This window comes from Osmerus eperlanus, chromosome 5 (assembly GCF_963692335.1).
Source record: "Osmerus eperlanus chromosome 5, fOsmEpe2.1, whole genome shotgun sequence".
NCBI classification, from domain to species: domain Eukaryota; kingdom Metazoa; phylum Chordata; class Actinopteri; order Osmeriformes; family Osmeridae; genus Osmerus; species Osmerus eperlanus.
Window position 1 is genome coordinate 2,693,610 of NC_085022.1, and position 71,142 is coordinate 2,764,751.

General features: G+C 47.1%; 3 protein-coding genes and 2 long non-coding RNA genes across 5 annotated transcripts in view; 4 read left to right on the plus strand and 1 right to left on the minus strand.

The window, feature by feature from the left end:
• Positions 1-57, minus strand: part of LOC134020804 (uncharacterized) — a 5,733-nt gene extending 5,676 nt beyond the window's left edge. Inside the window, exon 1 of the long non-coding RNA XR_009930447.1 lies at positions 1-57. This exon is cut by the window's left edge and continues 1,327 nt beyond it. This is a non-coding gene — a long non-coding RNA (uncharacterized LOC134020804).
• Positions 58-165: 108 nt separating this feature from the next.
• LOC134020803 (uncharacterized) lies at positions 166-16,330 on the plus strand. Its single transcript, XR_009930446.1, has 3 exons — positions 166-969; positions 10,398-10,488; positions 15,304-16,330. It is a non-coding gene; the product is annotated as an uncharacterized LOC134020803 (long non-coding RNA).
• A 4,502-nt stretch (positions 16,331-20,832) lies between these two features.
• pparab (peroxisome proliferator-activated receptor alpha b) lies at positions 20,833-45,341 on the plus strand. The gene is given in 8 exon segments (XM_062461050.1): positions 20,833-21,023; positions 31,739-31,981; positions 33,511-33,668; positions 35,376-35,514; positions 37,898-38,094; positions 44,174-44,350; positions 44,352-44,631; positions 44,879-45,341. Coding segments are annotated over 7 exon segments (1,398 nt in total). The 5' UTR covers positions 20,833-21,023; positions 31,739-31,779; the 3' UTR covers positions 45,124-45,341.
• Positions 45,342-50,128: 4,787 nt separating this feature from the next.
• yars2 (tyrosyl-tRNA synthetase 2, mitochondrial) lies at positions 50,129-53,630 on the plus strand. Its single transcript, XM_062461049.1, has 5 exons — positions 50,129-51,016; positions 51,279-51,446; positions 51,743-51,898; positions 52,454-52,624; positions 53,230-53,630. The coding sequence occupies exons 1-5, from the start codon at positions 50,229-50,231 to the stop codon at positions 53,387-53,389; spliced, it is 1,443 nt and encodes a 480-aa protein (XP_062317033.1). The 5' UTR covers positions 50,129-50,228; the 3' UTR covers positions 53,390-53,630.
• A 1,109-nt stretch (positions 53,631-54,739) lies between these two features.
• On the plus strand, positions 54,740-58,411 carry cdkn1bb (cyclin dependent kinase inhibitor 1Bb). Its single transcript, XM_062461055.1, has 3 exons — positions 54,740-55,491; positions 55,801-55,930; positions 56,781-58,411. Exons 1-2 carry the CDS (start codon positions 55,044-55,046, stop codon positions 55,917-55,919), a joined length of 567 nt encoding a protein of 188 aa, XP_062317039.1. The 5' UTR covers positions 54,740-55,043; the 3' UTR covers positions 55,920-55,930; positions 56,781-58,411.
• The last annotated feature ends 12,731 nt before the right edge of the window (positions 58,412-71,142 follow it).

The window sequence follows — 71,142 nt, forward strand, 5'->3', positions numbered from 1 at the left end:
AGGACTGGATTTCAGTCATTCCTCCTCCCCCCCTCGCTGCCTTCTGCCCTCCCACTCCCCCCCTCTCTCCCCCCCTCTCTCCCCCCCTCTCTCCCTCTCTCTCTCCCTCCCTCTCTCTCTCCCTCCCTCTCTCCCTCTCTCTCCCTCCCTCTCTCCCTCTCCCTCCCTCTCTCCCTCCCTCTCTCTCTCTCTCTCAAGTGCGAGTACACTTCCTTGCCGTGTTGGACGTGTGATGAAAAAGTGGCTCGTTCGCGCGTTCCGCCACACCTCCTATTTCATCATCAGCGAGCGGTTTATCCTCTCCAGTCTGCGCCTGCTCTCTCCTCCCGTCCTCCTCTCTTTTCTCTCTCTCCGTTTTGCTCACTCCATACTTTCAACTCCGGCTGCACGCAAGGGGGAGACTCGGGCTCTGCGGGGGGAAAAAAAAAAGAAAAAGAAAAAAAGGTCTGCTGCTATTTCTACATTCAGGCCCTCCCCATAGGCCGCCCTCCCCATAGGCCGCCCTTCCATAGACAGACGCTTTTTTTTCACTACTAGCTGGATTTTAACCCTCTGTCTGCAACTAGCTGCACAACAGCTCTGCAAAACCTGGCAACAAGTTGCTTTTTGAGGGCCTTTTTCTTCTTTCCCGCATGATGATTTCAGTATGCTATGGATTTTTGCCGATTAGTTTAATTCGGGTTTAAATATTGGACAAGAATTTCCACCTCAGGTTTGTTATGTTTTTTTCCGTCGGTGATTTCTCAGCTGTGTTTATTTGATTTCTTCGTATTTCGGAGCAAAATGTTCTCCGCGCTCGGCTCCCTCCTCGAGACGGGCCCTCTTCCTCCTGGAGCTTTGGGCGCCATTCCTGTCGGGCAACTGTTTGTACGGCCTCGTGCCCATCGTCCTGGCGACGTGGGTGACAAGCAGGAGAAGGGGTCCTGTCTTCGAGCGTGTTGCACATCTGCGTGTTAAAGACGACCCTCGGTGGGTGCCAGCAACTCGCCTGGAAGTACCTCACCTCCTCCTTCCTCCCTCTCTGTCTCTGCCTCTCTTTCCCTCCCTTTTCTCTCTCTCGCTCTCTCTCTCTCACACACACACTCCCTCTCTCCCTCTCTCCTCGTCTCTCTCCTGCCGGGAGTGAGTGCTGTGCTGGAGCTGTTTCTGGGACAGGTGCCAATTCCAAACAAAAGACATAAAAAGGCAATGAGAGGGGAAAAAATGCAGCATTTCTTTTATATATATCTGTATATAAATGTTGTAGCGAGACGACAGGAGTGACCATGCGATTCTTGTCTCTCGACAGCCGTTTTGAAACGTTGTTGCATATTCGTGTTTCAGTGTTAGAACTGTGTTAGTCTAGTGAAGGCATTCATACTTTACCTCACTTGGTCTAGTGAAGGCATTCGAGTTGGAAAGACGAGGGAGGGATGGTGTGTATGAGTGTGTGTGTGTGTGGAGGGGGGAGGGGTCTGTTTTCAGACTGCTGAATAATTCATGTCCTTAGCCAAGGCTGTGACTGGGCTGCTTGTGTTATTTGCATGCATCAGACATGCTGTTTGTCTGTTTGCTAACATTCCTCATTCAAAGACTTGTAAACTAGCAGACAGGCTTAGCCGGAGACTTCCAGACAGCCTCATGGCCTCCTATTGTTGCAGGCCCCACCAGACCTGGGCCCAGCCAGTGGGAAGAGAGCATGCAGCGTGAAGCTGGGTTTGAGGCTGTGGCCGGGGCTTGGGCTGAGGCTAGGGCTGGGGCCGGGGCTGAGGCTGGGGCCGTGGCTGGGGCTGGGGCCGTGGCTGGGGCTGGGGCTGAGGCGAGGCTGAGGCCGGGGCTGGGTGTCCAGGGGTCTGCCTGGCCCAGTCGTGGGCCCTGCCAGCACCAGCACAACTAGGAGAGAGGACTTCATTGCTTTCTTTTCTCTTCAGCAGACGTTTGGATCCTGCCGGGGGGGGGGGGGGGGGGGGGGATGGAAGGAGATACAGTGGATGATCTGAATTTAACCTCCAGATTCAGACACTTTCTGCCTCGGCTGTGAAATGTGTAAGTAATATAGTTTTCGTGTGTAGTGTGTTTTGTGTGTGTGTGTTTCGCTCGTTATGTGAGTATGTTTAATGTTTGTGAAACTCACTGCACAATTCATTTCTATTCCATGTGCTGTGTTTACTTCTACCCAGTGTTGTTTCTGATCTGAATGTTCATGGATGTGCATGAATCTGAAAACAGGAAAAACCCTGACATGCTGTCGTGTGATTTCTGAGGGCACTATTTGATGGCGGAATTGATCAAACTGTACTGAAAAAAAATCTTTGTACTTCTTAGCCATAGGAGTATTTCAATATAACTTGTCACAGCCCTTGTGGTAATTTAGTGTCACAAAAACAATTTTTTCTAAAAAGCGTCAATAACGGTGATCTCTGCCATGATAATGTGATTTTGTGGTAATCATTATATAAGTGGAAGGCCACAGTTGTGGAGGTGTTTCATGTGAGTGATGCGGTTTTGAGTGAAGTGGCAGTATGTGAGGAGTAATACGCAGTGTTGCGATCAATTTGGCTCATGTAATCTTTCTCTTTAGACTTAAAAATGAATTAGGATTTGATAAGGATCCAATAATAATTTGTTTTTATTTCAAGTATTTTAAGAAGCATCTCTCTATCCAAAAATAATTGTTGTGGGCATGTGTTAGTTTGAGCAACATTTAGATCTAGTCTGATTCCTATGCTAATGTACTTGCTTTACATTTACATTCTCAAGAAAAATAATGATTGCGATTACAGTGCACTTTGTAATTGCGTTGTAATCATTTATATTTGAGCATAGCACAGCACTATCATTATCATAAGATAATGATAATGAACAAACACCATACTGCACATAACACAATATCTACTTTGTACCAAGGTCAAAACTAAGAATGTTCCAAGTTAGGATAATATCTTTACTTTCAAATGTAGTTATTATCGAATATTTCTGCTTCCAAAGGTCAGAACAAATTGTTTCATGCACAATGTAAAATCTGATTTTTCTACAGGTCCATTTCTTTTTAATCATAAAATAATGTTAAACCTAAAAATATTTAAATATGTTTGCCATCAGAACAAACTAGCTGAGATTCTTTCCTACTTCATTTTGCTTTTCTCTGGGAAATGACCAGTCGTTTCTGTTGTGTGCATCTAGCATTGTGCGGTTTTGGGTTCATTGGCAGTATCAACAAACAAGTTAATTGTAAAACATCGAACAGAATATGTGTAGAAATTATACGAGATGTTAATTACAGTACAACCAGACTTTGAGCCTCAACAGTGAGAGGAAATGTCTTTCCTGAGAGGAAATATTGTGATAATTTACCAATCACTCCATTACTCCACATGGAACTTTAGTGTACTGTACCCACTTGTAGTTTTACCGAGCATATTCTTGCTTCCGTTTGTCTGTTTGTTCATCTCCAAGAAGACTTATGCCTGGGCCGGTGGTGATCCGAGCGCCCCGAGCGATCCGAGCGCCCCACCCTGCAGTGTGGTGGGGATGGCTGTGGTCCAGGGCAGCGTTTCATGTGGAAGGGCAGATGGCTGGGTCCTGAGCATTTTCAGTATTTTCTCTCTCTGTAACTCTATCCTCGCCCAATCATAGGGCCAGGACGGCTCTCAAATATTGAGCATGGAAGCAACGTTTTGAATACTGTGCAGTAGGTGCACAGACAAATCACACACACACACACACACATACCTTCAGCAGGCCAGAGCAGGCTGTGGTTCACACACTTGCAGTCAGACCAGCAACCCAGGTTTGCCACCTGCAAGCTCTGGAAATGAGTATACTGGCAATGTGAAGGATTGGCAAAATAAATATCTGTAAGGTCTACAGAACACAGATATACCCAGGAAATATGTGTTTTAATCACAGATTGACAGTGTATTCAGTGTTCAAGACAGCATTTTTTTTATATAGTGCAGAACTTACAAAAAGAAAAATAAGAATTGGAAAAGAATGGTTATACCTGAGATCCTGAACTTGAGCATCGACTTAAACTTGAACTTGAACTTGAATAGCCAGTGGATTTGTATGGTGGTTTATGTTGCCTTTTATGAATGTAATAAGTGTTAGCTGGAAAGATGTCTCCAGGTTTTGAGAATGTATAATGAATGTACAGGAGAAAAAAATATATTGTAGAATTCACAGCATTTGAATGTAAAAATTTTACATAATTACAGGTCATCTATTAGATTTGAGATTTTCATGATACACGTAACAGATTACTAGTCCTTACATATTGTTACACAATTCTGTAAAATAATAACATATTTTCCTAGTAGGTGATGGCCGTAGTTGATTAACACGGACAAAAAGCGTGATGATGTGTGGACTTCGAAAATGTAGAAACCTCCTGGCATGTGGTTAGTCTTGTTTAACCCTGGGCTGCTCACACTGTTAAAGGCTGCAGTTTGTGGTTTCTGTTTTCTGAGTCTGAGCAGAGAGCCATTGAAACAGAACGATGTCCAGCAACGATCAGAGACACAACACAGCAGACGTGAACTCACAAAATAAATACGACAACCAACAAAGATTAGCAACACATTGTATTACAAAAATGAATGAGTCAGTTAATTCATTCCCGTGATTGTTCGGTTTTAAGGAGGAACATTGTACATTCAATGTATTCTATACTCAAAACGAAACACACTTTGTACTCTAATACATTGCGTGCAAACAGGCATTGTAATGTGAATAGATAAATTAATATTTGAATTGCTCAATGAAAAGAAAGCAGGCCAGAGTCAGTACAGAAATGTTCTCTATAGTATTCCTCTATTTGTGTGTGTGTGTGTGTGTGTTTTTGAGAGATAGAGGGAGAGAATGAAAAATTCTCGTAATTATAGCTCGAACCATTGTGAGTGTGATAGATGGCATTGCATTTTTTCCTTTCATTGTAAATAAAATACAAACGACTTGATAAATTCCATAAAAAACACAACTTTGTTACATAATCCTACAGCATATTGGAACGAAAAGGAGAACTTGTGCAAACACTAAAATCTCCATAGTTTCATTTATTTATTTAAATAAATATCTGACTATGAAATAGGGCTTCATGTTATTAAAGGTGCCACATCTCTGGTTTATTGAAGCTGTGTCGTTGTAAAAGCTTCCTTAGTCATCAGAGAGTTGAAAATACATTTCATTTATTATCGTTCTCTTACAATGTATTACTTACAAAAAGATCAGATAGATCTAATTTATTTCGACACAAAAATATCAAGTCAGAGGACATTTTTGCTCTGTACTTTTTGTAATTCAAAAAACATTTACCTTAACATCCTTAACTCACTGCAGATCATTACGTTATCATTGAAAGGTGTATTCTAGCAAGTCTATTTAGCCACACAGACATTGTTAATTGTAAATTATATACAAAGTATATAAGTAAAATATTTGATTTAACCTTTTATAATAATTTTATAACGTCTTCATACATTTACCATGTTGCACTTAATCTGTAAAAACACCCCAAGCTGTAAAAACACAATCCCAAATTTGTCGAATGGATAAATCCTTTTTATTTTTTTAAATTTTAATTTAAGGCTTCAGTGATATTGCAAATTCCAGCCAAGTTTTTTGTCCCCTTCACTAATGTAACATACAGATGTGAATCATGGTTAGTGGCCAGAATGTTCACCACAGGCTCATTTCATGTCACCATGACGCCTCTTGGTTCTACCAGCCCAGACCTGACTCTGTGTTCCCATGTAAAGCGCTGACTGTTTGCTACAAACCGGGTTGCAATGCTAGTTTTTTCATCATGTCGATAAGTTCCTTTTGATTTCGGCAATCATCTTTTTGCTTCTCGTTAACTTGTTTATGATCATGGCAGTTCCTAAAGTCATGGATCAGATACGTCTTTACAATAACTATTCCTGTTTTTTTGTGTGTTTTTTGTTGTTCTGGAAATCCTACGTGGAATTTCTTTTCAGGTTTAGCCAGAGATTCTGCCTGTCTTTGGTTTCTTCTGTCTGCTTTACCAGTTTGTTGTCCCATGTCTCTATTGTATTTCTTAAGACAGAGATGAGGTGCATTAACTAGAGTTTTAAACTACAGTTTAAAATATAGTTTCATTGCAGTGTTTTTGATCAGACGTTTTTGCCTCTGTATTGAAAAGACGTGTATTCAGATTGAGAGTGGAGCTTCTAAAATATGATGAGTTAGCAGTTACCCGTCAATCCAGGTCAGGGAGATTAAGTCAACCCTGTATGAATTCAAACAAGTCACCACTTGTTTCAATCAAAACACAAGGACACTTCCATTCCAGCAGTCTACATTATAGATTGAGATATTTAGCTAATCGTTGAAAAACCTTCCCACCCGACATGAAAGTGTTACTGCTGCCAGTTTTTTGGGGGTCGAAAGGATGGCTTTGAAATGTTATTACTAATTCACGAGTAGCAGTAGCGCATTAGTGTTCCTGTGGTTTAGCAAAATACAAATTATAAGAATGGACGTTGTGTTTAGGCTGGTGTTCCCTGGCTGGAGCAGGGTTTGGTCTGGGCGCTTAGCCTCAGACATGCTGAGACTGAGCTAAACAAGCTAGAGAGTGGCTAACAGTGGCCACTACAGGCTGCACTGAGCAGGGGGAAGAATACGTCTACTTGAGAAGTAGGCCAGTTTAAAGTAGAGCGCTAAGGAGACTGTGTAGGTTTCCAACCTCCAGTCTAGTCCTGCCTCTCCTCTCTCTTTCTCTCTCTCTCTCTCTCTCTCTCTCTCTCTCTCTCTCTCTCTCTCTCTCTCTCTCTCTCTCTCTCTCTCTCTCTCTCTCTCTCTCTCTCTCTCTCTCTCTCTCTCCTCTCTCTCTCTCTCTCTCCCTCTCTCCCTCTCTCTCTCTCTCTCTCTCTCTCTCTTTCTTTCTCTCTCCTCTCTTCCTCACCTCTCTTTTCTTTCCTCTCTCCTCTCCTCTCTTCTATAATCTCCTAACACATGGAAGCTATTAGTCCATTACTCGGCTGACCACTGAAGATTGGGGGCTGTTTTATTCTCCCTGCGTGTATCGGGATGCCAGCTGAGACGTCCCATGTGATTCATCCATGTAACCACCCCAACTCGGCAGAGACGTGAAGCCGCTGGGCTTCAGTGGGCTTTTTCTGCCTCCTGAAGTCCCCACGCAAAACATTTACATTACATTTAGCAGACGCTCTTATCCAGAGCGACTTACAGTAAGTACAGGGACATTCCCCCCGAGGCAAGTAGGGTGAAGTGCTTTGCCCAAGGACAAAACGTGGTTTGGAACGGCAAGGAATCAAACCGGCAACTTTCTGATTAATATCCCGATTCCCTAACCACTCAGCCATCTGACCCCCGCTGGGAGAAACCTGTCTGTTTCCATGGTGACCCTTACAGAGCAGGTTCACCTTGGTGCTGAGGTGAAGTGACCATTTAAAACCATTCCAAGTAAATGAAAAGGCACTCTAGTGAAGCCGCAACCTGCTGGTCAGTCTTGGTTTCGAGATCTTTTGGTCAGCACCGTGTACCGTCTGAAGATGCCTCCATGCTTATCGTTTGGATTGATGGTTGTTTCTATGTACCTGCCAGACAAGCAGTATTCCAGATAACGTTGATCTGAAGCTCGCCTGCTCCTCTTCCAGGCTCGTACTGAGTGAGCTCCTGGCCTCCTCTGTCGCTATGGAGATTCTGTCATTGAGAAACTGCAGACTCTGCAAAAAAATGCAGGAGCAGAAAGTGTTCAAAGGATTCTTCCAGAAACTCTCCCTCTTCTGTTTTCTCCATTCGGGTTTCCAGTTTTAAATACCTCCTGTTTCTATCCAACTAAATATATTTAAAAAAAGATTCAAGGTCTGGTTATAACTTACTTTTACTTTATGGAAAATTGAACGCACAGCAAAGAAACCATTGCAAAGTAGCTGGACAGTGTGAAGCGATGTGAATAAAATAGATCAAGTCAGATATAGGCATGCATAGGAATGGTTTAAACTCCATCTAAAATCACTGATCGGGGAAATGCTATTTATTTTTTGTCTGATGTTGGGGCCTGCTAAGCTGTATCGGAATGTTGACTGGATCTTAATGCAGAAGTTTTTTGCACCAAGTGAGAAATTTGAAGCTTATGTTTTATGATAGCTTAATGCACTGTCACTGGCTCAAATGACACTTTTTTCCAACTGTCACCAGCTTGCACGCGGCGTGGCCATACTCACAACATTTAAATTTCTACATTCGGGGCACGGAAATTAGAGCTTAACTTTTTAAATGCCTAGTATTAAACTGCTTCTTGGTAACGTTCGTCCGTTCCCCCAGTCATGTCTCCTGCCCTCCACGCCCTCTCACCCCGCACCGTCCAATCAGACGCTGGGCTCAGCTACCGCTCTGCCTGCATGGCAATCTGCCTTGTGATTGGTGGTTGGAGGAGTCGGGTTACTCACAGCCAGTAACCACGCTCTGGCCCTGTTCCAAGGTGCTGTGCTGTAATTACAAACGTTAGAAACCAAATATATAAAGGACCCTGCCTTAGCAAGGCCGTGTTCTCGGCTGCAATTAGCGTGCTCGTGGGGAACGATCACCCTTCAGCAGCGCGGCTAAGTGGAGGCCAATCAAATCAAATCAAATTTATTTGTATAGCCCTTTTTACACGCAAGCATGTCACAGAGGGCTTCACATATGCCCATAGAACTGCCCCTCAACCAACCTAAACCCTCAAGGAAGACAAGGAAAAACTCCCAAAAAACTCTCAACAGGAGAAAAAAAAATGGAAGAAACCTTGGGAGGAGCAATTCAGAGAGGGATCCCCTCCTCCAGAGACGGTTGGTGGGAGAGAGGAGCAGAACACAGGCTAAACATAGTCATACAGTGTCGATGGGTTTTTAAAACACCAAAATCCATTATTCAACTTTATAGATGTAGGACAGGACCGGGAGACTCGCGACCAGGTCCAGCGTTGGCTGACCGACGGCCAATAATTGTAGCTGTCCTCCGGCCCAGAAGGACAGCCCTTCACATCTCAGAGAACAGCAACCGGCTCATCCAGCCCTGCAATCTGAGAGCTGACTAATGATGACTAACTGCCCTGGTCGTGTTTCCCTGGTTCACCTCCACACACTCACCCACCCTCGCAGGGAGGGTACACACACACGCTGCCCGCCTGATCTTACGGCACACACACTGCACACCCTCACGCACACACTGCACACCTTCACACACACACTGCACACCCTCACACCCACACTGCACACCCTCACACCCACACTGCACACCCTCACACACACACTGCACACCCTCACACACACAGTGCACACCCTCACACACACAGTGCACACCCTCACACACACACACACTGCACACCCTCACTGCACACCCTCACACCCACACTGCACACCCTCACACCCACACTGCACACCCTCACACACACACTGCACACCCTCACACACACACTGCACACCCTCACACCCACACTGCACACCCTCACACACACAAAGGCCCGTGATATGAAGTAGTAGTATCGGTCCTCATCTCCGTGTAGGTATTGAATGTGCATAAAGAGTCCTGAAGCTGCACACAGGCTGGTGTGACAGGTGTTCCTCTTACTCTCCCCCGCACACGGGGATTCAAACCCTGGTCCCCTGACATGCAAACAACCGAAACACCGGGTAAACCAGCTACGCCACCGACAAGCTAACTCCTCGACGGTGGCGCGGGTGGGTGGCGTTTACACTTCTGTGGAGAGAGCTTAACCAGTTCACTCACCAGTTTACCCACGCACGTTCAGCGCTGTACATAACAAGTTTGCGCTCAAATGCAGCGAGTGGGTGAAGGCACGCCAGGCCGAGGGCGTGCAACACTGGGCAGGACGCCGGTCGCCGAGCAGGTCGCCCAGGAGAGAGGGAGGTGAGTTTCCTAGCCAGGCGAGTCTGTGGGATGAGGTTCAGGCACGAGGACTCAGTAGTAGAGATTACTTGATACGTTAGTACAACACAATACGATACATGTTTTGGCGTAATGGTTCTGCTCGTAGCGGCTCCCTGCCGCACCCAACGGAGACGCCGTCTCGACAGCCGAGCAGAGAGCAGGGAACGCATTCCTCCTAAGAAAGGAACACAGAACCAAGGGTGGAGGCCGGGGAGGCGGAGAACATCCTCTGTGTTGCACTAGCATGAAGAGCAGTAATATCCTGGTCTAAACAGCCCGCCCTGCTAAAGATGTGTGCCCTGACTGCGGGATATGACGAGATGCTAGTGACGCGCTAAGGTCTCGGAGTCACCTGCACGAACCAGCTCCGCCCGATTGTTAGTGAACAGGCCATAGTGGAGCCCCTGGCCCAAACTCATATTCTCTCTCCCTCTCTCTCTCTCTCTCTCTCTCTCTCTCTCTCTCCATCTCTATTTCTCTCTTTCCGTCTCTCTCTCTGTCTGTAGGCAGTGATACAGACTCAAACCTCCTTCAAAGGACGCAGAACATTTGGCCAATCAGACCCTAGTCAAGCAGAACAGACCCAGACAGTATCCTGTAAGTACATGATATCACGTATATTTTTTCAAGTATACATTGTTGTGTAGCAATAGTTAGATAAAATAATCTGTTACTGTATGTTTGTTTGTTTTTCTCAGTATATTATAGAATAGAATATGTAACTTTTGACATTATTAAATTGTATTCTGTTGGAGGCTTGATTGTGTTCATTACCTGAGTAGGAAATGACAGTAAGTTCATGTTTTTCAGCCAAAACCTAGACAATCCATGACCACATGTGTGCACACACAAACACACATGCACACACAACACACACACACGCTGAAACACAAACATATGCTGTGTAAACGTTCACTGGCACAGCATCTCTCAGTCTTGACCGGGAGCTGTTACAAAATGGCCTCCTCTCTGTCTTCCAGCTCCCTGCAGCCATTTTGTGTGTCTCTGCCAAAGTAGTCAGGTAGCAGGAAGAGGCAGAGAGTGGGGATATAGTGATCTAAGAGGGGCAGAGAGAAGGGGAGGGAAACCAGAGTTATACACGCTGGAAAGAATACAGAACCCAGCCTTCCTTGGGAAGAGGTTTAAATACATAGATGCTGACTGAGTGCAGACAAACAAGCATCGCCCTCGCCTCTGTCCTCGCCCCTGCCCCAGCCCCAGCCCTGGCCCCCCGCCCTCGCCCCTGCCCAGCTCCTCACCTCTTAAGAGCTGACCTTGGGTGAACGCCACAAACTGTTCTTTTCCATTTGTGCTAAATGTGCTGGCAGGACCTGCAATTACATGCCCACCCCCTTCCCACTCCCTGCCCCAGCCCCTGCCCCAGCCCCTGCCCCAGCCCCTGCCCCTGCCCCAGCCCCCCCTCTAGCCCTGCAGCCCAGCCCTAGACGACCCCCGGCCTGCATGCAATCTGGACGACACCAGGGGAAGATGAGCCCGGGGCATCCCTCCTCCTATCTCCTTCTCTCTCCTCCTTGGCCTGCTCCTGCAGCAACCCCAGGCCCAGCCTTGACCCCCAGCTGACTCTCCCGCGGAGCCTGGAGTCCGACATATGCCCGGCATGGGTCTACTCAGGTGTCTGCCGCACGGACCCCCCTCCGCCTGCTAGCCTGACCGCTGAGGGCGGGCACCTAGCACGGCCCCGCTCACCATGGCACGGCGGGGGAGACGTCTCTGATGACGCGGCCGTTAGCGACGGAGTGCAGCGCTTATCTCCGTTCTCTGAAGGAGCTGCTCTCTGGAGCCACGCTAGGCTGTACAAATGCCGTTTCCTCAGAAATATGGTCGACTGCTTAGAACTGTGCTCTAAAGACAACAGTGTCTTCACTGAACAGATTGGGGTGACTCGATCGATGCCCCTTGATCTCAACCCTGCAATCCGTCCCCTTAGGCACGACCACAATCCACCCATGTACTCCGGTACAGCACAGGATGGCATCCATACTGCGTTTGTTGAATGAATTAAGAATGTTATTGCATAACCGTGCCATTCCAGACAAATATCTGTAGCGTCTACCCAGAGAACAGAGCACGGATACGTTTCTTCAGCCGTTTGGAAGCGACAGGGTTCGTTTGGTGTCTCACATGGGTCTGCGTTTGTTTATGGTTATACGGAGCAGATGGCTGCTCAACATGGACACATGTCTCACTGCCACACACACACACACATGCACACACACACACACTTATTCAGCCATGCACACACAAACACACACACACACACAAGCCTTACAGGAACATTCAAAGAGGACTGTAGTCTGTGTTTGTGTAGTAGAAAAACATGCCACTTTCATCATTTTATCAATGCACAGAATGTTCACCACCATCCTGGCAAGCGCTGATCAGCAGCTATATGCCCAGTACTGATGAGCTAAGGCTAACTGTAGTTAGTGGCTAGCTTCATCAATCTGAATAGAAAGTTACTGAGCTCACTGTAGCTAGAGGCTAGCTTCATCCATTCTAACAGGAAGCTACTGAGTTAACCGTGGCTTGAGGCTAACTTCATCCATTCTAACAGGAAGCTACTGAGCTAACCGTGGCTTTAGGCTAACTTCATCAATTCTAACAGGAAGCTAATAAGCTAACCGTAGCTATAGGCTAGTTTCATCAATTCTAACAGGAAGCTAATAAGCTAACCGTAGCTAGAGGCTAGTTTCATCAATTCTAACAGGAAGCTAATGAGCTAACCGTGGCTTGAGACTAGCTTCACCAACGCTAACATCAAGCCACAGATATGCAGCTCCTGTAACTGTTGCAACAGCAGCCAGTTTCTTACTTAGCCCACTCCTCAAGGTCATGAACCGATCAACCCCGTTTGCAAGTTTAGCAAAGTGTAGGGTTCAGCGCCGCAGCTAAGTAGCTAGCTACTGTGTGTTCCAGCCTCTATAAATAGCCAGCAGCAGATGCAGTCTGATATGCCCTAACCCATGGATTGGTATGAGGCCGTTATTCGTGTCAGAGCTTCTTTGACTGGCCGAGCACACCCCTGGCCTCCTCGCCCTACACAAGATCGCCCTCATCCCGAGGACAGGGATCTAAGTTGGAAGTAACATATATTCTCAGGTTTAGGATAACCACTGGTCTCACCAGGGTCATGGCTAGCTTTCCCAGTGGTGTGGTAGCTACAGTTAGACAAAATGCCAATGCAGCAGTGAGAGAGAGAGAGAAGGAGAGGGAGGGGGGAGGAGGAGAGGGAGGGGGGAGGAGGAGAGGGAGAGAGACAGAAGAGGGAGGGAGGTGGGACAGCCAGGACCCAGAGCAGTGGAGAATGTAAAGCCATCATGATTATATATAGTGTCTGAGCAGCCATGACTAGATAAGCAGAAAGGCCAGCCTGCCAGATGTCCTTGTGGTTCTCCTTCCTATCCGTGTTGAAACAGCTTAATGATCCACACTCGATAGTATTACCCACTGTACTGCAGAGCACAGAGCCCTGTCCAAACACCATGACACACACATATCTTCAGGTCCGTGTGGCTGTTCGCTGGTGTTAGTAAATGTAAGTAAGTGTATGTGTGTGATGAGAAGCAGCTGGGAGTCTGACCCCTGACCCCCTGCTGTCAGTACAGTGGCCCAGGTCATTTTTCTCCTGTAACGATGACCCGGGCGCTGAATCGCCCAACTCTGGCTGATCCAGTCTTTACACGCACACAGCCGGGTCACTGGCGGTGGGGTGGTAGCTGGTAGGCACTGACTACACTGTGTGGACACACGCGCACACACACACGCAGACACACTTTGCAAGCTCCATGTCAGCTCCAGAGGTTACGAGGAAGTCAGCTTGTCTGGCTTTGACCAGATTCCCCTGCTCCCCCACTGCATCCCAGCCACCCCCTAGTATGTGTAACAGGACCTGGCCAGCCCCCCCCCCCCCTAACCCCCCCCCCCTCCCCCAGCCTGGTATAAATAGATGTCCGAGCCTGTTCTGTTAACCCGGTGCTGAGGGGCGCAAGCCAGGCTGCCCTTTTTTTAAACGCTCTGGCTTGTCTGTCTGGATTCCTTCTGTCTGTACTCACGCACCCCTGCACACACACACCCCTTCACTAGACTGTACATGGGGATGGGGGAGGTTATAGGATCCCCCCCAGGAGGTTAGGATGGAGAGTTCAATGGGTGTGTGTGTGTTTGTGTAGAGTGTGCCTCCTCGCTTCCTTCCTCGCCCCCTCCATCACCTCCTCCCTCACCTCCTTCCTCCCCTCCTTCCTCACCCCCTCCCTCACCTCCTCCTTCACCCCCTCCCTCACCTCCTTCCTCCCCTCCTTCCTCACCCCCTCCATCACCTCCTCCCTCACCTCCCCTCCTTCCTCACCCCCTCCCTCCCCTCCTTCCTCACCCCCTCCCTCACCTCCTCCTTCACCCCCTCCCTCACCTCCTTCCTCCCCTCCTTCCTCACCCCCTCCATCACCTCCTCCCTCACCTCCTTCCTCCCCTCCTTCCTCACCCCCTCCCTCCCCTCCTTCCTCACCCCCTCCTCCTTCACCCCCTCCCTCACCTCCTCCTTCCCCACCTCCCTCCCCTCCTTCCTCACCCCCTCCCTCCCCTCCTTCCTCACCCCCTCCATCACCTCCTCCCTCACTTCCTTCCTCCCCTCCTTCCTCACCCCCTCCCTCCCCTCCTTCCTCACCCCCTCCTCCTTCACCCCCTCCCTCACCTCCTCCTTCCCCATCTCCCTCACCTCCTTCCTCCCTTCCTTCCTCACCCCCTCCTTCCTCACCACCTCCTTCTTCACCCCCTCCCCTCCTTCCTCACCCCCTCCTCCTTCACCCCCTCCCTCACCTCCTCCTTCCCCTCCTCCCTCACCTCCTTCCTCCCTTCATTCCTCACCCCCTCCTTCCTCACCCCCTCCTTCTTCAACCCCTCCCCCTCCTTCCTCACCCCCGTCTTCCTCACCCACTCCTTCCTCACCCCCTCCTTCTTCACCCCCTCCCTCCCCTCCTTCCTCACCCACTCCTTCCTCACCCCCTCCTTCTTCACCCCCTCCCTCCCCTCCTTCCTCACCCCCTCCTTCTTCACCCCCTCCCTCCCCTCCTTCCTCACCCCGTCCTTCTTCACCCCCTCCCTCCCCTCCTTCCTCACCCCCTCCTTCTTCACCCCCTCCCTCCCCTCCTTCCTCACCCCCTCCTTCTTCACCCCCTCCCTCATCCACTTGCGGACTTGCATGCCTTCACAGATCAGGCTGATAGTACTCAACAGCAGAAACCATGACAGAACAAGCGTTTGTGTGAGTGTATGTGCGTGTGTGTGTCTGAGGATGTGTGTAGGTGTGTGTGTGCCACAACAGACCAACATGCTGTGGCTCCAGGTAAACCCTCTTGGAACTGTTTTCAACGCTTGTTTTGTCATTTTCATTTAAAGGTTATTACGTCCCTCGACAAGACGACAAGCCACGGTGAGACCTGCTGTCTGCTCTGCTGCGGATCTACACCTACTCTTCCAACCTCCTCCAGACCTGACACACTACAGAGTGTGGTGTGTGTGTGTGTGTGTGTGTGTGTGTGTGTGTGTGTGTGCGTGCGTGTGAGAGTACTGGTGGTCTGTGTGTGCGTGTAGGTGTGTGTATGTGTGTGTTTACCCGAATCGTGGCCAGGGGCACTAGGACCCAGCGCAGCGCAGGGGGCTGAGGAAGCGACGGCCCTTTGGGGTGAGGTAGTAGGTTGTATAGTTTTAGGGTCACACCCTTCCTGTCAGATAACTATACAACTTACTGTCTTTCCTGAAGTGGCTGTAATGTCACCGTTCATGGGGAGCAGCTGGGGTCTGAACCCTGGCAGGAAATGTCACCGTCCTGTGACAGTGTCCACTTGTGTCGTGTGATGGGATGAACACTGCTTTGACTGACCCGATGGTGTTGTACGTTCGTTGCTGTCTTTCCCCTGTGTGTGTTGCGTACGTACAGTAACGTGTGGTTTACAAGTGTACAGGTGTTTTTAAGTCGTTCGCATTGGATGATTTCACCCTCGCAATCGAAATAAAAATGTATTTGGATGTGGAACGAGGACATGGCAACATCTCGACTCCAGGGGCCTTCCCTCCCCCTACGATGTTCGCACAGGGTGAGGTAGTAGGTTGTGTGGTTTCAGGGTAGTGATTTTGCCCCTTCAGAAGATAACTATACAACCTACTGCCTTCCCTGGAGGGCAACAACACTTCTCCAGACCAATCACAGGGGGCGACATCCACAAACATTTGAATGGTCCTCCGGCTCCCAGGATCGAAATGAGGTCAACTGTCTGCCGTGTTTGAACCCGGTAAATGTCTGTTCTGCAGCACGTGGTGTCTGCAGTGTGCAGAGACTCAGGTAATGACAGTGTGTTTTCAGCTACAGCAGCAGCAATGTGACGTCAAACAATCAATAAAACACATAAGGCCGTTTGCAAATGGACCGCTGTCTTTGTTTTCATTGCTTTTCTGGTATCACATCGAATGTGTTTGTGTGCGCGGACCAAAAAAAAAAACATGCAAACTGAAAGAATATACACATATATACATTTTATATATATTTATTTTATTTTTAATATCTTTTTTAACAATAATTGTATTCCTGAAAACATCCTATCAGTCTGTCCCTCCTGCGAGTTCCACCAGCCTCGTGGCAGGCCTCTTCATCAGGTTGCACGAGGCCCACACTCACCCTGAACCTGGAGCTGCACCAGCTCCCGCCCTCCCTGGCGTTCATGTGGCAGCTAGTGATGGGCATTCCGGCTCTTTTTCGTGAGCCGGCTCGTATGGCTCAGCTCACTAAAAAGAGCCGGCTATTTTGGCTCCCGAACGGCTCTTTAAAAAATACATGTTTTAACTATGAATTTGACTATGACAGGTGTGAAAACAATTTGAATTAAATTATGAAATGAAATCATACTCGACCGTAACCACATATCTTAAAAAATGCATTGATTTGTCATGGCTCTCCGAGTTTTGACTACTCTCTGACTGTGTGAGTTGGCTCGGCCCTCCCTCATGCAGGATTGACAGGAACAGAATGTGAGGATGATCGTGTGCGCCTTTAAGCCTACAAGTATTTTGTTGTTGTTCTTTGAATTAGTAAATTATTTTAAATACAATTAAAATTCATTATTTCATAATCATTTAGTTTTTATAGGCTGTATTAATCTATTAAAAATAGAGTCGGCTCTTCAGATATGCGAGCCAGCTCCCGACGTTCACCTTCAAGAGCCGGCTCTTAGAGCCGGATCGTTCGCGAACGACCCATCACTAGTGGCAGCAGATGATGGTTACAGTACTCCAGCACCCCTGGCCAACCACACAATCTGACACACACCACACACACACACATGGAGGGCGGTGGAGAGTGTGTGCATGTCAGGATTGAGCCAGTAGGGATGTGAGACATGCCTGACTGTCTCAGTGTCTGAGACTGCAGACTGCTATTTCATATCAGCAAGGTCACTATATTGGGCCCTCACCCCAACACTCCTGCCCACGCCCAGTGACAAGATTGATATGAATCAACTGGGCGTGTGTGTGCGTGTGTGTGCGTGATAAACTGCTGAAACTGTATAAAGTTCCAGCGGCCCAGAAGTTTCTACCTTCTATTATTTTAAATCCAGGTGCCAATATCGTTAAATCCAAAAAGTATTTCAAATATCTTCATTTTACATTTGTGGATTCGACCGTCTTTTACAGTAACATCAGTCAACGTGAAGCCCGCAGCAGTCACCCCCGGCACCTCCGTGGTCGTGCTAAATCCCGACCTATAAAACACCGCTCCCGCTAGCCTCGGTTCGTCTCAGCGTGTCAGCGTGCCGCGTCAGAAGAGTGAGCGCTAAAGTGGATGAGTGTGTCCCGCTCCTCTCAGACCCCTGTCACACGCCACCATAATAAATTGATGTGAGACTTGGCCATAGCCGGCGGTGGGGAGTGAGCTGAATGCTAAGACTGATGAGACAATGGTTCAGTGTTCACTGGCAGAGACTCGCCGCGCTGGTGCAACAAACCTCCACTATGAGGTCATGGCATTAAATGGAATATTGTTATCGATTGGATGTAATTTATACTGGATCGGTGGATGTCTGTTAGCACAGCACTCCCAAATCAGGTCTCTGGGCGCAGTGTGATCGTCAGTGAAGACGAGAATGATTTTGAATCCCCAAAGCATGCAAGAGAAAATAAAGATACTTTATATAATCAGTTATTCAAATTATGTGACCCAGTATGCAGTGTTAACTTGTTGAACTCCAGCGTCACTGAACAAGCTCTCGTAGAACAATGTGAGGACATCTATGGCTGGGATTCCAGGCATTTTTGTGTGTGCGTTGCAATCTCCTACACAAACCCCCCCCTACGGTCAACACGGAGAACCAGTTTGCGTCAAGTGGAATGTTCTCCTCAACTGTGAGACGTCCTGGCTTCATCTGGATAAGAGCGCCACCCAGTGTCATTTTAGAGGAACTTTTAATCAATAGAAAATTAGCCTAAAAATCGCATTTGTATTGACGGATATCTAATAAAATTAACTGTATTTTATAAATAACATGGTGTAATTAAATACACATACATTAAACAGAAATTAAATAAATACTGATGGGCTGATCAACAATAGGAACATATTATAGTCTGATTTAATCTCAGCACTAGGTGGAGGTAGAGGACCATTTAGTCTAGACATGTTGACCCATTTTCAATTTCGGCGAAAAACTGATATTCCACCATATTCATAAAGGATCACCACAACCCCAACTCAACCGACTTTGTAGTATTTCCTACTGTACTTCAAACATCTCGTAGGAACTCCCCTGTGCAGGATTCTGACGATTCAAACCTATATTCGCGACAGCTTAGTCCTTATTGCACTTTTTATGTTTTGGTGAGTTGAACTATTGAAACATGGAAATACAATCTCTGTAGGTCAGGCTAGATGGCGACAGTTTTCAGTCCAATGTCTAATTTAAGTCCGTTCAGAAATTCTTAATGGCGTCAACCATATTCAACTTCACTCAGAATTCATTCTTGTGGAGCCTATAATGATTGACCATGCTGGTTAACTGCAACCTGAGGTCAAGACGTCCCAGTTTTCAATCAGACATCTTGCTCCACTGTCTCAAATATGGCATGAACGAAAACAGTGTTCCTCAATCATTGTCACCGGGTTCATCTCTTGCTAACCAAACTCCTGATAGTTATTATATAACTTATTTTAGAGTTCTCTTCCCCTGGAACAGATTTCATGTTCCAAATGAGGGGGGCTGTCGCTGTCTTGGTGTGTGGGGTTGCATCAAATTCCCCTTTTTTGCTCTGTTAAATTGCTGCACCAGTCCACACTTGACCGGTGGGGATCTCATTCTATTATGACTGTAACTGTTAGCTGCTCCTGGCATTCTCTAATCCCTGCTCTCCTCTCTCTGTCCCCCCCCCCACACACACACACATCCCTTGTGGTGTGGGGGGTTTGAGTTGTCAGCACCTGCCTGGTCGTCGGTCAGCCAACGCTGGACCTGGTCGCGAGTCTCCCGGTCCTGTCCTACATCTATAAAGTTGAACAATGGATTTTGGTGTTTTAAAAACCCATCGACACTGTATGACTATGTTTAGCCTGTGTTCTGCTGCTCTCTCTCACCAACCGTCTCTGGAGGAGGGGATCCCTCTCTGAATTGCTCCTCCCAAGGTTTCTTCCATTTTTTTCTCCTGTTGAGTTTTTTGGGAGTTTTTCCTTGTCTTCCTTGAGGGTTTAGGTTGGTTGAGGGGCAGTTCTATGGGCATATGTGAAGCCCTCTGTGACATGCTTGCGTGTAAAAAGGGCTATACAAATAAATTTGATTTGATTTGACAGGAAATTCAGACATGACTCCCCGAATGGAGTTTATAAGACTAAAAACTCGTCGACTCTCCTGAGGAGTGGTGCAGCTAGTTATATCTATAATGTACAAATTGTTCCTCTCGTCACAGAAAGACATTCAGGGAATGCAAAAAGTCCTCATTAGCGCCCATTGTGTGTATGTGTGTTTACTTGCGTTTATGTGTGTGTTGGTCAACGGGGATTAAGGACGAGCGAGGTCACAAGGGGTATCCAGCAGGTATCAGGGCTGGGATTGAGCCCAATCTATGGAGCAATACTCATGACACACAGCAGTATGATAAAAGTGGGAAACAGGGACAGGGCGTGAAGAAACAAGCAACCACACGCAATCAGAGGACAGGATTGCACACTCAGCACCTGGCAACAGCTGGACAATCCGAGATGGTCCGTTAATGTTAACAAATCCTTGATTTGGCCCTCCGCGCGAGGAGCAGAACACGTATTCTCCACGTTATCTTCTCTATGGCTTCATGCATATTCTGCTAAATCAGCACAGCTGCATTACTTAACATACCACAGCACGTGTGCACCGTGCACGATAGGCTTTGCCTCCAACAACAATGTGTCCAAGGATGAAGTGTTCTTGCATAACTGCCATTTTATTTTATTATTATTTTCGTTTCAGACACGTTTAATTTTTAACAAGTTGTTTCTTGACAAGGTCTTGGTTGCATTACAGTTGTATGTTATTGACCTTCTGACGTATTAAAATGGAAAGCAATTTATTCGATACTTTGGCCTGTTTAGAGGGTTGAATGATCGTGTGTGTGAATGCTTGCTTAGGCTACTACTAGCCTATAGGCTATACATATGACACCGATATGCATCTTAAGCGGCTTATCTTTTATTCTTTAAGAGTTTTCTTACAGTCTTTTCACAGCTGCGAATACGTGCAGCGTAACCCATGTTGCTCTCTCTTCCTCCTGCTTTCAGTCCCTGGTTAGGGGGCGTCCTGCTCAAGGGAGAGACTGCGTCGTTTCTATTCGCTGAAACCATAGGTGTGTCAGGGGGTGTGAGCCTTCAGCGAATTAACTGTCAGTCATTACGTCATTTCCTGCGGGTGGGCGCAAGTCCGGCCGAGCCGTGGTCTCGGTGGTGGGGGATTTTGACAGCGGCATCGCTGTTTGGAGACAAACACTTGAAACGCTTGAAAGAGGACTCTTTTTTCCATCCTCGTCCTTCCGATCGCGCACTGACAGCCTCTCAATCCACCAAGATTTCTGACGATATGGCGGCTTCGGATTGTGCAGTACATTGTAAGGTAAATACAGCCTAGATAATAACGCTCGATATATATATATATATATTTATATTAAATTGCATATCCTTCATTAAGCGTCATACGATTTGTATTTGATCTAGGATAGTTCTGTGCCATAGCCTAATTAGTGTGTGAAGACAGTTCAGAGTTCTCTGATTTGTAGAATATTTCTCAATTTGTTCTATTTCTTTTGTATTGCAAAATAATGCAACATTTGCTCGAAACATCTGAAAGGACAGTGCTTTTGTATCATTTTACTTGGAGCACGCCTGCGCGTCGGACATGGCTATTCTATCTATATGTTGTTTTCTAGTGCTGTAAGCCTGTTGTAGCCTATAGTCCTCTATGAATAATCAATTTGGAGAGTATTTTTTAGTTATAAGCCTTGGTTCGTGACATTGTAACAGACATAATACATGAACGTTTGTTTAGCCTTCCCGTGAGTGCATGTTGCAAACTCATTATAAAGTGATATTTGGAAGTATTCCCATGTCTTTAACTTTGAGTAGCTATTGAGTAGCTGTTGCTAGCCCCTAAATAATTACAGTAACAGTAGAAAAGTATTCACGCATATGATCATGTCAAGGGAGTCGTCAAGTGTCAAGTGAGTAGTTAAATAAATGAGTGTTAACTTAAAATCAGGGAAGTTCCAACAGTAGGCTAAGGGAGTAGAAACTTAGACTGTAGTGACAAAAGCCTGCAGACAGGTTGAAAAGTTTGGAGAAATTCGGTGAAAATAGTGTACCTCATGACCGAAAATTATCTCAGTATCTGCCCCAAGGAAAAACTGACCACTTTTAGAGGTTTGTTCTGCTTCAAGTCTGTTGTCAGGTTTCTGCGAGAGAGGTCCGTATCTTGTTGGTGGTCCTTTGTAAATTAAGACTAGTTTGAATGAGTCTTAAGTGCCACTCACAGTCTTTTCATTGAATTTGTCTCCCCATAAATTGCAACGCCTGCTTTATCAAACTGTCTGCTCGCACTTCAGGGCTTTTATAAGTTACCGTGGTGGGTCAATCCTTGATTCCTCTGCTATTTGCATCAATGAAACTAAATCTAGTTGTCAGTAGCACATTGTGAGTAGAAGAGAGCAGAATAATATAAGCTCATGTAAGTTGTTTGGGGGTAATTCAGATTTTCTGTTGATATACCATGCGACCCATATTACCCTATTGATAGAAGAGACAATCAAGGGGTCTGCAGGGTTGTTTCAAAATAAAGCTGGAAGGAATCAGTTTCCATATCTTGTCTGGTCTTAATACAGAGTGGTCCATCAATCAAAGAAGAACACTCTATCCCTTACACGTAATGGGATGATAGAATCTTGACTGCATGGGTCAAGAATGATACATTTTCTTCCATAGTGTACACCAGCTTGTCTTGGCACGCTTGCAGTTCTTGTTGCCATGTGAGTCAAGCTGTGAGTTGACATGCCTCTGAATCCAAGTCCCATCTTTTATTTTGCCTCTAAGATAATCGTTGTCCCGCCAACGGCACAATTAGATCTCATTTACTTACTTCCTTGTGAGTGTTAAACATTACCAAGATCTTGTCAAACCAGTCTCTTGTATCTTGTCAAACAAGTCGCTTACACCAGTGTCTTACACCAGTTTCTTGTACCAGTCTCTTGTACCAGTCTAACTGCCTGGTGTTTTCTTCACTCGAATTGAAGTTGTGATTAACAACCTACTTGTTGTATTTTCTCTGATAAGTCACCCAGTCAAACAGGGAGCCAGTGAGAGAGTTCGAAGCTCTGCAGAAAGGCATGGAGGTCACATTCTCTTTGAGGTCTGGGATTGGATAACTTGTACAGGCACTCCTCTGACAGTAGCACAGTGCTAGGCTGTGGGAGCCTTACATAATCCCCCCTCTCTGCTATTTGCTCCCCTCAAAAGCTATAGTCTCCACAGCGGCTGAGGCGTGTGGACGTGTAGCCGGTCTTGGGTTCAAAGGTCCTCTTTCACTGTGTGGTGTTCGGTCTCTCATCATGCCCAGGAAAGATACACTTGCTTTGTTGATGATCTACGATCTTGTATTTGTGAGCAGGTTTGGCACAGGCTGCCCATTTCTCTTCATGTTTTGGTGGAAAACCATCTAACGCAGCCATGTGCATTGATTGCAGTACATTTTATATGGTTGTTAAAAATGATCAATGAAACGATGGTGGTGTTATTGGGTGTTTGACTCAAGTTTTGTGTTTATTTGCCACACACTAGGACAGGAAGTAAAGGTGTGCTGTGCTCTTCTGTGGGACTGAAGCTGCAGGAAACTAGATGCATTAAACTGTTGGTACAGAAGAGGGTGCTAGAAAAATTAGCTTCAAACACGTCATGTCTTGCTGTCGCTGTGCGACGGATATCTCACCGTCCTACAGCCAAACTCTGTGAACTCAAACCACTTCTACGTGTGTATGTGTCTACACACTTCCTGTACGTGATGACTTCATTCAGTATCTCAGGGGACTAGTACGTTTCTGTCTTCTTTGTGAGAGTCTTGTCTCGTGGAACCAGAAACCTCTAATCAACGTCTGAGTGACGGCTTTAAGTCGCTGGAGTGAGAGAGAGAGAGAGAGAGAGAGAGAGAGAGAGAGAGCACTAAAAGAGTGCCATGAAATCAGGGAAAACCTGAATGTAATGTGACCAGCCTTGAAATCCTATTTGTAATATGTGTTGTCCATCTCAATGTAGCTATTTACTTAGGTTGTTTTTGTTTCGATTTGTTGTTTTCTGCTCTTGACACTTTGTTGTTACCACATGTTCCGGACGATACAGACTGTTGTTCCTTATGTTGTGTTTGAATATTGTTGTTGATGTATGGTTGTCAGGCTTTTTCTCTTCTCCTCAAACAGGACTATCTGGTTCTTTCAGCCTCAACAAACCTTTCTGGAGAGTTTACCCCCCACCTGGTTGAGAGTCTGTAAACAAGCATTTTGAAAGGATGTTAGCAACTAGAATCTTGTTTTAGCTGTCTGGTTTGCCTGCACTTGTCCATGATGATACTTGAGTTCCTTTCTCAAAATCAAGGACAGTTAAAGCCCGTTATTGTGTCAGGAGGGTTAGAGACCGGCTTGTGTCAGGAGGGTTAGAGACCGGCTTGTGTCAGGAGGGTTAGAGACCGGCTTGTGTCAGGAGGGTTAGAGACCGGCTTGTGTCAGGAGGGTTAGAGACCGGCTTGTGTCAGGAGGGTTAGAGACCGGCTTGTGTCAGGAGGGTTAGAGACCGGCTTGTGTCAGGAGGGTTAGAGACCGGCTTGTGTCAGGAGGGTTAGAGACCGGCTTGTGTCAGGAGGGTTAGAGACCGGCTTGTGTCAGGAGGGTTAGAGACCGGCTTGTGTCAGGAGGGTTAGAGACCGGCTTGTGTCAGGAGGGTTAGAGACCGGCTTGTGTCAGGAGGGTTAGAGACCGGCTTGTGTCAGGAGGGTTTCAGCTCGAGGCTCTGTACCGCCATTCTCTTTCAGCAGTTTTTTGTCTGAACCTTTATATTGTACAGTATTTTGTTGTAAATTTGTCACATTTCTTACTTTGATATATTTAAGGACCACATTTTTAAAGATTTGTAAGATTCGTATATGTTGACTTTATGCACCTGCCCACCATAGTAAATTCCTTGTTGTGTAAACTTCTTGGCGATTTAAATTTGATTCGGATTCGGATGTCCTTTATGTGTGGAGGGATATCTCGCCCTCCTGAACCCACTCATGGGCACTAACATGAATGATAATCACCACCTTGAGGGTGTTAGGTTAGTTTAGGTGCAGTTTTGTGGGCATTATGTGAAACGTTTCTGTGACGTTGCTTGTAACAGGGCTATGCAAACAAAACATTATTTGATTTAGTCTTGCTAACAACTAAATAAAACGCTCCGCTCTTCGTTTGCACACAAGTTAGGGGGCGTCCGGTGGCTGAGCGGTGAGGGAAGCGGGCTAGTAATCTGAAGGTTGCCAGTTCAATTCCCGGTCATGCCAAATGACGTTGTGTCCTTGGGCAAGGCACTTCACCCTACTTGCCTCGGGGAGAATGTCCCTGTACTTACTGTAAGTCGCTCTGGATAAGAGCGTCCGCTAAATGACTAAATGTAAATGTAAGTTTCTTGCTCTTAGACAATCTCTCATGTTGTCAAACTCTCTTCTCCTTTGCCCTTCTCCCTAGCGGTACCCTTGGGACACAGAAGCAATCTCTGTTCCACTAGTGTCCTCAAACTCTCAGCATGACCTTCACCTGGGCAAAATCCAGACCCTAGCAGACTGTCTCAATCTATAGGATTGTTTGACTGGCAGATTTATTGTAAGCTGCTCTGGAGAGGACATTGTGAGCTAATGACAAGGAAGACCCTACTGAAGTCAGCAAGCTTTCAACCCCAGGGGCTTAACTCTCAAAGCCTCTGACTGGTGTATGATAGGATTCAGTCACAATTGTATCTGCATCCACATTGGTCTCTGCTTATTCTGTTACTCTCACTTTCTCTCTCTCTTCATCAATCTGCCCTGCCCTAGCTCTCTTTACCTGTACATCTCTCTCTCGCTCTCTCTGTTTTCAATAAGGAAGTCGGCATTGTTGTGTTGATCAGCCATGTCTTGGTTCGCCATGTTAGACAACGGTCAGAAATCCTGATCAGTTACCACCTACCTGTGCTGCTCTCCAGTCTTGACACCCTAACCAGCGCAGATAGTCCTGAAAAATACATTATTTTCTGCTTAAGTTAATGAAGGTGGTTCCTAGAGCAGAGATGAGTGGTGCGGCTAACTGTAAATAACTAATCAAGCTAGCTAGCGGTAGCTACTGTCGTGGACGTTGGACCTGCGATAGCTACTGTAGCGCTAGCCTGCGATAGCTACTGTAGCGCTAGCCTGCGGTAGCTACTCTAGAGCTAATCTGTGGTGGTAACTACTGTCGTGGGCCTGTGATAGCTGCTGCAGAGCTAGCCAGGCCTCTTGCCAGGCCTCACACTGCATGCCTCCTCAAAAACACGCAGGATGATTTGGCAGCCAGACCGGAGCAGTTCAGGACACCGATGTCATACTGGAAAATGTAAGAAGACCCGAAGGCCTATACGGTTGTCTGGCAGAAAACGCTTCTAACTTATCTCGTCCTTTACCTCAGAAAGGAGGGAAAATTTGAACAGCAGTCACAGTTCTTTGCTTTGTTTTTGTTGTTTTTTGTCTCGTGAATGCCATTCCTGCCGTAATACTTGTACAAAACCTCTTTGTTGTAGCTGTGCAGACATCCCAGCCTGCAGAGACTCATTTCCGGGAGGTAGCCCCCCACCCCCCCCCGGGACTCAACCCACATGCATGATGTTCCCCCTCAACCCACATGCATGATGTTCCCCCTCAACCCACATGCATGATGTACCCCCTCAACCCACATGCATGATGTTCCCCCTCAACCCACATGCATGATGTTCCCCCTCAACCCACATGCATGATGTTCCCCCTCAACCCACATGCATGATGTTCCCCCTCAACCCACATGCATGATGTTCCCCCTCAACCCACATGCATGATGTTCCCCCTCAACCCACATGCATGATGTTCCCCCTCAACCAGCACCTCAACATTTTCTGCGGGAAACCCTGACTTCTGTGAGCAGATACTGTTGAAATTGGGCCCCTTGCTTGCATCTCCTGTCTCTAGTCATCCAGCTGTCAAGTGACCAAGATTCCTGCCGTTAGACAGTCCTTAGGGATATTTTGTAAGGCCAGCCTGCATCCGATCCTGCTAACTGATTTGGAAATAAGTTACAGTTGATATGGCAGACCCAAGTTTTGACATCAAATACAACTGTATCATAAGGACATTTTTGTTAGCAAATGGTGCTTTGAGCAACTGGGGGTGAAAGGCAACCAGATAGAGGCTGACATTGGTGTGGCTGTAGGCCATGCAGGGATGGTTAAATGCCTCACCTGACGTGTTCTCCTCTCTCCTAACACAGCAGGTCAAGGAGACCGAACAGCTGTGTTGTTTCTCAATGCCTCCTGCTGACCCAGGCGATGCTACGCTACGCTAGCTACATGCCTCAATGAGAGACGCTACGCTAGCTACATGCCTCAATGAGAGACGCTACGCTAGCTACATGCCTCAATGAGAACCACCTAGCCAGGAATGATTAGCCTATATGTTCATGTTGCAACAGGGCAGGAAGCTGGGGCTAATGTAAAGGTATGCCAACAATGCAATGGTTGTACCAGAAGGTTAGGGTTGTGGTAGTGGTATAGGGTTAGTGGTATAGGGTTAGTGGTATAGGGTTAGTGATATAGGGTTAGTGATATAGGGTTATTTATATAGGGTTAGGGTTGGTGAGATACTATCATACTGGACAACCCTTGTTGTGAAAAACCAACAGTACCCTGACCTCATAATGTGTGTGTGTGTGTGTATGGGTGTGTGATTTGGTGTTTACACTGTAAAAATGCCCTATAAAATGTAAGTATGAAAATATTTATGAGTTTGCTTATGCTTAAAATGTAAATCTAGGTAAATATGGCTGCCAGTGCAGTAAAAAAAATAAAAAATAACAACTTGATAAAAGGTCTTCATGATGAATGAATAGCCTAATGTGTTGTTTACCTAAATTAAGTCACTGGATGAGCCATTTATACTAGAAACAAGCCCTACTAGAAAGCAGATTATCTCTGTTCAGTGTACGGTTTCTGGGTTTCTGCAGTGTGGTGAGGTTGATTATCTCTTTGACACCAGATTTGCTGTCAAGTCACCAGACAAAGTCCACCAGGGTTTACGTAACATTAGGTTTAATGTTGTATTTCTCAATACATGCAGCTCTGGGGTTAATAGTAGCTGGCTGGGAGATCTTGGGTAACTTGTCCTTAACTTGACCTCTAATTCTCTCTACATGAAGTAATGACTTAGCACTGGCTAATCTAGTTTATTTAGAAATGCAATAGTCATTTACCTCTGTAAATGGAGTTGAATTTTCTTAGAATTTATACTCCGATTATATACATTAATACATTTTAAAAAGCTGTAAAATCGTATAGATTTTACTTGTGGGATATGTATAATGGTCCTTACACATTAAATCCCATAAAGGGGCCAATGTGTCTGTCAGGCATCAAACAGCTTTGCACAACGACTTCGTTTCAAGACCCTGACATTGCTTAGGTCCAAAAACTGCTAGCAGTTAGTTTGAACCTTCAGATATCAGAAGCTTCTCTGTTGTAAAGCAGAGCTAAAGGACCATTGTCCATCCCAGATGCACTTTGACCCGTCTCCTTAGCAATGAGCGTGATCTGGGTGGTGTGTCAGCGGCGAGCGATAAGGTCTCCTCAGGTGTTTACCGAGGGCCGTCCCCTGCGCAGCCTCGTGAAGACTCACTCGGCAAACATATACCTCAGGCAGTACCAGGGGCAGCCCCCAGTCCCCTTGTTCTGGGGCCACAATCAGGCTGTCTGGTCCTCCTGCTCTCATAGGCCTGACACTCTCAGACCATGGCACAAGGGGGTTAAACATTAACGTACAGCTTGTTCACACTCTCACACACACACACGCATGTTCACGGACACACACACGTACATGCTAAAGGACTGCCTACCATGTAGTCACAGGCCAACGCTGTGAAGAGAATATTCAGGTTTGGTTTTTGAAGGTATGGACTTGTTTACCAGAATCTTCTTTTTTTACATGAAAATACTCCTCCTAGAGTTCTTTCCTATGTTCTTTTCGATAACGGACGTACTTTTACATCCTGCATGCCAGACAGTGATGCTTTAGCTATGCAGTTTCACAGACAGACCCTTTCTCTGTGCCAGCAGGACATTGTGTGTCTGTCGAGTTGTATTGTTGCTGGGTCAGACAAGAGCAAACGCACCTACAGCCTGTTTTGGTGTTGCTCCAATGTTCTGTGCCTCCAATTGTTGTCTCACCATGGCTGTTCCTAGTCTGGAAGGGCCTTGGTTTCATGTGCCAAAAGAAGGATGTCCTCTCTCCAGAAATAGAGAGGACTGTTGTAGCTGACCTTAACTCATCCAGGTCTTTCTCATTGAGAGTAAGTCGTGATGATCTCTAGGGCATGGTATACTGTGTGGTTTATGAAAACTGACAGAACCATGTGCAATGATACATTCCCTCCTGTGCTCCTTAGTCCAAGACAGCTGTCGGTACCAGACCATCACATGGATGTTCTCGAACGTGATTCCAAACCACCCTTGGTATCCCACACCCAAGAGACTGTCTCTGTAAACCTGAGTCATGTTAAGAACATGACTCCATTCTGCCAGCTCTATTCCCTGTCCTCTGGCTACATTATGGCTGTTGCCCCCCAGATATCCCCCCGTGGCTCAGTAGAAACTGGGTTAGCAGTATGCTGTGGTTAATGTGGGGGTGGGGAGCAATAATCCCACTGTGAGAGGAGAGGGCTGTGAGATTGCTTTGGGCTATTCTTAGCTTGTGTGTTGTTATGCCTTAATGACCATGATGTTAACATACCACAAACTTGTAAGTTGTGACAACGGAACCGTCTCGAAGCCAGTGATGTAGAACAACATATTTGGATTCGCCATATAAGTGTGAATGAATTGCTTGAGCGCCTGCCGATTTGTTTGAGCTTTGAAACGTAGGGTGCTTCCCTATAGCAACGTAGGGTGCTTCCCTATAGCAACGAATCTGAACATGATTTGTGTGTCGGAATTTTCATGACATTGTCATGGCGATCGCAGAGTCTAATGGTAGAGGTCTTTTGTCAGTCCCCCGAGGGGAGAATGGATCGTCCCCTCCCCCTCCAGACCCTAACACACACACACACACTCCGTCCCAGCGGGGTGACCTTCCCTGTCCTTGTCTCAGTGTGTGCTATGCCCTCCTCAGCAGGTTTGGTTGAGCGCACACCAGAGGGGGTTTGACCTACGGGACAAAGCTCTGCTGTCTGCAGGAACCAGCGCTAGTCTCTCTGTCAAACTGGCGTAGTGTCTCTCTCTCTGTCTCTGTCTCTCTGTCTCTCATGTAAATGATGCATCTTTTACATTTCTTGCTATACAGTTTAAACCAAAACATGAATTACTTTCTTTAATTACTTAAATCAAATAAGTCACAACATATCTAAAGAACAGTAGTGACAGATAGCTACTCTATTCACCTCTCAGGAGACATGACGGATGTTCCTTCCACTGAGTGATTAAGCATCGGTCTCCTTTCAGCCCGATTGTTTACATGAAGACGGCATTCTGCTGTACTGGTCTGCTGGTGGGATCAGGGGGTCAGTGTGGGACTGTGTCATGACATGCAAGGAACATAAATAGCAAAGGTCAGATGTGCACACTGAGTGTGTTGACACAATGTCTCTACTTTCAGTCACTCTGCGAACCTTGACCTCTAGACCTATAATAACCAGCGTGGGTTGGTGCACCTGCTATGGACAGGGACAGAGAACCCCCCCCAACCCCCCCGAACGATTATAAAAAAATAACACAGTTCAGAAGAATTTTAAGTTGCATAATACAGCCCGAGTTTGAGATGACTGCCCTCCGAAGTATGTGTGCACCAGACTACACTGCACGTGAGGCTAGTACAGCGTGTCTAATGCTCGCTCATGATTAGTAGGGGTCTAATCAGGTCAGCACCAGACAGCTTTCACACGGTATGGTCTTATAGTGGGATGTTTCGATAACTTCGGGCGAAATAAACTCCTTGGACACCCACCCTTTCACAACAGTCTTTGTCCATCCTAACACCTACTGTCCTTGCATGGGGTGATTCGGAGATTAAAATTAGGTAATTTCAGAGTTGTTCCCATTCAGTCTTCAAACCCCCAATCACTGGTCTTCTTACGAAGTGGCTGACTGACTTAGTGATGGATGGGTTGATGTGAGGAGATGACACTAGGAACTGATTTAGGGTCCCCTCCTTCTAGCCCTTCAAGAATGTTCTAAAGATAAGTATCTGAGATCCTACCCTGACTTCTCTCCAGAAGCCATGTCATTCGTAGCCTTAGGGCCTAGTCCATCTGAGCTAGTTTATAACCATCCCAACCTAGCCTTGTCTTGCAAAACCCAACCTAGCTTAGCTTAGCGTATCTTATTTTAGTTCAGCTCTGCCCAGCATATTCTAGCCTAGCCTAGCCCAGCATATTCTAGCCTAGCCTAGCCTAGCCTAGCCTAGCCCAGCATATTATATCCTAGCCTAGCCTAGCCCAGCATATTCTAGCCTAGCCTAGCCTCGTGCCCTACATGTCTCAGCTCCTCCCTTGTGGCCTTGGGGCTCGGGAATCAGGTTGCCGTCTTTGGAATTTGGAAATAAGAAGCCCCGCTGTTGTGTCATTCGATACGTGCTGGCAGTCCCTGGTCATGTGACCCACAGTCATGTCGTGTGCAGCATCGGATGGACAAGCTAGTTTGATTTGGGCTGCGTATTTGCTGATGTGATGGAAACACATTATTTAGTAAATCTATCATGTCGTCATCATATTCCGCTTTAGCCAAGAGGAAAGGATGTATCTAGAACGTAGACATGAAATCCGTTATCCATGTTGTCTTCTTTCTTAGTATTATTATTATGATTCTGATTTAATTTTTATAATTATTTTCTAATGGAGCACCTGAATCTACAATCAGAATACACACAGACAAGGTCTCTGATTCTTACCGTAAATCAGTTTCTTCCTTGATGCATCGCTATAAAATGAAATGAATTTACCTTCTCACCCTCTCCCACCTCCCTCCCTCTCTTCTCCCCCTCCCTCCCCATGTCTCCCCCCTCCCCTCCCCCCCTAGTCTGATGAGTGAGCGTGCCCTGGGCCCTGTTGTCCTCCGTCATGGTCGACATGGAGAGCCACTACCGCCCCCCGTCCCCTCTGGAGGACTCGGTGCTGGGCAGCCCCCTGTGCGAGGACTTCATCGGGGGCATGGAGGACCTCCAGGACATCTCCCAGTCCATGGAAGATGACGCCCTCAGCTCCTTCGACGTACCCGAGTACCAGTCCTCCAACACGGGCTCCGACGGCTCCACCGTCCTGGGTAGGCACCTTTGATAGGACGGCCTCTCGCAGGCCCGGGGTTCTGGGTAGGCACCTCTGATAGGACGGCCTCTCAGAAGAGCAAGGAGGGATGGCAGATGGAGGCCATCTCTCTGCACAAGACTGGTCATCAGGGCGTTTCAGCTGTGGTGAAGATAGGTTTGGTTGGCGTGAATTGAATCGGCAATGTGGTATGACTGTCCATCAGGGTGAACTGTCCCCCGGAGTGTCTCCCTGGATGAAAGACCCCAGCAAGCCTGTAATCTCGTTGTTGTTTGAGGAACCAGATTCCCGGACCCTTACTCTTAGGATAATCCCTAATTCTCTCTGGCGGAGAGTTCAACGAGGGCGTTCGGCTTGTTTAACCTCTGACCTCGCCCCCAGCTTTTGAAAAAGGGGTTATGGGCTATCCCACCAGGCTTCAGAGAGGGTCTGTCTGACCAACATGTTCACGCCCCCCAGGCTACTCTACTCACGGCCCCCTAACTGGAGTCCACACATTCCTCAGCCGTCAAACCCTCCTTCAAGCAAAAGTTGAATCCTTTGCAGCCAACCCGACCCACCTGCATGGTGGAAAATGTCAGTGTGCAGGGTCAAACACTGCAGTGTGAGGAAGTGAGTGGGTTCATGATGTAAACAAGGGTGCCTGTCCGGGGAGGGTGTGGGTGCCTGTCCGGGGAGGGTGTGGGTGCCTGTCCGGGGAGGGTGTGGGTGCCTGTCCGGGGAGGGTGTGGGTGACGACGTGGAGGGGGAGGGTGACGACGGGGAGGGGGAGGGTGACGAGGGGGAGGGGGGAAACCGCATGGAAACGAATGATGATGTCATGGAAAGGTCTGCAGAGGATGTGTTTAGCATAGCAGGATTTTGAACGTTGTTAATGGAGTGTTGTGAGAAGAAGAGAGACTGAGAGAGAGAGAGGGGGAGAGAGAGGTAGAGAGAGAGGGGGAGAGAGAGGTAGAGAGAGAGGGGGAGAGAGAGAGAGAGAGAGGCATGGTAACAGGAGAAACCCAGAACAAGCCCAGTATTTGTGGCATGCATGTCCTAGTAGTGACTGTAAGAACAAGCACGTGCGGTTGGCCCGAAGCACTTGATACAGTACTTATCTGTTTCCAGCCGAAAACCACCAAATCATGTGGGGCGACTTAACCCCACAATGTTGAACATTTCTTATCTTACCAACTGCTGTATTGCTAATCTTGCCCAATATTCATATTAATATTCATGTGATGGCACACGCCATATTTGTACACAAGTATAAATAGAGGGTTGGAATGGACATGCCGTGTGCCCTGGATCTGCCAGGGACTCTGGTGAATTTCCACTGCCGGTCACCTGTGCCTCTGAGGAGGGCACAAGCTGCACTCTGCTTGTCAGAGGCCATCACTGCTCTACTCCTGGGCGTCCACATGCCTTGAGCTCTGAAGGGTTGTCACATTGATTTATTGACAGGTGCAGCATGTCCGCTAAATTGTATTGTCTGTCTGTCTGTGTGTGTGTGTGTGTCTGTGTGTGTCCGTGTGTGTGTTCCAGATGCTCTGACGCCAGCGTCCAGTCCATCCTCTGTGGTGTTCGGGGCGTCGGCAGGTCAGGAGGAGCTGTCGTCCACCTCCCTCAACCTGGAGTGCCGGGTGTGTGCCGACCGTGCCTCGGGATACCACTACGGAGTCCATGCCTGCGAAGGCTGCAAGGTGACACACACACACACACACACAAACCACCGATTTGAACCCAGGCCGCTGCAGTAAGGCCTCAAGCTTTTCTCAACCTTTTAGTCCACATTTCGATGGAGAAATATGTCTGTGGCTATTTTGAACATTAACGGAGTCAAACGCACGCATGAATGACACTGAAACCATGCGGCCGATTCCAATATAGAACAGTGAGAAGGAAAGACAGGATGGACAGGATCAGCTCATTTGTCATCAATAAACTCAGTCAGCCATGCAGAGCACACACACGACCACACAACCACACTCTGGGCTGGACTGTGTCAAGGTTAATTGTCTAAGAGGTGTGTTGATGAACAACCGGAGCCAGTGTTGTTGCTGGGGCACCAAACCCAAACAAATCAGAATGTGGGACTGCGAGACCACAGAGTCACATGGGCATTCTGAGCAGAGCACTCAATCACAAAGGTTCTGCATCGATGATCTTGATGTCAGGTCTGCAGGTGTTGGCCTCTACCTGAGGGATAGATATCCAGTACTGTGCACAAGCTCCATGTTCCTGTGTGGTCGGCAGTGCCTGGCTGGGTCAGATGGATCTGCCCCAGGGCGGAGCTCTAGCTCAGGGCCTCAACAGGACCAGGACGTCTGGCCCCCTGGCCCCATAGGTCAACACTGAGGTCAGGGTGAACTCGCTGAACCCTGCGTCGACCAATGGGAGCAGCGACAGAGGCGCCCTGTGGGTGTGGCTGTCAGACGGACGGACGTGTTAGCAGGCGTGTGCATGTGCCCCTCTACACGCCCCTCCCCTCTCTGCCCCCGTACTGTGTGGACACCTGAGAGCCCAGGAGAGGGCTGCTCTGTGTTGGTCATAAAATAACCCTCCCCCTTCCTCACACACACACACACACACACACACACACAGTAGAAACAGTAGCCAGTACACACACACACACAAGGTCAGAGCAGCATTCTATTACCAGACACAATAACACATGCCAAGCTTTGTGCGCGCGTGCGCGTCTTGGCTACTGTCTGTACCTAGTTTGTCCGTAACACGTGCTTGAGCATGGCACATCTGTGTGTCTTTGCACAACAGTGTTCCACTCACTTTCACAACGTCAGGGTAACTAATACTGAATCCTTTCACGGGATAATGGCTTTTTAAGCAATTCCCTAACCATTACCCCTCCACCCAGTTAACCCCACCCAAACACACCCCAAGCCCTCAGCATGGCCACGAATGACCACCGCTTAGACGCATGCAACTGTTTGTCTAGATAGATTTTGCTATGGTTACACCATGTGGAATTGATAAGCATATATGTCCAAACTGATACTCCTCCACACGCAACATTCATAAGGCGCCAGGGCCGGTTTATACCCTCTACACATGTTGCTGCTTCATGTCCAGGGTGGATGTGTGTTGGAGTAAGGCACAGTCTGCTGATGTGAACCCCTGGTCGTTTAAAGGCTCCGAGGTGATACTTAATGAGCTCATCTCACCGTCCCTGTGTTTGCCAAGCTGAAAGTCAATACATCATGGTGCTTTAGGGTTCATTTCAGTGCTGTGTAAACAGTCGATTTGCACATTCACCCTGCGTTGTGGTAGCTTCTGATAACACGGACTTTGATTTGGGGAGCTAGGGTGCGAGGTGGGTGTATGTGCTCATGCAGGCCTCCACTGAGCCTTTCTCTTCTTCTTAGTTTGTTCTCGTGTCGTTTCTTCAGGGGTTTTTCCGGCGGACAATCCGCCTGAAGCTGGAGTACGACAGGTGTGAGCGCCGCTGCAAGATCCTGAAGAAGAACCGCAACAAGTGTCAGTACTGCCGCTTCCAGAAGTGCCTGTCAGTCGGCATGTCCCACAACGGTGAGTGGAGAGGTGGTCCTGACCCAGCTGGGTAGGGGACAGGGTGGGAACAGGGTGGGGACAGGGTGGGGACAGGATGGGGGACAGGATGGGGACAGGGTTGGGGACAGGATGGGGAACACGATGGGGACAGGGTTGGGGACAGGATGAGGACAGGGTGGGGGACAGGATGGGGACAGGATGGGGACAGGGTTGGGGACAGGATGGGGACAGGGTGGGGGACAGGATGGGGACAGGGTGGGGGACAGGATGGGGACAGGATGGGGGACAGGATGGGGACAGGGTGGGGGACAGGATGCGGACAGGGTTGGGGACAGGATGGGGACAGGATGGGGACAGGATGGGGACAGGATGGGGACAGGGTTGGGGACAGGATGGGGACAGGGTGGGGGACAGGATGGGGACAGGGTGGGGGACAGGATGCGGACAGGGTTGGGGACAGGATGGGGACAGGATGGGGGACAGGATGGGGGACAGGATGGGGACAGGGTAGGGGAGAGGATGGGGACAGGATGGGGACAGGATGGGGACAGGATGAGGGACAGGATGGGGACAGGGTTGGGAACAGGATGGGGACAGGGTTGGGGACAGGGTTGGGGGCAGGATAGGGACAGGGATGGGGACAGGATGGGGACAGGGCAAGGGACAGGATGGACAGACACACTTGAAGAGATTCATCATCAGCTCAATCACACATGACGTCGTACACCACGCTGCATAACAAGCTAGCTGCAAGCTGACAGCAGCATGTCAAAAAAAGAAGCCGGTATCACATGACCACATCTACAGAACACCCAACAGTCACACAGCTCTCTCTATGACGGAGCCACTGAGCTCCTGCCCATGTTCTGGAAGATGATCTGCCTCCGCAGCGATGGAGGATCTGGTAAAGGTCGCAAAGCAGAGGGATGTATTGATCTGGATGAACCTTGTCACCCTTAGCAACCTGCAGGGGGGGGGGGGGTCTTGTAGGTCATGTGACTGCCAAGAGAGACATACACATACACACACAGTTATCCAGAAGCGGGCCTCATGGAGGTCAAACGCAGTCAAACCAAAGGCCTTTTGGTCAAACACAAGACTGTAAAGATCTGTGTACACAGAGTTCAGCTTCTGGCATCCTCAACTTCATTATCATGCTTGTAGAAAAGCGTCTTGTTTACTTGTGTGCTGTGTGTAAACATGCAACATGGCAGGCTGACCCTTGACCAAGGTTAAGATCTTAGAGGCCAGGACAGACCGAAATGCAGTTTTTGGGATCACGTGTGTGTTTGCACACGTGAGTGTCTAAAAGATTTGAAACGTCACAACAATTGAACGTTTTCACTAGGCCATAGGTCTTTACAGTACAGATATAGCTCGTCTGGGTGGATGTTAGTGCTACACCAAGATTCAAATGAACCAAATAATAAGTGTAAAGTAGTGTCCTGATCTCGTTCTCGTCTTCACACGCGTAGTCCTGCTGTAGTTTGAGTCTGTATTGAGTTGAATAATGTGTTGAATGTAATTCTCTCTGTGGAGGGGGAAATTAATCCAGAGACACTGAGGCTCCAGATGGACTGAGAGCTGTAGTTCCACTCTGCTTCCATCAGTTCTCTCTCTCTCTTTCTCTGTCCCTCTCTCTCATTCATAACAATCATGAATTCACTTGAACATGAATGATTGAACCCCGCCCACAACAGTCCCTCCCATGTCTCCTAACAGTCCCCAGCGAGCAAGTCAGTTCTCCATCCTCCCCTCCTTCCCCATCCCTGCTGTCTGTTACCTGGGACACCTCCAACCTGCTGGGTCAGAAGGCTGATACTGAGGGATACCCCCTTCTACTTCCTCTCCCAGCGATCACACTTCCTGATCGGGGATTCAGCCCCTGATCTGCTGGGGTTAACCTTAGCTTCCACTTTGTGAACACACTAAGCTAATGGGTCCTCCACTAAGCTTTAATACAGCACTGTGCAATTATACTGTGTGTGTGTGTGTGTGTGTGTGTGTGTGTGACGTCTGCAGTGGAAAGCAGCAAATTCCGATCCCCTTCTATCCTTTTAAAGTCCCAGAAATAAAGGGACTGTTATGGGTACACCTGTTGGGGTAGGATTGTGTGTGTGTGTGTGTGCCAGAGTGGAAGGGTTACAAGCAGTGCAAATGTAATCTGATTACCTGGGATTTGTCTGTCTGGGAGATGCTTGTGGTCTGAAAACAAAAACAACACAAACAAGCATGTGCATGCACACTTGTGTGGAACAGCGTAGATTCAATTCATAAACCCAACGTGGTTATAGTTAGTTGACCTCCGAATGCCTCCTTCAAAAGGTGTAGGTTTAAGTATACATTACACACACACATACACACCACACATACACCCTAACGTCACGTGTGGTCCCCCCAGCCATCCGCTTTGGCCGGATGCCCCAGTCGGAGAAGCTGAAGCTGAAGGCGGAGATCCAGACGGGGGAGCGCGAGGTGGAGGACCCCCAGCTGGCCGACCAGAAGACCCTGGCCCGGCAGATCAACGAGGCCTACCTGAAGAACTTCAACATGAACAAGGCCAAGGCCCGCACCATCCTCACCGGCAAGACCAGCACTCCGGTGTGTATGTGTGTGTGTGTGTGTGTGTGTGCGTGTGTGTGTGTGTGTTTAGGGGGCGGGTTGGGAAGAAGGTCTGGATCTGCCAGCCCTTTGGACATTCTTTTTAAAAATGTACTTGTGATTCCCAATGGAGCAATCCAATTTTGTTTTTATTTGTGTCCTTGTTGCTCTGCTTGAAGATTATGCAATAAAACGGCCGTCAGTGTCTCAATACGATCTGGGCTGAAGTGGGCCCTGCAGGCCTTGAGGAACTGTCTATTTCAGAAACAGCTTTCCCAATCTGCAGACCAAGCCAGCAAGTATGAACAAGGAAACATCTGTTATGAGTGGGCTGAACGAGTATAAAGACATGCTGTATGTCCAGGGTTCCTATGGTGCTCTTACCACCTCCCACTCACTCCCTTCCCTCCCTCCCTCCCCTTCCATCTCTCACTCCCTCCTTCTACATCGGCCCTAAAAATGGTCCCTTCAGATCCATACGTCAATCCCTGCTCCATTCTTTGATGTGAGGGTGTGTGACTGGGAGAGGTCAAGGTCTGTTGTCTTGTGAGTCTGGAAAGGCTCAGAACAGGTCAGCTGAAGAATTCATCTTTTACTTTCACCCCTGTTTCAACGGTTACTTCCCGCGTGCTTGGGTGTTCCAGTCAGTGCTTCCATGTTGAGGCAGGGTGAAGGTTTGGCCGCTGGGAGCAACACAGTCTGAACCACGACGGGCATTTGGTCTGCCTTTCCTTGGTGACCTGTGCTGTTCAACGATTATGAATTTTAATTCAATAGTTTGTCTAAGATTCTTGTTTTAGCATATATTGCATCCAACAGAGTCAGGTGGCTGAGCGGTTAGGGAATTGGGCTAGTAATCAGAAGGTTGCCGGTTCGATTCTTGCCCGTGAAAAATGACGTTGTGTCCTTGGGCAAGGCACTTCACCCTACTTGCCTCGGGGAGAATGTCCCTTTACTTACTGTAAGTCGCTCTGGATAAGAGCATCTGCTAAATGACTAAATGTAAATGTAATTTGAAATTAAATATTTAATATGACATTTTTACTTGACTCGTGCAATAGGCTACCAAAAATGCTAAACAAACATATTAAGTACATTTTTAAAGATTATACATTCTGTAGCTATATCACAATATGTGAGTTTAGTCAATTGTTGTTGTCATGTAGCCTTTCAGTTAGCATTAGCCTAGCATCAGCCTAGCATCAGCCTAGCACCAGCCTAGCATCAGCCTAGCACCAGCCTAGCATCAGCCTAGCATCAGCCTAGCATCAGCCTAGCATCAGCCTAGCATTAGCGTAGCATTAGCGTAGCTCTGGCTTGATGGACATGTACAGGTGGCAGGCTTGGCATCTGTGGGAATTTCCACCACCGCAGGTCCTGAGTGAGCACACAATCACTGAATGACCATGAGAGACGGGGAACAAAGTGGGGGAAATACTTCTCGTTTTCTTCTTTTGTTTCTTGCCCAGATCACAGACAATATCTGGTGCCCTTACTGTGCTCTGTATCTTGTGGCTAGGCATGCACAACAAGGGAGATTAGATAGGCTAACTTGTTTGGCGAGATTTGAACATTGTGCCTAATGGAGCAACCCTCGGTTTTCCCAGAGTTTATGTTGTAAGATTTATGACACCAACATTCAAAGATATTGGTTTATCTTCTACACAGACCAGTAATAAAACGGTGAGAATTGAACAGAGTTGAGTTGTAATTCACGGACACGAGGGTCAAGGACAGAGCTTTTTACAACTACAAATAAAGGCAATCTTCACTCACTGTGTGACACTCAAGCGCTTACAGGCTGTTTCATCCCTGTAAAAACAGCCAGCCTGTCCGCCCTCGCCTGCTACTACTGTACTTAACGAGAGTTTGTAAAGTTTTCTAATTTGGTGTCGGTGAGGAACACTAGAGGATGCTTCTGTTGGTTTTTACAGTTTATTAGTCACGACCGACACATCCTCACCTTCACCAAGGCAGGGGTCTCCAACCCTGTTCCTGGAGAGCTGCCTGCCTGTAGGGGTTCTCTCCAAGGCACAGGACATTGGGGTATTTGGTTGACTGTGGTTCTGAGGGGAACACACAATTATTTATTAGTAACAGTTGGAAAAAATATTAATGTAACCTACACAAGACATCTCTATACATTACTAATACTAATTTTACTTGTATATTTAGGCTAATATATTAGTAATAATTAGCCCATTAATATATAGGCTATGTTGCACTATACCTATATAAACGACCCAAACTAGTAAGCTGAATGATAACCTACCTAGTAATGCAGCAGAACACAGAATGTGTACACAATAAACTATGTCAAGGGGGAGAGAGATCTGTGCCTCTTCAGATCAATAAGGCTACGCTAGGATCTGACCAACTTTCAACGGGCGCTACTTGTCGGGGATAACAGTGCACAGGCGCCAACACAAGAATGTAAACAACTTTTGTGGAAAGTTACAACTAGTCACCCCTTACAAATAAGAAGTATATTAAAGTATACTATAAGTATACTCAAATATGGATAGTACACTTTTAGTTCACTTTTGATATACTTTTAAGTATGTTTTGAAAATAGTTCACTTTTGATATACTTTTAAGAAGTATGCTTAGTAACAGAAAATGGTATACATTTCTTCTGGAGTAAGATGTACGTTTTCTATTATTATACAGCAAAAACAGTCAAAATACTTTTAAAGTACATTACAGGTTACATTTTTTAGATCCATCTTGTATATTAAAATTATTCATGTCTAGGACCATCTATTATGAATTGCACATTGAATCTTTTTTGGTACTGAAGCTATAACCTTAATTACTGCCAAAACATTTTTAAGCCCTATACTATTACACTAATAATGATCAATTGGAGTATTAATGGAAAAAACAAAAAATATACTTGAGAAAGAAGCAGACAGAAGGGTTGCATTATGCATTTGAAGGTTATACTGTCAAACTGACTGAAGAACGAAATAACGACGTGAAAAAATGAAGATAGCGTGGCTCATTGGCTGGTCAATTCCCATGATGCAAGGCGGTAAATAGTGTTATCATTTGCTGATAAGTTTGCCATTTGTTCTAAATACAAATGTAACTTGAATTGAATTTCGCTTTTTATATGTGTCTGCTTAGAATGCAGTGTTTCGTTGCGTGGTAATTGGGTGTGCTCAAGCCTTCGGCGAGAGCACAACCTTTGTTCTCTCACATATATATTATTATTATTATTTTTATTTCTTTTTGCCCCCCTAAAACTCAGTCAATATTTGGCCTACATAGACAACGTAGGTGTCAAAAGTTTCGTCTTGGTAGCAATTGAGTTGCTTCTATTGGAATTTACGTTCCGTTGCATGGTTTAGGCTGAAGTTAAGTTTTTGTGGCGAAAAGTGAAGCTAACGGTGGCTAATTTGCTAGCCACAGTCACTGACGTTACTAACGTCACTACGTCACTAACGTCACGAAAACACGCGTGACTACCTTTGGCAGAACATTCGTTTCGCATCTGTTAACTTGGGGGATAGCTAGGCTAACTATAGCTTTACTGCAAGGCAGCTGCAGAAACGCCACAAGCAAAGAGGCCAGGGTGATAACCATTTACTCATTTTACTTTGTGATATGACACACAATTGTGATGTGTAATGTACAGTATAAGCTGATATTATTAAGGAAGTACATCTACTTTCGGAAACAGTAGTCTACTATTTCACTGAAGTATTAGCATCATGACATTAGCCTGTGTTGCCCGGGCAACACATACTACAGTGGTCTATGATGTAGCGTTATCTGTTTTCAATCGTTAAAATAAACATTCCTCACATATACATTTTCGTTGTAGGATTTATTCTGACATTAGTAAACGATTTGTTGGTGAAATTACCATTACCTGTGGTTTCAAACCAGTGTAGCTCACTGCAACGCTGTAGCTTACGCGAGACACACGACAAAAACATCTAACTTACACAGCTGTTTAGGAAGTCAAACGGCGACAGAACATGTTCGGCACTCCCCTTACTTAAATCAAAAGTCTATCTAACTACTAACCTGAACTTCATTGCCACAGCCTAAACGTTGTCAATCTGTTCATGAAAATAATTAATTTCAGCCTAAACCGTACAACGGAACGTTACATCCAATTCAACCAACGCAATCGCTACAGTACCAAGATGAACACAGCAGTAGTCTAGTACTGTACCGTAGTAGAATTTACCGGGGCAGCTTCTCCACACAGGGCTATATCGCATTTTGCGTTGTTACTGACAATGATCGCTACCAGTAAGCTTTTTATCAATGAGCGATTTTCCACTAAATAAATGTCAAGCTTATTTACGTTTTTGGGGGCATATTTTCAGTTAGCAGATGGTACTGTTTGAATCGCGATTCCATCTTCTACTGCCGGTAATGTCGTAGAATAATCTTCAAAGGGGGTTCTTTATTAATGAATGAATGCAATGAGTAGGCTAAATGCCTGAAAATATCACGAGAAGGGAAAACTTAAAAGGACGTTTAAATCATAGAGATTAGGTCAATTTTTACACCGCTCTGCCAAATTTATTCGTTTTGATTCAGCTATGAGGCTGCCTCTTGCAGGGGAAATGAGAAGACATCTATTTCATTCTACACTTCACTCGTATTTTGAGTTGTAAATGAGCAGCAACAAATATATGCTTTTAAATCTATGTAATCTTTATAAATAATAAGTATGCATTTTTATATAAAATATACAGAAATACGGACCCCTGTGCAACCGATGCAAGCAAGCACACCCTACAATTTCCCCAGAAATTGTACCCTCTCTAGTTGTCATTGTTGTGCTGGTTTACCATTGTAACCATGAGTTAAATGACTGTTACGTTTGATCAGAAGAGCTGGATTTTTACTACAAGAGTGCATACACAGTAATTTTCAGTAAATAATCTGCAGTGTCACTTATCGCGGGCCCCTGTTCTCGTCAAGTGACGCAAGATAGGGGGCGTTGGAGGGGCACTAAACATTTAAATATATTAGTAAATCATCGTAAATGGACATTTATTAAGTTTACTTCTTGAAGTACTTACATTAATTGAAAGTGCACTTGAAAGTATACTTTGAGGTACTTTAGGAAGTGTACTTCATGAACTAAAAGTGCACTACACAGGTTACTTTAGAGTATTCCAAGATATACTTTGAAGTACTTTAGGAAGTATACTTCATGAACTGAAAGTGCACTACACAGGTTACTTTACAGTATTCAAAAGCAAACCTCAAATACACTATAAGTGTAGCTTAAAGTGTACTAAATGACCTAAAAAGTGGGCCAATTCAGTTTACTTAGTACAAAAAATAGTATATAAATAAGTACACTGCTATTATACTTTAAGTGCCATGATAATAGTATACTTTTTATACTTACAAATTAAACTTGAAGTATACTTCTTTTTCGTAAGGGACGTATCACCAAAATGACGGGATTTAATAAAGGAAGCAGTCCAACCGCGTCATTCAACATTCACGGTGCGGTGGGTAGCCTAATTTTAATTATGTTTAGGCCTATCTCTGATGGATAGGCTATATAATTTTTCCGATCCATCTCATTAGCGTCGAACAAAACATGAAAAAACAACCATTCATTCTACAAATCATACGTAAGACACCAAAGGCCTATAACGACCCGTGGCCTTCATACGTAAGACACCAAAGGCCTATAACGACCCGTGGCCTTCATACGTAAGACACCAAAGGCCTATAACGACCCGTGGCCTTCATACGTAAGACACCAAAGGCCTATAACGACCCGTGGCCTTCTAAATCATAGAATGCACGCACACTAGCTTAAATATATATATTTTAAGTAGACCTACGACGAAAGCCTTGTTCATTGCGTCTGTCTCTATTAGCGGTTACTCTCCTCTGATCTGGTGTCAGAAACACAACCTGATGCGCAATGTCTTGGTCTGATTAAAAAGCCAGGCTACGTTTTTAAGCAAATTCTTCAAACGGCCACAAGCGAAGGAGCGTTTCTGATGGGAACTGGAACACGTAGTGCGTTCCACAGTTTAGGGAGAAGTGAGACACTCAACCTGCACCTTTTCCCTCCTCCTCCCTCCCGCCTTTCGTCATCCACGACATGGACACCCTCCAGCTGGCCGAGCAGACCGTGGTAGCCAGGATGGTGGGCAGCGGCGGCATGCTCCAGGACAAGGAGGCCGAAGTCCGCATCTTCCACTGCTGCCAGTGCACATCGGTGGAGACCGTCACCGAGCTCACAGAGTTCGCCAAGTCGGTCCCCCGGGTTCTCGGACCTGGACCTGAACGATCAGGTGACACTGCTGAAGTACGGCGTTTACGAGGCGTTCTTCGCCCTGCTGGCGTCCTGCATGAACAAGGATGGCCTGCTGGTGGCCTACGGCTCGGGCTTCATCACCAGAGAGTTCCTCAAGAGCCTCCGGAAGCCCTTCGGCGAGATGATGGAGCCCAAGTTCCAGTTCGCCATGAAGTTTAACACGCTGGAGTTGGACGATAGCGACCTGGCTCTGTTTGTGGCGGCCATCATTTGCTGCGGAGGTGAGAACACAGGATGTTTATTATTTGTGGATAAAAAAAAATATGATTGACCTGGAACTCAAATTCATTTGATAGGAAGTGATTGACTATAGGGATCGGTGGACATGTTTCTCTGCTAACTCTACTATGCTACGTGTGGGCTTAAGCAGGTGTTTTGTGGGTAGGATATTATTGTTTTGTTTTTGTTGTCGGTTCTAAAATACTCTTGTATGCAATAATGCTTTCCTTATTTCCTCATGGCCCTCAGACCGGCCAGGGTTGGTGAACGTCGCCCATATCGAGCGCATGCAGGAGAACATCATCCAGGTGCTCCGGCTCCACCTGCTGGCTAACCACCCAGACGACACCTTCCTGTTCCCCAAGCTGCTGCAGAAGCTGGTGGACCTCCGGCAGCTGGTGACGGAGCACGCCCAGCTGGTGCAGGAGATCAAGAAGACAGAGGACACGTCCCTCCACCCTCTCCTGCAGGAGATCTACAGGGACATGTACTGACCCTGTGGGAGATCTACAGGGACATGTACTGACCCTGTGGGTGATCTACAGGGACATATACTGACCCTGTGGGAGATCTACAGGGACATGTACTGACCCTGCAGGAGATCTACAGGGACATGTACTGACCCTGTGGGAGATCTACAGGGACATGTACTGACCCTGCAGGAGATCTACAGGGACATGTACTGACCCTGCGGGAGATCTACAGGGACATGTACTGACCCTGCAGGAGATCTACAGGGACATGTACTGACCCTGCGGGAGATCTACAGGGACATGTACTGACCCTGCAGGAGATCTACAGGGACATGTACTGACCCTGCGGGAGATATACAGGGACATGTACTGACCCTGTGGGAGATCTACAGGGACATGTACTGATCTGCGGGGACCTGGTCAGGGATGTTTCCTCCACAGAACCCCTACAGCTCCCTCCCGCGCTGTAGGTAATCGGTGGGGTTATTGTACGTGCTGAACTGTCCTTTTTCATAAAAACCTTTAAAAAAAATAGGGTTGAACCACTAAACATCCTCTGATGCAATAGGTGGCGCTATTACCTTCTAGTTAGAAAGAGGGTTGCAGTCTTTGAGCCCTGGCCAGGATTGGGAAAAACTGAACTAAATGCTGGGTACCAGCACCTGTGATCCTTCCATACAGGCTCCTTTTTTAGGACGTTAGAGATGAGACCATGTACTGTAGATGTGTGTTGTGTGCTGGGTTTAGGAGCGCGCCACATACATGCCACATATCACTGGGTTTAGATATATCCTGCCTTCATCAGAAGCAGATGAAATAACCTGGGCTGACATTCAGAATGCGATCTTATAACAGATTTAGTTTTGGTTTTAGGATTACTGTCCTGTAGAATGCACTTCTCATACTAGCCCTGGGAAGATAAACTGCTGTTTATCAACCCACCCCTGCAGTCGATTTTAGAGAACTCCATTTTTTTTTAATTAAACTTTCAGGTGAGATTACAGAATGACACACTGATTTTGCAGTAAACACCCAAGTGACTTCAGTGCCGACCACAGATTTTCTGACGATTGTGTCTCCAAACAAGGCAGCTTTTGTCCTGATACGCTGTTTGACCCTTCAATCATTTCATGGGATTTCCAGTGATATTGAAGTCCTAATGAGGATGTCTCTCCTAATTTCCTGTCGGAACTCACTCTTCTAGAGGTACCCTTAGAAGCAGGTCTAAGATAAGTTTCTCCTTCAGCTGGGGTGAACAGTTAAGACCTGATCATGGAGACAGATTGAAGAGGTTCTAGTGGACGAATGATGATTCTTTACTGGGGATCGTCCACAGTCTTTCCTACAACATGATGCTTAGTAACTGCCAATCAAAGCTTTCCCCAACCCACCACCTGGGTGCATGGTTCTGAGGTTCTGAGATTGTGTGTTTTGACATCAGAAAATGAGTTCCTCATTGAAACTGTGAACGACCCTCTGTCTTAACAAATGATTAAAAAAAAAGAGAAGAGTTTTGGATCCATACTTTGCGATCATGCTGCTCTTTCTTGTCATGTCCTCAATAGGCTTCCATACTTCAAATGTCCCCCCCCCCCCCCCCCATACGAGGATAAGAAAGTCTAAGAAACTAAACCAAACATGTGCAGTTCACTGTGCATCACGCATCATGACGCTACACTAAAAGCACAAGTGTGCTCAGAGAAGATGCGACATAAGACTCTTTTATACGTATTGTTCCTCTATTATGCCTTTTTGACAAACACAGGTATTTGGCACTCCATCTTGTTTTGTATTCAAGGGCTGATCCAACTCTTAAGAGCATTGAACCCTCACACACACACAGACAGAGCTAGGCTGTACTGCTCCTCCAGTCTGCCTGTTAACCTGATCACCCTCTAGGCAGACCCCTGCTCCCACATCCCTGTTGCACCTCCATATGGTCTCTCTCTCTGTGTCTTTCTCTGCCTCTCTCTCTCTCTCTCTCTGCCTCTCTCCCTGTCTGTTTCTCTCTCTCTCTGCCTCTGCCTCAGTGCCTGATTGGCTTGCATTGGTCTTCTCGTCTGGTTGAGGTCCAGGGGTAAACACACAACTCCTTGTGGGTTGTTGATACATGAGAACAGTTATCAGAGTTTTCTACAAAATACACTTTTAGTGGGATATGAATGTTATGGAACTGTCCTTTTCCATTGAAGAGTTTCTCCTCTGCAATGTCACAAATGCATGGTAAGAGACTGCATCTGAATGTTAGGGTCTTTTATAGGTATTTTATTGAATGAACCTGGTTACCCTTGAACCAGGAAACATCCACATCACCCTTCCACATCACCCTTCAGACTGTTGAAATCCTGTAAGAATCATCCGAGCACATGTTTTTCTGATGGTTTCAATGTTGTGCAAAGTTTTGTACGTATCTTTTCTTCATCAAATGATCATCTAAATCCACAAGTCCTTGATATTGTGTGATGTAATGGACCCATTATCCCCTGCTCTCAGAAACGGGTGGTAGTTATGATTTGTGCATAGATCATATGAATATGACTGCTTGCTTGCAAACGCATAACCTAAAGGTATACAAGCTACTAACAGTAATTCAGATTTGTATTCATCTGTTTGTAAAATACCTTTGATTGTTTTCAAATTGTACAGTATGTTTTAGTTCTGTTTTTTTGTTTTTTGCTTAGCCACATAATTGTGTCATAATGAAGCTGGGTTGTATTTTTATACAAAAGCAGAGGCAGATTCATGAGTATATCTGAAATGTTGAATATTAAGGTTGAATAGTGCAATGTAAATAGATTAATGGGTAACAAAGTAACCTTCAATGTGTGTATATATATATATATATATATATATATATATATATATATATATATATATATATATATATATATATATATATATATATATATATATATATATATATATACACGTATAAATACATATATATATAGATATGGATTCCATTAGGGACATTCCTTTTGATTCCTATGTGGAGTGGGAGGGCAGTCATATTTGTTCCTGTACGTACAGGCTGGTACGTACCAGCCTGTATGTACCAGCCTGTACGTACCAGCCTGTATGTGCTGGACTCAACTAGAGCAACACACATGACTTGCAATTTTGTGACACATTATGTACTGTTAACTTTCACACACTAACACACAACCACAGAGCACAGCCAAGCTAGCTCAGTGTGGTTCCAACTATGCTGGTTTTAGTCTGTAATACAGTGATCTCAGGTTGAATTTTAATACCTATTAAAGGGGATGTACAGTGTGTGCCCTACACCATCCAAAATTAACAGATGCTCTATAGCTAGCCTCCATGTGTTAGAAGCCAAAGGTTTGTCTTTTATATGTGACCCTATTGCAAAACTCTGTTCTCATGGGACATGATGCACTCATAACTCGTCCACTTTAACATAATGCACAGTGGGATCACAACAGATGTAATTAAGTAACAAGATGCAGTAACTAAAATGCAGTATGTTGTCGTAACCCACTCCAGTTGTATCCTGCTATTTTTATGGATTACCTCCTCACTTGCTGCTAAAGTACAATAATAACTCGCAGAACTATGATGACGCCATGTCTTAGAACCCATTCAGCATACCCTTGGTGCTCTTAAATGGACACAATACTTGTTTTATTGGTGCAAATGGTCCCCATCTGTAGATTATTATATATGTTTTCACTTTTTAATGATAAAGCACAATTTTACAATTTTATAATTTATGGCAAATTATTTCGTGGACCACCTGGCTATGGTTCGCGGACCCTTAGGGGTCCGGTGAGCCCACTTTGAGAACCACTGTCTTCGATAACTAATTCTCCCGCCGCCTGTAGTTGTAGTTTACATTTACTGCTCATGTTCACTTGGAATGTTTAGTCCTTGTTCGGAAGGACTACACACAATCTGTGCCTTAGTGTGCCCATGCCATATGATACGACACACGTTAAGGCCACATAGACACCCCTATGTGCGGTAGCTGCCATCAACTGGAAGGTCGCCACACAATACAGCGTAGAGACAGGATATGAAATCACGATGGAAATACGTAGGGAAGCTATGGGAGCGATGACTGTTTTTTCTTCTTATGTGGCATAGAACCACAGTTCAAAAGCATGTTCCTACATTTGAGAGGATGAACAATGACGGATACCCTTATCACTCAAATTCATTTAAACAGACTGAAACAAAATGGTTGGAAGTACTTTTAAGCCGCAATCCCATAGGAAACAAGTCATGTAATTAGTGAAATTTAGAGATGTGCTGTTTTGTGAACTGACAAGGGACTTTTGATATGTATCAGGGAATTTAGTCTTTCTTAGTCTGAAATTAGCTCAGGATATAGCGATACATTCGCCTTTTTCATTGTCAGGTGAGTGAATAGAAGCCTACTCTGCCATACAAGTAATATGAAAATAAATTAATATGATCATAATTATAACAAACTTCGTATGTATGACAGGGGCAGAAGCTATAGGAATTAAATTTCTTATTTTCTTTTTGTTTTGTAATTTCCTTAATGTCAGAGTTGATGCAGTGATTTTGTGGCTAGTGTCATACAAAATAGACGGAAAACAGCCTTTGGATGTGTTTATGTGTACTGTGGCTTGGTAACAAGACTGTAAATGTTTGACGAATGTATATCTAGTCATTAAACAATAAACAAGTTGACTTAAAAGATTTCAAAATAAAAAATATTTAAAAGTCCAAAATGTATGTCAATCTATGATTGCAAATCGTATAATATTTTAACACTAACTTGTTGCAGCCATCAACTGAGACTTTTATTTTTACGAAGCAATACGGCGCCCTTTGCTGGCCTGTTGACAAAACTGCAATACAATCTTATAGGCTAATAAACATGCTGACAATGGTTCAACAAGTCGAAAGTAGGCTACATTAGCAGTTCACGCATGAAAGTGAGAACATTTTTGTAACCTTTTTAACATTCTCTCCGTCTTATTTTTGTAAAAAGTAATTATTATGATTGGCATAAATTTAATAACCTGCCCAAAATGTGTCCACGTCTGCAACCCTGTACACTAGATGGCGCTGTGCTTTGACCTTTTTACAAGCACGAAGTTCTGCCTCTCCACAATGTTGTCACATTTTCCAATATGGCGGCGTCCATAGCAAGGAGATGTACTTATGCATCGCGGCATGGTTTATGCATCATTTTAAACAAAACATTCGTATGTGTTACCTTAAGATCCAGATTTCATTCATCTTCTATTTCGCCAAGCGGACTTCTGTTATCACTGAACAAACGCGGTATTTTGAAGGATGCTTTTCCAGACAACGCCGCCCAAGATCAACTTCCTCGGTTACTCCAGTCTGGGAGCCAGAGCGTGTACTGCGGCTTCGACCCCACCGCGGACAGCCTTCATGTGGGGAATTTACTTGCCATCATCGGTCTTTTGCACTTTCGGGGCGCAGGTCACAATGTCATCGCGGTGGTCGGTGGCGCGACGGCGCAGATCGGAGACCCGAGTGGGAAAACCAGCGAGAGGGAGAGGCTGTCCGCCGAGGTTGTTGCAGAGAACACTCGGGGAATCAGAGACAGCTTACAAAGAATATTCACCAACCACGAACTCATCTTCCACGATAACTCCAAAAAGCTTGGCACTGTGACTGTATTGAACAACATGAGTTGGTATAAAGACTGGAATTTGGTGGCCTTCCTGTCAGAAGTGGGCAGGCATTTCAGAATGGGGACTCTGCTCAGCCGGCATAGTGTCCAGTCAAGGCTAAAAAGCCCCGAGGGAATGAGCTTGACGGAGTTCTCTTACCAGCTCTTCCAAGCATTTGATTTCTACCACCTCAGTCAGCATCATGGCTGCAAGATTCAGCTCGGGGGGACTGATCAACTGGGAAACTTGATGTCTGGACACGAGTTCATTCACAAGTAAACACAAACACTATCACTAACTAATTACATTTACACCAGCCCCAACGCGACCAAATGAGCGAACGACACAAACTAGCAGCATTTTGCTCTGAAAAAATAATCCAATAGGCCAGTATACAAAAACAATATTTCTCACCATGGTACATCATCCACGTGTGTTTGTCTACCTAAATACCGTCAGACAGCTCTACATTCTATATGCACTGAATTTGTATGTCGCTTTCGATAAAAAAAAAACCGTGATGTTTGTGACTGGCAGGGTGTCGGGAGAGGAGGTGTTTGGTCTGACGGTTCCGCTGGTCACCAGCTCTGCGGGAGACAAGCTGGGGAAGACGGCGGGGAACGCGGTGTGGCTGAACAGGGATAAGACCTCTCCGTTTGAGCTGTACCAGTTCTTCCTCAGACAGCCCGACAGCAGCGTGGAACGGTCGGTGACGCACGACCACAGTTTAACCATGAGAGGGTTGTTTTCGAACTTGTGTGGGAGGACAGCTTTGTTTAATAACCGAGGACGCGGCCGTTAATTATAGTTTTCTTAATAAAAAGTTGGGGAGGGACAAATTTGCCGTTTCCAAAAAGTGGGTGGGAGATGTCCAACTCCCTTGCTTCATTACTGTGTGTGTGTGTGTGTGGGGGGGGGGCAGCTGGTGTCTAAGTACAGGGAAACTGCATACTGAACCCTGTTGTGAGGTTAGAATCAAAAGTCGGTTGGTTTTGTTGCAGGTACCTGAAGCTGTTCACCTTCCTGCCGCTGGGGGAGGTGGAGAAGGTGATGGAGCTGCAGAGAGGAGATCCAGGTAGGAGGCCGGCTCACAGACGTCTGGCCGCTGAGGTCACCAAGCTGGTCCATGGCAGGGAGGGTCTGGAGAGCGCCAAGAGGTAAGAGCCACTTCCTGGTGTGTCACAGCCACAGGGCGGAGTCACAGCCACAGGGCGGAGTCACAGCCACAGGGCGGAGTCACAGCCACAGGGCGGAGTCACAGCCACAGGGCGGAGTTGCCTGGTGTGTCACAGCCACAGGGCGGAGTTTTGTATTCAAATATGGATGGGAAGACTGTTTTAATAACTGAGAATGCCGTCATAAATTTTATAGTTTTCTTGATCAAAAGTGTGGGGGGACGTATTTGTTGCTTACAAAAAGTGTATAATGCAACCTATGACCCTGCTTTGTGTGTGTGTGTGTATATATGGTATATATATTTACATTTAGTCATTTAGCAGACGCTCTTATCCAGAGCGACTTACAGTAAGTACAGGGACATTCCCCCGAGGCAAGTAGGGTGAAGTGCCTTGCCGGCCGGGAATCGATCTGGCCACCTTCTGATTACTAGCCCGATTCCCTAACCACTCAGTCATCTGACTCCCTCGATATATGTGTGTGGGGTATATTTATGTGTGTATGTCTGGTGTGTGTGTGTGTGTGTGTGTGTGCAGGTGCACCAACGCGCTGTTCCACAGCAGCCTGGCGGCGCTGGGCCAGATGAGCGAGGCAGAGCTACAGGAGCTGTTCCGCGAGGCTCCCTTCCACCAGCTGCTGTTGGAGCCAGGGACCACGGTGCTGGAGGCCTGCCGCCAGGCAGGGGCCATTCCCCCGGGCCCCCGAGGGTAGGGCCGTCACCTCAGCCACCCTACCTGCCCTGGGTCCCACCTCCCACTCCACCAGGCCCCCCCTGTCCTCCCCTGTCCTCACCTCCCCTGTCCTCATCTCCCCTGTCCTCACCTCCCCTGTCCTCACCTCCCCTGTCCTGTCCTCCCCTGTACTCACCTCCCCGGTCCTCCCCTTTCCTCACCTCCCCTGTCCTCCCCTCACCTCCTCTGTCCTCACCTCCCCTGTCCTCACCTCCCCTGTTCTCCCCTCCCCTGTCCTCCCCTCACCTCCCCTGTCCTCACCTCCCCTGTCCTCCCCTCCCCTGTCCTCACCTCCCCTGTCCTCACCTCCCCTGTCCTCACCTCCCCTGTTCTCCCCTCCCCTGTCCTCACCTCACTTCCCCTGTTCTCCCCTGTCCTGTCCTCACCTCCCCTGTCCTCACCTCCCCTGTCCTCACCTCACTTCCCCTGTTCTCCCCTCCCCTGTCCTCCCCTCCCCTGTCCTACCCTCACCTCCCACCTCACTTCCCCAGGGTCTCTCGTCCCCTGGTCAAATTCTGTCTCTGTTTAGTTCTCCTTTGTTCTTCCCACCAGTGTGTGTGTGTGTGTGTGTGTGTCTCTAGGTACCACATGGTATCAGAAGGGGGTGTATGGATGAACCACAGCCGGGCTGATCATCCAGAGCAGGTGCTGACCCCTGGCATTCACATCCTGGCCAACGGCCTGACCCTCATCAGGGTGGGCAAGAAGAACTTCTACATCATCAAGTGGCTCAACTTGTGAAGACTCTGAGGTCTGAGGGACTGTCTGTAAACCAGCAGAGAGACAGGAAGTGATGGACAGGAAGTGATGGACAGGAAGTGATGGACAGGAAGTGATGGACAGGAAGTGATGGACAGGAAGTGATGGACAGGAAGTGAGGCTCGCTTGTCCTGTGGATTGGGATGCTGTCCACTCAAGTTTGTATGGATGTGATCTGTACGCAATATGATAATGAAACATTAAACATGCATCAGAACTGGAATATTCCGTGGAAGAGTTTTGTCCAGTGAGGCCTGCCTGTATATTTTCTCTCCCAACACTAATCTAGCACACCTGACTAATAATCAGCTGGTCGATCAGGTAACTAGTGGTGAACATTGAGGTCAACACCACTAGGTGTCGCTGTCTGCTTTCCCATCGCAGGAAGGGGGACCAGCATCCTGAGGGCAGTGGGCATGAACTGTTCACAGGCACTGCAGTAGTAACATTATTGTGGAGAGTAAAAATATTTTTTTATTTATCAAAAAACTAACGCTGGAAGTTCACCATTTTATTTTGATGATTCGTAATATTTTGAGATTAATTATGTTTGTATTTCACTTGAGTTAGACACAGGAGTGCAAGGGCTTCACAGAGTACTAGTAAAATATGTTTAAAAATCCACAGGCAGCTGCTTTGGATATTTGGTCATTATTTGTATATATTATTACATACAGTCGTCGCGAGGGGAGATGCTTTGCCAACTCGACTTTTCTGACATCAAATTCTGCCTTTTACTGTTAGTCCAGTTGACACAAGTGTGTCCAAGACTTATAGTGGAACTGATATTGTCATTTAAAAAACGGGTATAAATACTACTTCACATTCAAAATAATAGTATAAATATTCAAACTCATTTTCTGAATTTATAAAGTTGAGTTTTGGAGCAATAGAGCCGACGGCCTCAGTTTCTGGTTGGGTGTATTCTCAATGTTTGGAGCTTTTATGGTGCTTTTTATGGTACCTTATTTTCACTAGTACATAATTACACCTACAGTGCATTTTTATAGTCATAGTATTGTATTTAAATGCTTGAAAACACCCATTATAATTCATTATGTAATAATAAAATATCAGAGATAAGTCTTAACATTATTTAAAAACATGAAATAGATGTATTCAGATCATATTTTATATGGATGAGCTGATAGATTTCATGTGTCCGATCATCATTGCTCTGCAGTTGACATCAAGTTGCTAAATTGCGTTCATTGAGCTGTGATGTTGCAACGTGTATGATCACCTTAAGACGAGTAGGCGGGTTCAAACTGTTTAACCAATGAAAGCCCTCCTCTGTGTTAAATAGCTTTCTGTGTCAATCATTTTTACCCCAGCCTGCCTGCCCTCAATCGCCATATTGGGTACTGAAAAGGTTTGTCTGTTATTTCTTCTCTTACTACGAGAGTCGAAATTGACAGGAGTGGCTTCAGTTACGGCACTTTGTTTAGATGATCTGTGGAGACTACTTTTGCTCACATTGCCATATTGGCAGTAACTTTTCTTGCCCAGACCTATGCATGGCATGCGTGCGTTTGTGTTGATCAGTCGTTTTTACGCCTGTTTTCGGTCGCGGGAAGCATAGACGAAATACGCATTTTTCAGTGTTCCTATTTGGACGTTCTTTGATTCTCAGAAAATGTCAAATGTTCGTCTTTCAAATGGGAGCCCGACTTTGGAAAGAACGGATGCCCGATTGTCGGATCACCCCAAACCTTCAGCTTGCAGAAACCTTTTCGGCCCGGTGGATCACGAAGAGTTAAGGGAGAATTTAAAGGGACATTTGCAAGAGATCGAAGAAGCGTCCTCTGCAAAATGGAACTTCGATTTTGCAAAACATATGCCGCTCGTGAACGGGAAATTTGAATGGGAATTAGTGGATTGTAACGACCTTCCTAATTTCTACACCAGAGAGCAACGATTGGAAAAGGGCGTTTGTCCGTCAGGGAACAACAGTGTGGATCTAAACGGCAATCACAATTGCATGGTGGCTCTACGACAGCCCTGTGAAAGCGCCGAGAGGTCTGATAGTCAAATGGAGCGCAAGGACCAGTGCACTGGGCAGCGAAAAAGACCAGCTTCACATGGTACGGCTTCCGCTGATGAAAGTAAAAAATATTCTGCTGCCAACTTTGGTAGCTGTCGACTGGATACAATGAATTGTGTATCAAGTGATTTAAATCGTTGCGAGCTGATCTTGCATGTAGCCTGACGTTGAAATAGTTGGAACATTTGTTACCGGTATAGCGCACTGAGAAAATGTTACAAATTGTCAGGATGGAACATTTATCGGTGGGCTACCACATTATATAGCCGAGTGCTTTCTTTTTCTAACTGTCGTGGTATTTTCGATTTTTTCTCTCATTGATCTAAATGTCATTACTTTTTCCTCGCAGACCCCTCGTCCCAAACTAAAAGGTCACACACTAGCTCGGATGAAGTTAGTCGCTGCCAAGGCATAACGCACTCTGTGGAACACACACCCAGGAAAAACAACCCCAAAAGTCAAACGTGAGGATCAGAATGGTAAGTCCGAAAATATAAAGAAATACTGATGGACATGTGTAATATATGACTTCAAGCTCAGTAGCACAATTATCAGTGGGGTAGGCCAAGCTAAATGAACACGGCGAAGATGTGTTCGGTTTTAGTGAGCCAAAATTCGGTGGTCATAGCCTGTCAACCGGAGACTTTGGCTATGTAAGTAGTTACATGACACTTAAGACAGGCCAACGTTTTAATCTTATGCTTGCCATAGTCTCCGACTGAGATTATTTTGTAGTTTACTCGCGTTTACAGGCATTTAAAAAAAAAAAGTTTTTGTATAAACAAATGGCCTATATATTTTGAGGCACTGCATGGTGTGAGAAAGGGTTAAACTTCAACGGACTACACATAGGCATATTTACTACAACCGTGGCCACGGTGAGGTATAGTTTCCGACGAAACTGTAAACAAGTCTTCAGAACAACACTATAGTAACACGTCAGCAACCACTACCCCGGGCTGAAGGGGCAGGGCCCGCTAGTCTACGCACTGGCCTACTATTCTGAGAATTTCGTATAACAATATCTGACTATTGTAGTGAATGTAAACAGGCCTATCAGCATTATTTGATAACCATGTTGCGTTAAACTGCCTATAACCGAGATTAAGAAACAATTAGGATATTGTAAATGCAGTCGTTTCAGGGAGATTTCAGATGTTCTGTCGGAGTCAAACTCCCTGTGGTGGGTTTTGATTTGTATCGTTGTCTCAACCTTGCTGCTGACTGAAAAAATCCCAAACTTTTCTCTGTAAAGGAATAGCCTACACACTGTTGTGACACAAGTGTTGAGCTGTATCCAATAACAGATCTTTATTTTTCTTGCTGCAGATCAGGTGTATTTCCTTTTCTCCTTGGTATCCAGAGTGTTTGGCCGGTTTGAAGAGGAACTACAAAGTAAATGAAACATATCAAGTCTCCATGGGCTGGGGATGCTGTACTCGCACTGAACAGAAACACTAAGTTCTGGCACTCATAAAGTTACTGCCTCCAAAGCAGTCACATGTAGCAGTGTGCAATTAGGTTTAATTTCCTTTTTTGCTCATTTTTTTTTTATTTACTACCTGTGTGTGTGTGTGTATAAGTGTGTGTGTGTGTGTGTGTGTGTATATATATATATCATATTTCCTCTCCATATGTAGCACATAAAGCGTATTAAGATTGAGAAATTTCCTTTATGTAAAACGTGTGAATTTGATTTGACTTGAAGAATTGCAGTGTAGTCTAAGAAATGTTTCCAAAATGCTGTTTATTTTGTTTTTCCTCTAAAGGCAGTGTGACTTTCTTTGAACACACATACACACACACACACACACACATTAAATCCTGCTACATTTGAAAAATGATCATGGATTACCTAGTCAGTCATCATTCAGCGAGCCTTCTCCGTTAGTTTCTCAAGTGAAGAACGGTACATATGTAGCCTTGTATATTTTTCTTCCTCTTTTTTTGACATTTCCATGTCACTAATTCAAAGTTCTCTAAGATTGGTCACCCAAGGAAAATTTTGCATCAGCAAATTACACATTTCCGTTGTGGTTTGGTAGTATGTGAAGTTGCCCAATATTTATTGTAACCTGTTTTAGAGACGATCAGTGTAGGCATACATTTCTCTGTTAAATTCTGGAATGTTTTATTTTTCTCTCTGTAATTTTCCTCCCTGCCCGCATGTTAAGTTATATTGGTTTGTATTTTTTCGAGGTGTGTGTGTGTGCGTGTGTGTGTGTGTGTGGGGTACTCATTTACTGAAGGATAAGGACTATACTAACTGCACAGGTAGTATTACTCATATACTGTAACATTCACTTGTTGACTGGCCCACATTTCTCTCACTGTGGGTGGGCAATTCTTTGACTTGTACAAGGAGGTTTTCTGATTAGTGGAATACCCTACAATACCAAATACATGGTTGCTTCAGTAAAGATTTGTCTGTACTATACATTTTCATTAGTTTTGACTTCACATTGTATTCCCAGTATACTTTGTTTTTCCCGTTGTATGCATAGTGTATGTTATTTTTACAATTTAAGTTGTTAGCCTGCTGATCATGCTAATGTATGCATCCCAGATATCTTCCATTTCATTTACGTAGACATGGGCTATCCAGACGATAACATTAGGCCTATATCCATCTAAAGTGCTTCTCAGAAATGTCACTTTGCCTGTGTATGTGTGTAAATCTTTGAGGTGTACCTGTGTACATAACTTTGTAAAAACACTGAGAAATTATACTAACTTATTTATGTCAAGCTTTTTTATGTAGAATAAAATGGGTTTTTGATTACGGTTATCCAAAGTGGCATTTACCTTTTATTATAATTTTTTTTTTTTTTGTAAAAGCATATTTTTGGTAGTTTTTATCTACAAGGTTGCAAACTGAGCCTGATAAAATATTTGATGTGCATTTTGTAATGTGTGGTTATAAAATATGTTGCAATCAATTAAAAAAGAAAATGGAATCATCTAATTTGTTGATGTTTGCACTTGCTCTAAACAATCTGGGTTGCACATACACTAACTTGCTGTTAAGTGGCACAAATATATTAATCGTATATCAAATCCTGTCTTGGAATGTGTCGTTGAAAAACGACAGTATCTTTGTCAGACTAGCCTATGTAAATAGAGGTACACGGCAGTTGTATGTATTTCATTGCGTCATTGTTTATGCATTTGTACAAACTGCAGGCCTACCTGGATTTTCAAAGGTAGGCCACTTTTCAAAAGAGAAAAGTGAGTCTTGACTCTTAATGCTTGTCATGGAACGCTAGTATTGTGTGTTTGAAGACTGACTGGACCCGCTCGTGCGCATCGAGTGCCACGGCTTGTGCCACAAGTTATACCTGCATAATTGTCAAATTCGCACGTCCAAATTACTGCTACCGTGTAGTTAAACGATTTTTCATAACCTTTACACCTCGGTTGAAGGGTTTTATTATGAAATGTCCCTATATCTGTGCTTACACGTCTACGTACAGGGTTTGTAAAAGTCGACCGTCGTCTAGCGCAGAGCAGACGGTGACACTCCCAATATGATGAAATCGGCCAGTTTTGAAAACAGCCCTTTGATTGACGTTTGGCCCAGCCAATCAAATGAAGCCCAAGCGAAGCACACCACTTGTTGCAGCCAGTAACATTTGTATGGTGGCGCTGCTGAAATTAAGTTAAGGATTGCAGATAAGTAATGTAAAACCTTCTCAGAAAATGAGTAGTATTTAATGTTTTAATGTAAGGTGTATTGTACTTGTAAAGTATATACAGGTTTTAACATGCGTTATGATTTAAGTATTGTGTGTGTGTGAGTGTGTCTTTCATGACAAATGGTCTTGATTATTTTTTCAAATATTTTTTAGCTCGTTTCCAGTACTTGATCACTTATTTTCATTGTTATATGAAATATGCTATTTGGACAAAAGATAATAGCTCTGCGCACCAATGTGGTTTTCTATTACTATAACTGATATAACCATTTTACATCATATTAACAATATCCTCAAATTTCTATACATTTGAGACAATCTCTCTAAGACACACATTAATGTTACTATTCATTACGTTTTTATTTTTACAATAAACAATCCAGTATTTCATGAAATTCCATCACATCAACTACAAGGCAATCCATTACAATGGACTGGGATTTTTCTTCTAAACTGTTCTCCTGACCCTCCCAAGGCATTTAGTTCTCCTCTCATTCATTTAATTCATCTCTCCTCTCCTGTCTCCCTCCGTCTCTCCCTCCCCCTTCCTCTCTCCCTCTCTCCCTCTCTCCCCCTCTCTCCTCACCCCCTCTCTCCCCCTCTCATCCTCACTCCCTCTCTCCCCCTCTCTCCTCACTCCCCCTCCCTCCCTCCCTCTCCTCTCCCTCTCTCCCTCCCTCCCTCCCACCCTCCCTCCCTCCCTCTCTTCTGTCCCTCTCTCCCTCCCTCCCTCCCTCCCGCCCTCCCTCCCTCTCTCACCCCTCCCTCACTCTCTCTCCCTCCCTCCCTCCCTCCCTCCCTCCCTCCCTCCCTCCCTCCCTCCCTCCCTCTCTCTCTCTCTCTCTCTCTCTCTCTCTCTCTCATCTCTCTCTCTCTCTCTCTCACTCTCCCTCCCTCCCTCCCTCCCTCCCTCCCTCCCTCCCTCTCTCTCTCTCTCTCCTCTCTCTCTCTCTCTCTCTCTCTCTCTCTCTCTCTCTCTCTCTCTCTCTCTCTCCCCTCTCCCTCTCCCTCTCCTCTCCCTCTCCCTCTCCCTCCTCCCTCCTCCCTCCTCCCTCCCTCCCTCCCTCCCTCCCTCCCTCTCTCTCCTCCCTCCCTCTCCTTTCGCTCCCTCTCTCTCCCCTCCCTCCCTCTCCTTTCCCTCCCTCTCCTTTCCCCCCTCTCTCTGCCCTCCTCCCTCTCCCTCCCCTCCCCTCCCCTCCCCTCCCCTCCCCTCCCCTCCCTCCCCTCCCCTCCCCTCCCCTCCTCTCTTCCTTTCCTCCCTCTCCTTTCCCTCCCTCCCTCCCTCTCCCATCTCTCCTCTCCCCTCCTCCCTCTAAGTTCCTGTCAGCTTTGGCGCTTGCCAGAGCAGCTCTTCTGTGTTCTCCTGAGTCTGCGCAGCTGAGGCCAGAGCACAGGAAACAACAACAGGAAGACACCTGCAGGAGGCTCGGCAGGGTGAAGTGTGCAGGTGGGTAACCCTCCCCCCCCCCTCCAGGCAGGGCCCATTGTCCCGGTGTGAGGGTCTTTGTGCGGAGCCCATTGTGAGGGGCCTCTGCCTGGCCACTGTTGTGTCTGGGGCTCATGTCCAAACAAAGGGCCCGTCTAGAAGCCTCCACCCTGATGAGACGCTGGCATGGAGGAAGAGTAGAAGTGCTGTCTGCTGCACACAGGGAACAAGGGAGACTAGATGACCAGGGTGTGGGTGACTAGGTGACCAGGGAGACTAGATGACTAGGGTGACCAGGGTGACCAGGGTGAACAGGGTGACCAGGGTGTGGGTGAATAGATGACCAGGGTGACTAGATGACCAGGGTGTGGGTGACTAGATGACCAGGGTGACCAGGGTGACTAGAGGACCAGGGTGTGTGTGACTAGATGACCAGGGTGACCAGGGTGACTAGAGGACCAGGGTGTGTGTGACTAGATGACCAGGGTGACCAGGTGACCAGGTTGACCAGGCTGACTAGAGGACCAGGGTGTGGGTGACTAGGTGACCAGGGTGACCAGGTGACCAGGGTGACCAGAGGACCAGGGTGTGGGTGACTAGATGACCAGGGTGACCAGAGGACCAGGGTGTGGGTGACTAGGTGACCAGGGTGACCAGAGGACCAGGGTGTGGGTGACTAGAGGACCAGGGTGACCAGAGGACCAGGGTGTGGGTGACTAGGTGACCAGGGTGACCAGAGGACCAGGGTGTGGGTGACTAGGTGACCAGGGTGACCAGAGGACCAGGGTGTGGGTGACTAGGTGACCAGGGTGACCAGAGGACCAGGGTGTGGGTGACTAGAGGACCAGGGTGACCAGAGGACCAGGGTGTGGGTGACTAGGTGACCAGGGTGACCAGAGGACCAGGGTGTGGGTGACTAGGTGACCAGGGTGACCAGAGGACCAGGGTGTGGGTGACTAGGTGACCAGGGTGACCAGGGTGACCAGAGGACCAGGGTGTGGGTGACTAGGTGACCAGGGTGACCAGAGGACCAGGGTGTGGGTGACTAGGTGACCAGGGTGACCAGGGTGACTAGAGGACCATGGTGTGTGTGACATAATTTTAGGTTCCTGGCTGGCCACTTGCTTGGCCGGGCTGATAACAAATCAAAATCAAATATCAAATATTCAAAATGTTTCACACCCCAGCAGTTATTCTGGCCTGAGTTAAGGAATTATAACAGAGCCTTGTCTCACCAGCTTGGTAGGACAATGGGACCTTGGAAAACAGCACTTCATAAAAGACCTGAGAAACAACATAGTAAATGTTGATAATTCAGATTTTTGCTTGGTGATTAGGGACCACTATTCAGTATCTAACCATGTTCCGTCTTAGTTTGTCTGATAAGACGTGTTACTCACACTCAAACCACAAGGGGGAAAATCATGAGGTCAAATGAAATGTTTCCCTTCAAAACAAAAATATGTAAAAAAAATAAAAAAGCTGATTCTTGGACCTCAAGGTTGTCACAATGAAGACTGTTATAATATCCAGGAATATTACTGTAATTTTAGCAAATGGCACAAGATGGCTCACTTAATTCAAATGTTTGTATGAAATTTCTCCCTGCCTCAGTCATGTCTCCCATAAAAAGAGTACATGGAGCTCAATATGTCTTGATCATTCTACCTAATGTCGTAGCAACGTATTCTTACCCAGAGAAGGGAAGTAATGAAGTACAAATATTTCATTACTGTACTTAAGTAGATTGGTCTGGTACTTTACTTCACTATTTATTTTTCCAACAACTTTTTTACTTTCACTCCTTAAGATTTTTAAACAAATATCTGTACTTTCTACTTCTTACCTTTTCAAACCAGACTCATTCTTTGAGTTTCAAACTTCATTTGGTGGCATGATCAATATTATTTATTGTGTTTTTTAATTTCCTGGCTAACACGCACAACAAATGTAAGTGAGTCTGCGAAGCGACCATGGAGCAAGGCAGAAGGCAACGAGGAGAATGGCCACGTTCTGGATGAGACACAGGGAGTTAGCGATGTCGACACGACTGAGAATAGAGACATTCCTGATCACCCATGGCCATACATGTGGGAGGTCAAAAAGGATTCCTGGTGAATGCGCTGACCTCACATCATATTAATGTATTAATATGATGGGAGGTCCAGTTACCAGCGTGACACTAACACAGGCAGTAGTAATGGCTACTTTTTAACTTGATATATGTCCACACTTCTTTACCAGTCTTTTTAAACATGAGTATCTGTACTTCTACTTGAGAGAAGGATGTGTGTACTTTTGCCATCTCTGTTTTTACCACACACATCATAAAAGGTACATTCAAATTTGACAGGGTGTTTATTCAATGCCACAGAGAAAGACAATGAAACCCTAGGAACCTGCAGCAAGCTCAAATCTCCCTGCTTCTGTTCTGTAGTTGAAAGATGTCTGCTTTTTCAGAAGTGCGCTTATTGCCTTACCCTCACTCAGAAGCACTTTAACTCACCAAACAGAACCACAAATAAGTCACGGAAATACCAGCAACCCATAAACTGGGAACATGTAAGAGACTAACGTGCCAAGATGGTCTGAATTCACACATCTCGCTAAATCAACAGAAACAGGTTATCTTTTCCTGTTAACAGCCCCAGTACTTAATATAAAGCCACAAGTTCCTCCCTGTTTCCTGCACTGGCCACAAGCCACGTCACTGGCAACTCCCTGAGCTCAGCCCAGCGTGGAGGGGAGAGAGCCTGCAAACAAACACCAGTGTTCCTGTTCAGCCCTCAACACTGACTGGCTGTCTGACTGGCTGGCTGGTGGCATGACTGACTGACTGACTGTCTGACTGTCTGGTTGTATGACTGTCTGATTGACTGTCTGGTTGTATGACTGTCGGATTGACTGTCTGGTTGTATGATTGTCTGGTTGTATGTATGTGTATCAGACTGTCTGACAGACAGAGGCCATGATTGGTGGGAAGCAAAGGCTGAGGGGCGGTGATGTCACAGAGCGTGGAGCGACAGACGAGCAGGAGAGAGTCTGTGGCGCGTTAGTCCCGGTGAGCAGGGAGGAGGGGAGGGACGGCAGTGCTCATTAAACGAGCGCACCTGCAGTCTATCAAAGAGCCTTTATCTGCTATCACCGTAAATCTGCTCAAGCACGCATGGTAGAGAGGCAAAAACAAGCCGGCAGAGCTCCCCTTCCTCCTGCCCTCACACACACACACACATACACACACACACACTCTGTCTGTCTTTTTATCTCTGGCTCACGCACACACTCCCTCTCCCTTTGTCCAATCTCGTGACCAGTCGGTGGTCGTGGGTCTAATCTAGTCAGGAATGCCTCAGGATGCTCTGCAAGGCTCCTGCCTCCTGAGGCTCCTGCCTGCTAAACACAGCAGCTGCACATCTGGGAGCCGAAGATACTGCTGATGGAGGTGTGTGTGTGCGTTCTGTGTGTGTGTTCTGTGTGTGTGTTCTGTGTGTTTTCTGTGTGTGTGTGTGTTCTGTGTGTGTGTGTACTTTGTGTGTGTGTTCTGTGTGTGTGTGTGTTCTTTCTGTGTGTGTGTTCTGTCTGTGTGTGTGTGTTCTGTGTGTGTGTGTACTTTGTGTGTGTGTTCTGTGTGTGTGTGTGTTCTTTCTGTGTGTGTGTTCTGTCTGTGTGTGTGTGTTCTGTCTGTGTGTATGTTCTGTGTGTGTGTTCTGTGTGTGTTCTGTGTGTGTGTGTTCTGTGTGTGTGTGTTCTGTCTGTCTGTGTGTGTGTGTTCTGTGTGTGTGTGTGTGTTCTGTGTGTGTGTGTTCTGTGTGTGTTCGGTCTGTGTGTGTGTGTTCTGTCTGTGTGTATGTTCTGTGTGTGTGTTCTGTGTGTGTGTGTTCTGTGTGTGTGTGTTCTGTGTGTGTTCTGTCTGTCTGTGTGTGTGTGTTCTGTGTGTGTGTGTGTGTTCTGTGTGTGTGTGTTCTGTGTGTGTGTGTGTTCTGTCTGTGTGTGTGTGTTCTGTATATGTGTTCTCCGTGTAAGACGGCAGTCTGACAGCACCAGGAGCTAAGGACACCGTCTACTGTGATGTTAACAGCAAGCAAGAAAAAGAAGGACTCTAAAGGGTGTGAAACTCAGTCGAGCGTTTGGAACGTGTCTGCTGTTGTCCTGCCAGCCGTGGGGCTGTGTTCAGCCGTGGTGCTGTGTTCAGACTGGGGCTGTGTTCAGCCGTGGGGCTGTGTTCAGCCGTGGTGCTGTGTTCAGCCGTGGGGCTGTGTTCAGACTGGGGCTGTGTTCAGACTGGGTGTGACGATGTCGGGTGTCATTTCAAAATAATACAACATTTCGAGGAAAGTGGATGTGGCAATTTTTGTAGTCGTGTAAAAGTTTTCATTTCCTGATAATACAACATGATGCAACATGTTGTTTGAGTGACAGGATTTCTGTGTACATAAACCTTCTCAGAAACGTAGTCACGTTGAAACCATGCAATGCTCATGTCACCTTCAGAAAATCCTTCCTCATTTACGTTCTCCAGCTCGTCTTACAACTCTTACATCAAGCCATGAGTCAAACCAGAGACCACAACTAAAGCCTTGCTTAACACAAAGCAGTTCAACTCTCTCGTCACAACCAGAGTGGCTGACAGTTTTCATAGCCCACCTATCCCGTCTGCCTGCTCTCTCTCCTCTCCCTCCTCCCTCCCTCTCTCTTCTCTTGTCTCCTCTCTCTGCTCTCCTCCCTCCCTCCCTCCCTCATCTACTCTCTCCTTCCTCCTTCCTCTCCCTCCTCCCTCTCTCCTCTCCTGTCTCCCTTTCTCGCTCCATCCCCCAGCCTCCAGGCAGCCCAGCGCGGCAGCTGTCCTGGTATACTGCTCCACCTGGCCGATCCCTGCAGCCCAACAGAGTACCCTCCAGCCCGGCCAGGACTCCCTGCAGCCCCACAGAGGACCCTCCAGCCCGGCCAGGACTCCCTGCAGCCCCACAGAGGACCCTCCAGCCCGGCCAGGACTCCCTGCAGCCCCACAGAGGACCCTCCAGCCCGGCTAGGACTCCCTGCAGCCCCACAGAGGACCCTCCAGCCCGGCCAGGACTCCCTGCAGCCCCACAGAGGACCCTCCAGCCCGGCCAGGACTCCCTGCAGCCCCACAGAGGACCCTCCAGCCCGGCCAGGACTCCCTGCAGCCCCACAGAGGACCCTCCAGCCCGGCCAGGACTCCCTGCAGCCCCACAGAGGACCCTCCAGCCCGGCCAGGACTCCTCGTCTGAGGGAAACACAGCGACCCCGGTCACTTGACTTCCTGGTCACCTGACCTCCTAGCTGCAAACAAGGAGCAAGTTCATCACACTGCAAAAACGCTCTATCAAATGTAAGTGTTACAAATATCAGTCATGAGTTTGCTTCCGCTTTAAACAAGTACATCTGGCTGCCAGTACAGTATGATATATTTTAAGAAACTGCCCATTTCTTAAAATGGGCCATTCATTTAAATTAAGTAACGAGATAAAGCATTTATACTAGAAGTAAATCCACCTAGATTTAGAATCTAAAAACAAGATGTCACTTTCAGATGTACAATTTTTGCTGTGTACTCCCCTCCCCCACATCCTCCACTGTCCCGCAGGCTCCACCCAGCTTTGGGAGGGGATTCTGGGGCCTGGTCCAGGACGTCAGACTGAGCAGTGTAGCCGTCTAACAGCTGTGTTTCTGGGGTTCTGAACCCTCTCTGGTCGCTGGCCGAGATGGAACAACAACAGTCGACGACATCTGGCTGAGGGAAATCTCAAAAGGGCATAAGGTCACGAAAGGTCAAACTGACCTCCTGACCTCTCCGTGTTGTGTCTCCCAGGGGGAGATGTACCATAGAGGAGTTCAAAGGTCATCACGGTATCTGGACATCTTGTGAAGAGTTACGTGGAAAAACAGTTTAAGAACAGAAGGGAGGCTGACGAGGTTGCTGTCGATACAGGGCGTGTCGGGGTCAGAGGTCAGGGTCCCTGCAGGGAGGGGGGGGGTCCTTGTAGCGCTGCCCATCGCTGAAGGAGAGATCCCTGTCCACCCGCCCCCCCTGGGGCTCCCAGAGAGAGATCTACGTCAGCGGGCCTCAGGAGGGAATCTGGAACATTCAGGGACAGGGAGGGGAGTTGGAACGACAGCAGAGAGGGAGGATCTCTGCTGTTTAGGGATGAGAGGCTTGCATCAGCTGCTGCTGACAGTGTTGGTTCCCTCCCTCACACACACACACACACACACACACACACACAGACAGACACACACACACACACACACACACACACACAGACAAGCTCATGTACACACACATACACACGTGCACACGTGCACACACATGCACACACCTGTTCACACATATCTGCTTTCATGGTGTTGATGGCCCTCCTCAAGGCTCTGCAGACAGGTGGTCCTGCAGATCCTCAGGAGCTGTCACTAATACTGCTCACACACACACGCACACACACGCACACACACGCACACACACACACACACACACACGCACAAGCCCAAGTTCAAAAGATGGATGATCAAACATTCAGAAATACCAGCTTACCTAGTGTTACCTAGACGATACCATCTCTCAGGCACTGAAACATGCCCTGGACTGAAGTCCAGGCTCAGGCCAGGTTCTGGGGGAGCGGAGCAGAGCAGCTCAACGGCCCTAAGTTCTGTTTGATTCTTTTTAATTTTACTGCTCCTTCAGATCCTCGCTTAGGTTGTCCTCCTGGCGTCCCCTGGGTTGGAGATCAAACCCTCGTTTGAAGTGGGGAGTCTCTCTCTCTTTCATTCTCTCTCTCTCTTTCATTCTCTCTCTCTCTTTCATTCTCTCTCTTTCATTCTCTCTCTCTCTTTCATTCTCTCTCTTTCATTCTCTCTTTCTCTTTCATTCTCTCTTTCTCTTTCATTCTCTCTCTCTCTTCACTCTCTCTCTCTCTCTCTCTCTCTCTCTCTCTCTCTCTCTCTCTCTCTCTCTCTCTCTCTCTCTCTCTCTCTCTCCCATCCTCAGATGAAAGTGGGGCAGTAGGAGGTCTCTCTGGCTCATAGAGCAGCCTCTGTAGACAGCAGCAGAAGACATGGGTTCCCCCCCCTCCCCCCCCACCCCCACCCTGTCTCCCTCCCTCCCCTTCTCTCCCCCGACCCTGTCTCACTCTCCCTCCCCCACCCTGTCTCCCTCCCTCCCCTTCTCTCCCCGACCGTGTCTCACTCTCCCTCCCCCACCCTGTCTCCCTCCCTCCCCTTCTCTCCCCCACCCTGTCTCACTCTCCCTCCCCCACCCTGTCTCACTCTCTCTCCCCCACCCTGTCTCACTCTCCCCTCCCCCACCCTGTCTCCCTCCCTCCACTGACATAAACCAGGGGAGACTAGAGCAGCAGAAGACTCGGGAGCCTCTAGGATCTGGCTAATTGAACATGGCTCTGGTGTGTTCTACCCCTCTCTCCTCCTCCTCCTCCTCCTCCTCTCCTCCTCCTCTCCTCCTCCTACTCCTCCTCCTCCTCCTCCCCCTCCTCCTCCTCCTCCTCCTCCTCCTCCTCCCCCTTGTCCCCCTCCTCCTCCCCCTCCTCCTCCTCCTCCTCCTCCTCCTCCTCCTCCTCCTCCTCCTCCTCCTCCTCCTCCTCCTCCTCCTCCTCCCCCTTGTCCCCCTCCTCCTCCTCCTCCTCCTCCTCCTCCTCCTCCTCCTCTCCTCCCCCTCCTCTCCCTCCTCCTCCTCCTCCCCCTTGTCCCCCTCCTCCTCCCCTGACCTCTTCCTCCTCCTCCCCCTCCTCCTCCCCCCTCCTCCTCGCCCTCCTCCTCCCCTGACCTCTTCCTCCTCCTCCCCCTCCTCCTCCTCCTCCTCCCCCTCCTCCTCCCCTGACCTCCTCCTCCTCCTACCCCTCCTCCTCCCCTGACCTCCTCTACTTTAACGTCATCCCTCTCTTCACTGCCCTGTCACTCCCCCCCCCCTCCAGTGCACTCCTCCTTCTCCTCTGCTCCTCAAATCCCTTCATCTTCCTCTCTCCTCCTTGCCCCTCCTCTCTCCCAGCCCACCCTGGAGAGCCCCCCCTCCTCTCTCCCCTGCTTGTGCGTACTGTTCTTGGTACACCCCCAGTGTGTTTTTGGCCTTTGAAGGGAAATATAATGGAGTGGTAATTTGAGACATATTGTCTTTTCCTCCACGTCTTGCTCAACGGGTTATGGAATATGGAAGTTCAAAGTAAGCCCGGTCTCTCTCTCTCCCTCTTCCTTTCTCGCCCCCCCCCCCTCCCTCTCTCGCTCCCCTGATTGCAGTCTTAGAGAAAAAAAGAAAGGAAAGAATCCGAAGCCCTTTCCTCTCTGCTGGCTGGGCAAGCAGAGGGTGACTTCACTGCCGTGGCCTCTGGAAGGAGAGCGTTCGATTCCAGTGAAAGCAAAGAGGTAAGCGAGACAAACTGGTAATCAAGCTCTGGACACAGAACACATGCATAATGAAACAGCTTTTTATTATTTACAGCAGTCTCACTCAGTTGAGGCTGTCATTGACATCAGCTTCAGTCCCTTTCCAGTCTCCCTCCTCATCAACAGCTGGATGGCTTTCTAGAAGCTCATTCCACGTGATAATAAATACAGAGTGAGGCAATGTTAGTATTAGAAACTATACAACTCTTAAAAACTGTCCAGGAGTGTGGTTAACTTATGGGATGTGTAAAAACTCTGTAAAACCAATCTTTTTATTTTATTTTTTATTTTCTTTCGACAATACATACAACCTAATCTTCGACCACTGCAAAAGAGAATATTTACACTGCCGCAGAAAGACAAGGAGAGATTCCCCTCGCCCCCCATCCGCCCCCCATCCGCCCGGATCCCCCCCTCCTCTCTGCGTCTTTTCAGGAATGTGCCTGCTGTAATTATGGGATGGCTTGCATAGCTACATAGTTTGGTTGTTGTTCCCCACTTCCCTGAACATATTGTAGGATGACACCGAGACCAGCAGCTCTGGGTTCCTGTTCCTACAGCGCCACGCCTCCTTCCTGCTCCTACAGCGCCACGCCCCTCCTTCCTGTTCCTACAGCACCACGCCTCCTTCCTGTTCCTACAGCACCACGCCTCCTTCCTGTTCCTACAGCGCCACGCCTCCTTCCTGCTCCTACAGCACCACGCTCCTTCCTGTTCCTACAGCACACGCCTCCTTCCTGCTCCTACAGCACCACGCCTCCTTCCTGTTCCTACAGCACCACGCCTCCTTCCTGCTCCTACAGCACCACGCCTCCTTCCTGTTCCTACAGCACCACGCCTCCTTCCTGCTCCTACAGCGCCACGCCTCCTTCCTGCTCCTACGCACCACGCCTCCTTCTGTTCCTACAGCACCACGCCTCCTTCCTGTTCCTACAGCGCCACGCCTCCTTCCTGCTCCTACAGCACCACGCCTCCTTCCTGTTCCTACAGCACCACGCCTCCTTCCTGTTCCTACAGCGCCACGCTCCTTCCTGTTCCTACAGCGCCACGCCTCCTTCCTGTTCCTACAGCGCCACGCCTCCTTCCTGTTCCTACAGCACAACGCCTCCTTCCTGCTCCTACAGCACCACGCCTCCTTCCTGCTCCTACAGCGCCACGCCTCCTTCCTGTTCCTACAGCGCCACGCCTCCTTCCTGTTCCTACAGCGCCACGTCTCCTTCCTGTTCCTACAGCGCCACGCCTCCTTCCTGCTCCTACAGCGCCACGCCTCCTTCCTGCTCCTACAGCACCACGCCTCCTTCCTGCTCCTACAGCACCACGCCTCCTTCCTGTTCCTACAGCACCACGCCTCCTTCCTGTTCTACAGCGCCACGCCTCCTTCCTGTTCTACAGCACCACGCCTCCTTCCTGCTCCTACAGCACCGCGCCTCCTTCCTGTTCCTACAGCGCCACGCCTCCTTCCTGCTCCTACAGCGCCACGCCTCCTTCCTGTTCCTACAGCGCCACGCCTCCTTCCTGCTCCTACAGCGCCACGCCTCCTTCCTACCTGCTGTTTGAATTCTACGCAGGTTTTCTTCCCACCCAACTTATTCTTTTCATTAGTCACTCGCACACAGTAATCTCGCCTTACCAGGAATTCAGCACGTAATTAGCTGGAGAGAGAAAAATAAGCAGATCTTTAATGGGACACATTTATTTCAAATTGCACACTTTTTTTCTGGAGACCTTGAAGGAGTGGAGAGAGGGTTTGAGCGTGGTGTGAGATGGGAAGGGGGCTGAAAAAGGTGAGTGGGTGAAGGGGGGGGGGCACTTCTATGAAATATCCTAATGAAAACCTTGGCACGGCCCCTCCTCTGTCCGTGTGTAACTCAGCCCTGGACCCTGCCATGCCTCTCTGGATATTTTTATTATCTTAGCCATGACAGTAAATCAACGCCAGATCACATCCTGGCTCTCCCTTCTCTCCCCAGCCCGCTAGCCTCGGTGGCTAGCGCAGTGCTAAGTCAACACATCACAGGCCATCCTCCCTCCATGTCACCCGATCACCAGAAACAAACAGGCCTGAACGGGCCCGGCATGGAGGGAGGCGTGGCCGCGCCGTGTTCCTCTACTCCGGCGCAACGGTGCCAAGATCATCAGCAGGAATCGGGGAGAGTTCCTCGGT

What these genes read in the sequence shown, in the direction of transcription:
- yars2 (XM_062461049.1), top strand. Translation starts at nt 50,229, where the DNA reads ATGGCGGCGTCCATAGCAAGGAGATGTACTTATGCATCGCGGCATGGT. An exon ending in GGTCTGGAGAGCGCCAAGAG is followed by an intron (nt 51,899 to 52,453) that starts GTAAGAGCCACT and finishes GTGTGTGTGCAG; the next exon opens with GTGCACCAACGCGCTGTTCC. An exon ending in ATTCCCCCGGGCCCCCGAGG is followed by an intron (nt 52,625 to 53,229) that starts GTAGGGCCGTCA and finishes GTGTGTCTCTAG; the next exon opens with GTACCACATGGTATCAGAAG.
- cdkn1bb (XM_062461055.1), top strand. Translation starts at nt 55,044, where the DNA reads ATGTCAAATGTTCGTCTTTCAAATGGGAGCCCGACTTTGGAAAGAACG. An exon ending in AAAAAGACCAGCTTCACATG is followed by an intron (nt 55,492 to 55,800) that starts GTACGGCTTCCG and finishes TTTTCCTCGCAG; the next exon opens with ACCCCTCGTCCCAAACTAAA.